Source organism: Sarcophilus harrisii, chromosome 4 (genome assembly GCF_902635505.1).
Source record: "Sarcophilus harrisii chromosome 4, mSarHar1.11, whole genome shotgun sequence".
In the NCBI taxonomy this organism is placed as follows: Eukaryota; Metazoa; Chordata; class Mammalia; order Dasyuromorphia; family Dasyuridae; genus Sarcophilus; species Sarcophilus harrisii.
This window is the reverse complement of record NC_045429.1, coordinates 59,500,024-59,572,112: the sequence shown is the minus strand read 5'-3', so window position 1 is coordinate 59,572,112 and position 72,089 is coordinate 59,500,024. Positions and strand designations below refer to the sequence as shown.

The following is a 72,089-nucleotide window of genomic DNA, read 5'->3' as shown; positions in this document are numbered from 1 at the left end:
ATCACAGTCCTTCCAGTCTTCCTCATTTACAAACTCCTTTTTAACCCTTGACTCCTCATGCAACAGAAGCATCTCTCTTCATTGTTACTAAGGAGCTCTTAATTGTCAAATAGGATGGACTATTTTCTCCACAAGGGACTATTGACCTCTGTGCAGCTTTTGGAATTAGGGACCACCATCTCCTCCTGAAAACTTGACGCTCTCCTCTCTGGGTTACTGAAAACAATGTCAGTGTGTCACCTATAAAAATTCAGATCTGGAACACTTTTGAAGCTTGCTAACAGAATTTCTTAACCTGTTTAAAATCTTCCAGATTGAGTTTCTATGGTTTTTGAATCCATTTGTTAAAAATATGAAAATGCAACACCTTCTGATTAGTTAGTAAGAACAATTGATTGGCATCAAGGAGAGTGGAAATTCACTAGCAAAATTTCAATTAAAAAACCCTTTGTATAATCGTGGATGGGAATAAAAATGAATATTATAGGATTTTTTTCTGTTTGGTTTTTTTTAGAAGCAATTGGTATTGAGTGGCTTGCTCAGGATCTCACAGCTAGTACATCTGAGGTTTAAATGTCTGAGGTTGGAGTTGTCCTCCTGACTCCAGGGCTGGTGCTATATCCACTGGCCCCCATGAATAATATGTTTTAGTTGGTAATGTCAATGATGCAATTTTCAGTTTGAACCTGGATATCTTTATGATATCATCTTTTTCAATTAGGACAACCATGACAATAAAATATTGGAATACACTGAACTTAAAACCAGATCTTTAAATCACTATGTCACAATGTTAAAGATTTTTTAAAATAATAAAGCATATTTCATGATATCATTTCCACTAACAATATCATTAATATTATGGTGAGATCCAAAAGATTTTTGCATATTGATAAATAAAATATCATTTCAAAATATTGTTTTACTTTTATCTCAAATGTTTTTAATTTCTACTTTTGTATAAGTTTTGTGATGTTCATAATTACTGAAATGGTACTATATTTACTATTTAACATAAATAATACTATTACATTATTTAACAATAAATCATATACATATACCTAAGGATGCATGCTCTAAACCTCACAGTTTCTAAACCTGCTTTTCTGTCTTATTTTCTGCGCATAGTTCAGCAGCTAATAATCTTGAGAAATGAATGTTTCTAGTTTTGGGGGTTAATTCATAGGAAATCCTGAATATGAGTCCCTGAGTTCCTGATTTATCTACCCACAGGAAGATCTCCTAAACAATGTACTTCTCCAAGGAAGATTAGACTATTGACAAAGTCATTATATAGTTGGAGAATCAAAGTTATGCAGTGACCAAATAGGAGATCTGGATCTTGTCAGTCTTCCATGATGTGGCTGTGAGTTTCTCAAACATGGCAGAACAAAATGAATATGTGATATCAGATCAAGAACCCATCTTCTAAGAAGAGTATAATGAATATAACAGTCAACTGATGTTTTTATTTTTGTGGGGTTTATGTTTCTGAATTCTTTCATGTGAATTTGTGAGTCCTTGGTGTTTTGTGCATTTTCCATGGTGGAATATGCAAAAAGCTGTCTCATGTCTAAATTTTTCAATGAGTATTTTTATGGGAGGGTCATGCTCTCAGGATCAAATGTAGATGTGTATAAACCTAGAATTCTCTTGTAGAGCCCCTTTGTACTCTGCTCCCTCGTAGAGTCTTTAAGGTATAGATATAGGACCCTAATGAGACTGTACAAAGCAAGTGAAACTAATCCACTTTGTATCCTATAAAAACTTGCATTTAAACCCCATAACTATAGATGAAAGACACCATATTGTGGATGGTCAGCAACATAGATTTCTAAGAGAACCATGTTGGAGTATCTCTGAGCCTAAGCAATGAGGAATTTATTGATTATTAGCAAGTATCTTGTTTCTACTCCAATTAAGTATAGGCTGTAGACCTTCACAAAACAACAGTGAGAATCAAAAACATATATTTAATAATTCAGGGAACCCAACATCATAGCCTTATACTAAATCACTTAACCTCATTAAGGCTTCAGTTTTCTCATATTTAAAATAAGGAGGGTGGACTAAATTGCTTCTTAGGTCATTTCCAACTCCTTATCTATAAACCCATGATACTAGGACTTGGTGAACTTATTTTCCAGTCTAGACTATGTGAAAAGAAAGGGTCAATGGACTACAGGATTTCACAAATTCATTCCAGAGGAGAGTAGGTAAGACTTATGAAGCCGTTTACTCACCAATATACCCTGACATCTTCATTTAGGAAGGTATTGTATTTACCATCTATATTACCATTTACAACCCATTTACAAAGGGTAGAATAAGAGTATAGTGGATGCCAGCAGAATACAAAGTTGCAGCTATCTGGCTCCCTCCTGCAACATAGTCTTCTTGGCCACCCCTTGGTTATCCTTTTACTCTTTCCCATCCTCTCAATCTATTCACAGGTGAAGGGGGAGGAGTTGGAATATTCCAACTTTTAGGACTGTACCTGACACTTTCAGGCTGTACCTTTCCCAACATCGTTCAGGAACTTTTTCTCCTTTGAGGTTAATTTTATCTATATTTCCCCCAATCAAATTCCTGGTAGTTGTTATTTCTTTTCTCAGTAAGTTCAGTGCCTGGATCACAGTCTTTCTTTTCTTCCCAACTCCTATCCTCATAATATGATACTTCAACATACATGGTACTAATCCCTCCAATACCCTAATCTTCCAGTTCTTCAGCTTACTCCTTTCATATCCTACTCCTTCACCCCACTTCAGCAACACATAGAGAAGATTGTACTTTTGATCTCATTGTCCCTACAAGTGTAACCACTTCAATGCTCATGTCCAAAATTCTCATCTGATTACAATCTGTTGTCATTATATCTTTCCTTCTGCTTTGCACCTCCTAACCCTGTTCTTCATACTCACTAGGACCTTCAATCCTTTTTTCACTCAGTTCTTTTCTGAGCCATCATCAGTACAATGGTTATACTCTTCTCTCTTCCCATCTTTACCCCATGGTGAACCAGTTCAATGCCATACTCTCCTCTTTTCTTTAGTTCTTTAGCTTCATTATCCTATTGTCTATTCTATTGCCTTGCCAAACCCCAGCTTTAAATTTCTCCCAATATTGTCTGCCTCACCTTTACATGCGCACTGCTGAGCAAAGCTAGACTAAATCACAAAACTGTGAGAACAATGTCTGTGATGACCACGTATTTTAAAATCAGCTGGAGTCAGGAATTCAGGTTAAGGGAAAATCTTCAGTCTTTATTCTCAGTAGAAGTGAAGAAGGATAGGAGATGAAGGGGGATCGGAGGTGAAGGGGGATTAGCAATGTGAGCAGCTGCGTCAAGAAGCCAGCCAAACCAGAGGCCAGCCAGCCTTCTCTCCCAGCCTCTCTTCCTACCCCTCTGCCTCCACCCATCAAAATCACCATTTCCTATACAACACATCAGGACTTGCACAAAGAGTAGGCGGGGCCATTCTTTCTCTAAGCATATATATTAATAGAGTATGGTCCAATTACTATTTAGCCTGACGTGCTTGGGACCTCAGTGCATCAACTCAAGTTTCAGCCCATTACATCTCCCGCTTTCTTTTGTTTTAGAACACAGAGGTCATGCCATCCCTGACTCCTCAGGGAGGTCAGAGCCCCCAAGGGGAGGTGATCATAAATGTCCATTAGAAGTTTATGTTAAATAATCTCAACTGTCCTCACACCAAGACAAAGCAAATCTTTTTCACCTTCCCAATTGAGTCACTATTCCAATCACCACAGGACCTTTTCCAAAACTTTTCATCCCTCCTCAAAACTACCACAGTTCCCTCTACCCCAGCCCTCTCAGCTGAGAACTTTTGTCTTCATTAGGACAAAAAGTTCTGTCTTCTTCACTCATGATCTCACATTACCTAGATGCTTGTTAAAATTATTCCCTTCACCTGTGTCTCATATGACCCTCTATCATCCTCACTCTCTTATTTAGCTTCAAATTCCCTGTTTACTAGATGCTTCCTTTGCTGCCTACTAGCTTGCTTGTCTCCCATGTCTTCAAAAGCCCCTCACTTGATCTATCTCCTTATGTCGGTTATTGTCCCATAGCTATTGTCTCCTCCCATTTGTGATTAAACTCCTTGAGAATATTATCTATAATGGATACCTCTACTTCCTCTCATTTTATTCTCTTAATACTCTTCAGATGAGCTTTTAATTTCATCATTTACTGAAAATTCCTTTCTCCAGAATTATCAACAATCCCTTAATTATCAAATCAAATGACCTTTTCTTAATAGTCATTCTTCTTGATCTCTCTGTAGCCTTTAACACTGTTGCTCATTCTCTTTTCCTTTACATTCTCTCCTCTCTAAGGTTTTGCTTTTTTCCAAATCAAGAGGCAAAGATTTATTATTACACCATTAACCGGTGGGCTTAAATTCCCCAAAACGGTTTTAGTGATTAACTAGAGGAAAGATGCAAGCTAAGTTCCCTAGAAGAATGTAGAATTTCCCAAGGCAGACACCATAACAAGAGGGGAGAAGCTGTTAAGCATGTTAAGTTCTTCTTAAAGAATTTGCTAAAATAACGTTTTGGTCAGGTATACTTATTGTGTATCTAATTTATATTTTAATATATTTAACATCTACTGGTCATCCTGCCATCTAGGGGGGGGGGGGGGGGGGTAAGAGGTGAAAAATTGGAACAAGAGGTTTGGCAATTGTTAATGCTGTAAAGTTACCCATGTATATATCCTGTAAATAAAAGGCTATTAAATAAAAAAAAATTAAAAAAAAAAAAAAAGAATTTGCTGGCTCAGTGTTACTACTAGGCTTATATCCCAAAGAGATCTTAACGAAGGAAAAGAGGCTCAGATGTGCAAAAATATTTGTGGCAGCCCTGTTTGTAGTAGGTAGAAACTAGAAACTGAGTGGATGCTCATCAATTGGAGAATGGTTGGGTAAATTGTGGTATATGAATGTTATGGAATATTATTGTTCTGTAAGAAATGACCAGCAGGATGATTTCAGAAAGGCCTGGAGAGATTTACATGAACTGATGCTGAGTGAAATGAGCAGGACCAGAAGATCATTATATACTTCAACAACAATACTATGATGATCAGTTCTGATGGACGTGGCCCTCTTCAACAATGAGATGAACCAAATCAGCTCCATTTGTTTAATAATGAAGAGAACCAGCTACACCTAGTGAAAAAACTCTGGGAAATGAGTGTGAACCATTACATAGAATTTCCAATCCCTCTATTTTTGTCTGCCTGCATTTTTTATTTCCTTTGCAGGTTAATTTTACCTTATTTCTAAGTCTGATTTTTCTTGTGCAGCAAAATAACTGTATAGACATGTATACATATATTTTATTTAACATGTATTTTAACATATTTAACATGTATTGGTCTACCTGCCATCTGAGGGAGGGGGTGGGAGAAAGGAGGGGGAAAATTGGAACAGAAAGTTTTGCAATTGTCAATGCTGAAAATTTACCCATGCATATATCTTGTAAATAAAAAGCTGTAATTAAAAAAAAAGAACTTTATGGCTAGTATAGTTCACTTCCTAATGAACTTGTGACACCAAAAGATAGGCTAAATTCCTAAAGAAGCTGGCCTTCTTTAGGATTTTGTGACATCTCTCTTTTCTGGTTTTCCTCCTTCCTATCTGACTGCTCTTTCTCTGTCTTCTTTGTTAGATCTACACAGTCACACTTGAGTGGGAATACTAAGTATTCCCAAGTAGTTTTTTTCTGAATCCTGTTCTTTTTTCTCTATATTATATTTCACTTAATGATTTAATCAGTTCCTATGGATTTAATAATCATCTCTATGCTGATTATTCTCAAATCTACTCATTCAGGTTATAACCTTGTTACTAACCACCACTTCCCACATCTCCAAGTAGCTATTGGACATCTCAAACTTGAGATCCTTTAGACATCATAAACTCAAATTGTCCAAAACTGAACTAAATACCTTTCCCTTTGAGCCTTTCCCTTAAACTGTTCTATCTCTGTTTGTGGTACCAATATTCACTTAGTAAGGTAAACTCACTCCTTGCTGTCATCCTCAATCCCTCACTCTCTCATCTCCCATATCTATTTTGTGGACAAGAACTGTTGTGTAATATCCCTCAGATATGCCCTTTTCTCTCCTCTGATATTGCTATTACCCTGGTGCAAAACTTCATCATTTTATAAGTGGACTATGGAAATGTCTACCAGTTGCAAAAATCCCTATCTCAAGCCTCTCTCCCCACTCTACTGCACCCTCTACTCAGTTGTCAAATAGATCTTAAAAGTCACATCCTAACATTACTTCATCATGTGATAGTGGGTCACCTATCGCCCCTAGGATCAAATATAATTCTCTAATGTTCAATAACCTGAACCTCTCCTACCTTTCCACTTATACTTACTCACCCCTTTACACTTTACTTTCATTTTACTTACCTCCAGGTACTTTGCTCTTCAATGGCACTAACTATTATTGTTCTATTAAAAATGATCAGCAGGATGATTTCAGAAAGGCCTGCAGAGACTTACATAAACTGAAGCTAAATGATGTGAGCAGAAGTAAGAAAACATTGTACACAGCAACAAGATTATCCAATGATCTATATTGGACTGCTTGCCATCTAGGGGAGGGCATGGGGGAAGGAAAGGAAAATTGGAACACAAGGTTTTACAAGGGCAAAATGCATATGTTTTGAAAAATAAAAAGCTTTAATTTAAAAAAATAAATTTAAAAAAGACTATAAAATGATCAATTTTGATGGACATGACTCTTTTCAACAGCAAGGTGATTCAGGCCAATTCCAATAGACTTGTGATGGAGAGAACCATCTGCATCCAGAAAGAGGATTATGGGGACTGAATATGGAGCACAACATAGTGTCTTCACCTTTTTGCTGTCATTTTTTACTTACTTATTTTTTTCTTTCTCATTTTTTCCCTTTTTTCATCTGATTTTTCTTGTGCAGTATGATAAATGTGGAAATATGTTTAAAAGAATTGCACATATTTAGATTATATTGAATTACTGTCTAGAGGAATGGAAAGAGGGGAGGGAGAGAGAAAAATTCGGAACACAAGGGTTTGCAAGGTTGAATGCTGAAAATTATCTTTGCATGTATTCTGAAAAATAAAAAGCTATTATTATTTTTAAAAAGTAAAGGTCTTATGAATAAAGGTTCACACTCCCTAGTTTTTATCTCTTTGTCACCCTCAGACTTATTCATCATTGTCAAATCTTGTTTCTGCTTCCATGACATTTGTCACATATATTTCTCTCAACTACCTGAGTCACCACCTTCATTCAAGCTCTCATTACCACCAGACTTAGGTATTGCAATAGGTTTCTGATTTATCTCCTTGACTTACATCTCTCCCCATTCAAATCTATTCTCCTCATTCTGCCAAAGCAATTTTGAGCAGGTCTCTCCATGTCTTACATCTATTCAATAAATTCTAGCATTACATCTAAGATCAAATACAAACTCATTTATTTGGTATTCAAACTCTTTGAACCTGTTGCCAATTTGTTTCCAGCTTTATTATATATTACCCTCTTTTAGGTACTCAAGAGCCCAGCCAAACAAACCTTCTTACTATACAAATGCTCCACCTTTCTGTCCATATCTTTTCATTGGTTGTCTCCTGTACCTGGAATTGTATTTTCTTCTTATTTTTACTTCATGGGATCCCTTTTTATTGTTATTTAGTAGTATCTGACTTTGCATTTTCTTGGCAAAGATACTGAAGTGGTTTGCCATTCCCTTCCCCTATGGATTAAGAGAAAAAAGAGATTACGTGATTTACCTTAGATCACGCAACTGGTAAGTATCTGAGGCAAAATCTGAACTCAGATCTTCTGGACTCAGAACTAGCTGCCTCATAAAATCCCTAGTTTCCTTCAAATCTCAATTCACTTTCTACCTTCTACATAAAGTCTTTCTTGATTTTTCTCCAGCTTCTGGTGCCTTCCTTTTCCTGTGCCATAAAATCACCTCTATATTTATCTCACATCCATTTCTTATATATCTCTAGATTTTCATGTTGACTAGAGAAGGATATGGCAAAGCATTCTGGTATCTTTGCCAAGAAAACTCCAAATGGAGTCACAAGAGTTGGACACAATTAAAAAAACAGTATACATTTTATCCTGTGATAAAATATAAGTTCCTTGAAGGCAAGACTGCTTCACTTTTGGATTTTTATCCTAATACCTAGCAAAATACCTGGCACACAGTAAGCATTTAATAAATGTATAGTGGTTGGTTAACTGCTTGATCCTCTGTCTACCCAAGGTCCAGACATACAAGATTTAGTATGAGAAGGGACTTTAGACATCCCTTTATTTTAAAGATAAGGACACTAACATTAAGAAAAATGAAGTTACATAATCCACTCCTCAGTTTCCTGGCTCTCCCAGTTCTCCCACTGTCACTCTGCATCTTGGATGTTCCTCCTTGTTTCATTTCTACCCAACTGAAATCTTCGTATCTATTCCAGTCTATTCTCTCTGCTATAGTATCTTAACTTCCTCCATGTTATTGGATTCCCCAGTTGCTAAAGAAACGTGTACTGACCTTGACTTGCCCTGATCCCATCCTTAGTGGAGGCAGTGACTGGCCATTGACCTAACTTTGAATTGTAAAGGGACTTGATAGCTAACAAAGGGAAACCAGTCATTTGACTCCCTTCCTATTAGCTCTTTTTCCAAAGAGAAAATACGTATTGGATGGGGGTTTGGAGCAGTAAAAGGGAACTATCTGAGATATTCTCTGAGTCCTGGTGAAAACCTAGAAAACCCTGCTCTGCTGTTCCCAGAACCTCACCTCCAGGTTCATAGGACTCTGCAAACTAAGGAAATTCCCATGAACTTTAATAGTGTACTAAGAAAAGCACTGACTTCCCCACCAGAGGCTACTACTCACCCCTTATGTGACACTAGGCAAGTCACTTCTCTCAAGACTTAACCCAGGTATAGTCTCATATTTGAACTCTCCAAAGTTTTTCTTAGTTCTCTCAGTTGTTAATTCTTTCTCTTTCCTCCAAACAAATCATTTATCCTTGCATATACTTTATTTCCCAAATAAATTGTACTTCTCTTGGGATGAGGGTCTATTTTGCCTTTTTAAAAATCCCTGGAAAAAATACCTAATAATACTTTCCTTCCTTCCTTCCTTCTCTATTTCTTTCCTTCTGTCCTTCCTTCCTTCCTTCCTTCCTGCCTGCCTTCCTTACTCCATTATTTCTTTTCTTTCTTCCTTTTTTCCTTCCTTCCTTCCTTTTTTCCTTACTTTTTTTCCCTAATGTTTGGCTATACTCGGTCTGTATCCCAAAGAGATCATAAGAAAGGAAAAAGGACCCACATGTGCAAAAATATTTGTAGCAGATCTTTTAGAAGTGGCAAGGAATTGTAAACTAAATGGATGCCCATCAGTTGGACAATGGCTGGATAAGTTATGGTATATGAATGTTATGGAATATTATTGTTCTATAAAAAATGATCAGCAGCTTTCATCAATGAAGGGAATCCCCAGTGTGGAAACTCTCTACCAGCTGCATGGAGTAACTCTTTTATAATTTTTGGGATCAAAGAGAGTTGTCTGGACCATTAAGAGGTTAAGTGACTCATTTATGTTCACACAGTAGATATCTTCCTGATTCTATAACTGGCCCTCTATCCACTATAATATCATATTTCTGTTTGTCACCTAATAGAGATTTAATACATGTGTTGAATCAGATTGAATTCACCTCTGTGGGATAATTTCCTCTCTATAAATTTAAGCTGAACTAGCTGCTCTATATGGTCACTTTCAACACTAGATCTCATGATCTGTGATTTAAGATCATTAAGAGGAGTCTCTACAGAGAACAGGCCAGTCATCAAACCAAAGGAAGGTCAGGGAAGGGAACAAACATTCTCTGTGTCCATGGCTCCCTCTGAGATGCTGTCACACTCTCTCTTCTCCCTAGCAGAGGAATAGAAGGTACACTCTGTGCTTCTCCCTAGATTTTAGCCTGCTCTGATAGCTCTCAATGTCTTCAGACTTATCCTTAATCCCCCAGTCTCTTGGCTTGGTTACAGGGCACTGTTCTCCAAACTATGCCTTGTGGGCCCAGTGCCAGAACTATGTATTTTGTATTCATGGCTTTCAGAATAGAATCATTTTATAGCTATTCATGGGGGGGGGATGTATATAATGCCATATTATCTACTTATGAACTTCAGTGGGCATTTCCAGCATACCTGATTTTGTTCATAGTATTCATTGTGAACTTACTATGTGTCTACAACTACACTACACTCTGTAGCTATCTGGAAAAGATTTTGGGTGATCTTCAACATCTCCATTCATTTCATTGAACCTATTTCTCTAACTTGTTACTTGCTTTTCTGGGATACATGTCAATAATAATAGTAGGTGAGAGAAAAGTTACTAAGAGAAAAATCAAAACGAAACCATCATCAGAGTAAAAAGCATCATTTTATCATGTGAAATTTGAATGATAGAATTTTAGATCTAAAGTTCATTAGAGTAGTGACAAGAACCCAGAACTTAGAATGAGATGGACCTAGATTCAAGTCTTGGATTTAACTTTTATTAAATATAATAAATATTTAATATAATAAATAAAAATAAAATTATTTTATTAATAATAAATAACATTTATTATTAGTTGAGAGATTCTCATCAAGTCATTTAATGTCTTTGCACCTCAGTTTCCCTTATCTCTAAAATAAGGATGATTTCATGACTTATCTCACAGTGCTATATGGAAGAGAAGAAACATGTATTACTATTACATATTCATTTTACATATGCCTCTTATCCCAAAGATTTCTGATTTTTCTCTTTTCAGTAACATTTCTTTTACCTATTATTATTGACACTAATCACACAAACTGAGACTTAGAAAGATAAGCTTACTTGTCCAACATCTTGCATCTTATTAAATAATGCGATAAGACTAGTATAAGAAACATAATCAGGTCTCCTAACTTCCAATTCAGCACTTTTTTTTTTTACCACATCATTGTTTCCTGAGATTATATAACCCATCACATTACATAAACAATTTGCAAAGTCTCCATGAGGAATTCCTTTTTCATATGTAACTGAAATTGAACAGAGATTCTCCTCCTCAACAATTTCCCACAAATAAAACGACTGACAGGACTCCAAGACATGGGGGGCTCCAAAAAAAAGTTGGGTTGAAAATTGGGGGTGACAAGATAACTATATAAATATGTATACACATATTGGATCTAACATGTATTTCAACATATTTAACATGTATTGGATTACCTGTCAGGGGAGGGGGTGTGGAGAAGAATGGGAAAAATTGCAACAAAAGGTTATGCAAGGTCAATGTTGGAAAAATTACCCATTCATATGCTTTGTAAATAAAAAGTTTAATAAAGAAAAAAAAGAAAATTAGGGTTGATTGAAAATTGTTGTTCATCCTTTCATTTCAAAGAGGAGCAATGACATCAGAGTGACATCTTGACTTGCAAGTGAATTGGATTTAAATGAGACAGAGTTACACAAAGTTGTCATTTCTCTCTTCCAGAGTCATCAAAGCCCAGTGGCAAAACAAAATTCAGGATCCCCTGGCAATGATGCAGGAGATTAAGGATGGCTTGTTGTCTTCAATGTCTGATCAAGCTCTAAGAGCTCAGTAGGGCCTGTTTCAGTGGCCTTCATGTCTGTTGGAACAAATTGTTCTCCTTTGGCCATTCTGCCAGGGGAAATTTTCACATGCTTGGATCAGACACCCCTCCCTAACTCACCAACATATAGGGTATTCAGGGAGGAAAATTTCTTTGGTATGAGGTCTTGCCAAGCCCCTTTCAGTGATTCTTATCCACCTTTGGAGTCTATCTGTTACTTAATTTTCACCTGTACTTTCAAGAAGTTGTATCATGTACATTGGCAATATCCTCATGAGAATCATCTTGGCAGACAGACTAAATCAGGTTGAAGGTAACTTACAGGCTTCAAACCCATCAGTGAGACAGGGGAATGTCTACCTCAAGCTCGCTATATCCCTTGATAAGCTCCAAAATGTAATCTATGATTCAAAAAATCAAAAATGCTAGAGAGTTCCAATCCTGGACTAATCTGGGATTCTGACTTTACTTGGAATACTCCAAGAAACTTTCTAAATTTGCCTGTGGTATAAATCATGTCTGGGTTTCCCCAAATGTGTTTAACAAGATAGATAAATCCCACACAACCAGTCAAGGTACAATATAGATGTCAGGTATGAGAAATTTTAAGTCATTCCCACAGAAAATGCAAAGGACTCACAGATACTCATGAAGAGCTAGAGAAATGTGCAAAGCCCTCAGATGGCTCATTAGAGTCCCCCACAGGAAAACAAACCTTGGTGAGAGATGAAGGGAAGACTTCTGGAATTCCCTTTCTTTGGACATGCACTATCTAAGTTACGATAATAACAAAGTTCACATCTGCCATCCCACTCCCATGAAAGGGGTTTAGTTCTTTAACTATAAGGCAATTCTTTCACAGGAATGCTAGTCCTAAAAAAAAAAAAAAAAAAAAAAAAAAAAAAAAAGCCCTTTCTAAGGAGACCAGTACCCAAATATTCAAATAAAGACATTCTCAAACTTGGGATTACTCACGAGGCAAAATCTCCCTTCTCCAGCTAAAAGTCTTGATCCTGAGATTATCTTACACAAAATGTTATGTTTCAGGAAAAAAGTATTCTTGAATTCTTCAGCAACTCAGACATATATAAATACATGCCTATCCCTGACGTGTTTCCGTGACAAATTGTCATCACCTGTTCATAAAAATAGGGGAAGTAATCTCTTCCCCAGTGAAGGACAGCCTCCACCTTAAAGAAATAGGGAAGAGAAAAAATAAAAGTATGACCAGCTCAATTGTATAAACCACCAGAGAAGGGCACTAGAATCTGTGCCCTCAGATTCTCAGTCACTAATTATCTTAAATTCCACCCCAGTTACTGAAAACTGGTGTTTTTTCAGCAGGTGAGTCTTCATGCGAATGAGGTATCCTTGTAAACAAAGGACCTACAACCAAATTGGTCAGTGGCTTCCATGACCAACCCTGTGACTTAGACATACATCTGGAGAGATTTCTAGTGAAGTGCTGCTTTAATGCTTTCATGCTTCAGAGACTCGTGATCTCATCAATGTGGCTATTCTACCAACAGAACAAAGGGCACAAACCCCTTCACATCTTCTCATCCTGAGTTACTCCTGTCAGTGATCTCCTTATTTATATACCAGGGCCCTTCCAACATCTCTTGACATTCCATAAACACCAACAGATAAGCTTTTCCCTAAATTTAGACAGGTGATGAAAACACTTATACTCCCTTACCAATTCACAAACAACAAAGCTTAAGATCTAGTTATCAATAATTCATTAAAATTAGAACCTGCCAGATTGTATAGTTTTCCCTACTCAACTATAGTGATTTTTCCTGGGGCATCCTTATAGTGTCTTAGGGCCTTTTCCTAGGCCTCTCCCCTGCTGTCAATTGGATTTGTCTTAAAACAATTCACACGTCAACACTTTTCTGTCTACAGATCTGGGTTATGCTTTGTGGAAGTTGCCCCAGGCACCTAAAATGATAGTTATAGTTCTGAACAACAGAGTACACAGCCTGTCCATCAGGTGTTGCTCACTCTTACTAAAGCCCAGTGTCCTAATAACTGACTTCTGTCATATTTGAAGGCATTTTTCAAAGTACTTTATCAATGTTATCTCATTATAATTACAATATCTCAACTTTCCCCATCAGGGTTTTGATATATCATTTACATATCACATGTTGACATAAGAAATTAAATGGGAATTTTGGGGGACTTTTTGGAAGCGGAAGATGCCATGTGAAGGTCAGCAAATGACACAGAAAAAAAAAGTTTAGAAACTCAGAAATGCATGAAATATATGGAGAGTATTGTATAATATTAACATAGTTTATCTTTTAATACCATAATAATTCAAATTTCTTCTTTAGTATATAGGAACAAACATTTTTATAGAGATTTTTCCAGATCAACCCCCACATTGAGATATTTAAGATATAGAAGTAAAATAGATAGTGCTAGATTTGCTGTAGGGAAGTGCTGAATTTTTATCCTTACTCAGACACTTGCTAGCATTATTATTCTGGTCAAGTTTCTTAGCCTTTGTCGCCTCAGTTTCCTCTTCTGTAAAATGGAAATAATAATAGCAACTACTACCCAGGGTGATTGTTAGGATCAGATGAGATAATATATGTAAAATGCTTTACAAGTCTTTAGCACTATAAAAATGCTAAATAAATTTATTTTATCATTATTATTAGGCATCACAATTGTGTGAGGTAGGTAATATAAGTATTATAAATCCCATATTTCAGAAGAGAAAATTGAAGCTTGGAGAAGTTACCTGACTTGCCTATGGTCACATCGCTAGCAAATGCAAGAGGTAGCGATTGAATCCAGCTCTGACTCCAAGTCTAACCCTCTATCTGCTATGTTCTACTTTTTTATTGTGTTTTGTTTCAATACTTTCTTGTATGCACCTTGATTCTATTGTCCTTTCTGATGATGCTTATTTCTGATCCCAAACCTTCAAACTCAAGTTTCTGATTCTGTCCCATGTTTACCCCTTGGGCCTTTTGTCCTGGGACATTTTTATGCCATTTAAACCTGAAATATTGCTCCATATGGCCACCCCCTTTTGCCATTGGTGGTCTAGGAGTCTCCATTTTGTAAAGGGATCCAAGCCAAGTTTCGTTTCCCCCTTAGCCCTATTCCTGATTGCTAGACTTAAAAACCATGATTCTTCCTCTTTGCTCCTTTCCACCTCTCCCTTCAATTTTCAGCTCACTTTAGTGTATCATCCTTAGAATATAAGGTCCTTGAGAGCAAAAATTATCCCTTTTTTATACCCTTAATGTCTGACACATAATAATTATTTAATAAACACATTTCCTTTTTTCCTTCTGAATAGATTTTGTTTTCAAGAGTACTCTCCTGTATGTAAATTGATTCCATTAGGTGATTTTTATTTTCCATGTCTACCATATTGCCTTTTTTTGGAGGATTCATGATATTGAAACTCAAATATTCGACATTCAACAACATAGCATTTACCTAATAATCTTAAAACTTATCTACTCTAGGAGGGCCTTCTGGATTAATTTAACCCATTTTCAACCATTCCTTTGCTCTTTTTGTTGTTAGTTATTTTTCAATTGTGTCCTATTCTTTGTGACTTCCTTTGTGGTTTTCTTGGCAAAGATACTATAGTGATTTGCCATTTTCTTCTCCAGCTCATTTTACAGAAGAAGAAGTGAGACAAATAAGCTTAAGTGACTTGTCCAGGTTGGATTTGAACTTAGAGAGAGGAGTCTCTGACGCCAGCCCAGTACTATCCTCACCTATCCATTCTGTCTTTGCTCTACCTCAACACTTAAATAATCAATATGGAATGTATCCCTGGAGTTCTTCCAGACATTTGTTTTTGTTTGCAGATTATATTATACTGACAGTAACAAAGCCCCAAAACATTACTGGACCTATTCACTGAAATTCATGATTATTTAAAAGAAATTGATCTAACAATCTATACAGGAAAAAGCAACGGGATGAAAAGATGCCTTTTTTCCATATGTTAACATGCATTTAGATGTCAGTATTTGGGACAAATGAGGTAGGATCAAGATTGAATAAATCAAATTTGACCTTTGGCTCAAAAGCAATATCATTAAGAAAATGTATGATCAGAAAAGGAGGCAGGCTGGCCATAGTATGAGTGAGGAGAAAAACTAAGGCCCTTAAAAGATACAGAGAGAATGTTGAATCAGAAGGAATATATCCCCACTAACAATGAATAAGCTACTACATTGGAGTCATAATAGGACCATGAAGATGAAATATATTAGATTGCTACCATGGATCCAATGGTTCATGGGCTGTGAATGCCCATGGTGGAAAGTATTTTCTAAAATGGGATAGGAAGTCCAAGAAGCCCATTAAAAGCAAATCTAATAATGTTATTTTATAATCATCATTATTAAAAGTTCTTTAGTGACTTGACATGTGAGCACTTTTAAATATGGATAATCGGATTGTCCACATGAAATGTTTCCAAGTTTTCTGGTTAGGAACTCAAGTTGACAGAAATGAGACAAATCCTATAGAAGAAAGGAAAGCTGGATCTTTTATAATATGGCTGTCTCTGACACATGATTTACTCACACATAAATTAACTGAAACACAGAAATTATTAAGAGACTTCTTAAGGTCCTATTAATAGTATAGTTTGGAGTAAGACCCAAGTCTTCCAAATTCTAGATCTGAGTTTGGGGTTTCAAATCCAAATTTTGATTGACTCAAGAGACTTTTTATGAAACTCAAATTTTCCTTTCTACCACAAGCTAGCATTTCCCAGAAGCTACTCTGTTCCCCAAATCTTAATCCCACTGAACCCTGCTCTTTTGGGAACCTTTCACTGCAACTAACTGCAGCTTTTGTTGTCAACAAGTCTGCCTAGTTGATTTTAGCTGCCTAGAGCATCAATGGGAGAGGGGCAGTGACTCATCCAAAGAGCTCCAGTCTCTTGATCTCCTGCGATGCAAATGTACTTTGTTTTCAGCAGGACCCTAAGCAGAAGAAACTCATGATGCACCTGACATAACTTCTGGAGGATAAAAGAATTAAATTAAACTAAAATTACTCCCCTTGTTCCTCCATCTGTCCTCCCCCACCCTCTCTGTACGCCACCCCCACCCCTTTGAAAATTCATTGCTTGAATCAGTGAATTGGATGATTATAGATGAAGGCTGCTTTTCTGAGATAACCAGGAAGGCGGCCCCAGCCAACAATGCACTTTGGTTTAATCATGATGGCGTGTTTTATTTCCACAGTGCCAAGGCCCTGGCTTTTCTTGTTCTGTACCTTTGGCTCTAGCAGGAGACTCATATTGGGAGGCAGGGTGCCCACATCCGACTGGCTGCAAATCAAATCACTCTCTCTTCAACCTCACTCCCAGCTGAGACATCCTCAGATGCTTTTGTAAAAATAACACCTGTACCATTAGAGGAACCTGGCAAATGGGTTTTAAAAATCATTAGACTCTCAAAAAAATTTTCCATTTGGTTCTTAATGTTTTTGAGAGCTTTTTCCTCTCTTACCAACATTTCTTCTCATGTTCCCCACCCCTGCCCAAAATCCATTCTTGTTCCCTAGAATTAGGCTAAGAGCAACGTCCTGTACTTGGAAAACAGGACATATTCACGGGACATGAAAATATAAGTGAAATTACTGTGGCAGAGAGTGAAAAATTGGGGCCTGGAGATCCCTAAATGGGGTAACATCATATGCAGTGTGCTTATGGAGCTTAGCTAAGTGTGTTCACTTGATACAAACCACTTTAGAGAGCTTTTCTGCACTAGATATAGCTTTCCTAAGACAAGCTAGATGTGGAGTGGGTAGAGCACTAGGGCTGGAGTCAGGAAGACTCATCTTTCTGAGCTCAAAACTGGCCTCAGACAATAGCTGTGTGACTGAGCAAGTCACTTAACTGTGTTCACCTCAGTTTCTTTATCTGTAAAAATGAGCTGGAAAAGGAATATCCAATATCTTTGCCAAGAAAACCCTAAAAGAGGCTACAAAGAGTTGTAAACATCTGTTATTATTTGTCCTTCGTTCTTGAAGAGGACCATGACATCAGGGAGGGGATGCCATGATATGCAAGTGAATTGCATTTCAGGGAGGGAGGGCTGGGCAAGGTCCCCTTCCTCACTTTCCTTCCAGAGCCATCTGGGTCTAGTGGCCAGATATAGATCAGGATGACTGGGAATGGCCCTGGATGAAAACAAATGAGCAAGAGATAACTTCTATAAAAACTAAAATGGTTTAGGAAACAGTAGCAAAGTGTCTTCAACTACTTACTACTACTTTCAACTATTTGGTCTAGGAGACATTAACAAAGTGTTTTCTACTACTTAACTGCTACCTTCAACTATTTGGTTTAGGGGATAGTAGCAAAGTGTTTTCTAGGGGACAGTAGCAAAGTATTTTCTACTACTTACTACTACTTTCAACTATTTGCCTCCAGGGAAAGAGGCAATAAGTGGCATGAGGAATATTCAATAGCTCTTCAAGGATTGGGTTTGAATTTTGTGTCTTCAGTGAATCTCTTCCCCTGGACTAATTTCTTAACCCCTCTGGGTCCTTATGGGTGAAGAAAGATGGCAAATTACTCAGCCATGGTCACCCAATTAGCAAGTGTGCAAGGCAGGATGCAAACTCAGCCCCTTTGTGATATCAAGATTCATCCTCCTTCTGCTCTACCACCATTGCCCTTGTAAGAGAGCTTACCAAGTCTAAATTTTCTGCCAAGTCTAAGTTCTTTTATACCCTGTGAATGGAGAACACTGCTTATTTGGCCTGACACTGAGTAAAATCCAAAGCCCACAGATCTATTTCTATTCAGGCTGGATGGGGAGGGTGAGGAAGGACTAAATTGCTCAGTGTAGGTGGCTACCTAGGAAGTGTGATTTAAAATGCATTTAGGGCCTTCCTGGCGAAAACCATCTCTTCAATCAGTCACAGACAGTAAAATTGCCAACATTAGCATTATTGACAAAAGGGCTTTCTGGAAAATTTTATTTTTAACTAGATTAATCTGACATATGTTTCTTTATTTTTCTATATATCTACATATGTGCATTGTGTGTCCTACACACAGGAATGTATTTATATTTCATGCATATATGTGCATATTCACTTCCCTTCTCCCTTCCCAAATGTGTGTTTGCACACATACTTATGTTCATATCTATATGTTTATAGATGCATGTACACATAGACACTTAGGGAGGAGAAGGAAAGAGAAAGATCGAGTTGAAATAGCATACCCAGTCCCAGTGGAAAGCTTAAACATGAAGAGGGACAAGAGAGGAGGAAAGAATAAACCTGTATATCTGTGGGGTAGCAAAAGGTACTGAGCGTCATGGAAATGAAGGGATTGGTGAGAAGTTCAGGGACGGGCATCAAAGACCAAATTCTCCCATAGAAGCATATCTCAGAGATATTCTGAATTTGGTTCCAAATCATTGCAATAAAGCTAATTTCACAAGAGAGTTACATTTTTTTTTTTTTGGTTTCTCAGTGAATATAAAAGTTATGTTTATACTATACTATAATCTATTAAGTACATAATAGCAACAAATCTAAAAAATGTATATATCTTAATTTTAAAATACTCTATTGCTAAAGAAAATTTTAACCATCATCTGAGCCTTCAGTGAGTCAAAATCTTTTGTTGGTGGAGGGTGTTGCCTTGATGTTGATAGCTGCTGACAGATCAGAATGGTGGTTGTTAAAGGTTGGGGTGTCTGTGCCAATTTCTTAAAATAAGACAATGAAATCTGCCCCATTGATTGACTCTTCTTTCTACTTGAACACATAGAGGCCATTTTGAAATTATTAATTGACCTAATTTCAACATTGCTGTGTTTCAGGGAATAGGAAGACCTAAGGAGAGGGGAAAGGAGAGGGAACAGCTATTGGTAGAGCAATTAGAACACACATGTCTATCAGTAAGTTCTCCATTTTCTATATGTATGGTTCAGGACACCCCAAAATAATTGCAATAGTAACATCAAAGATCACTGATCACAGATCCCCATAACATATAAGAATAATGGAAAAGTTTGAAATATTATGAGAATTACCAGATGTGACATAGAGACACAATGTGAGCGCATGTTCAAATAAAGGCACCAATAAATTTGTTCAAACCTTCAATTTGTAAAAAACAAAATATCTTCAAAGCTCTATAAGGTGAATCGCAATGAAATTAGTTATGTTATACTGTAGTCTATCTTGAGCTAACACTGCTTCTGTTATTTTTGCAAAATTAATACACTTTCCTGATATTCTTGAGAAGACTATTCTTCCTGCACTAGAGTAACTGTTCTGGAACTGGGATCCTCAGTAATAACAACATTTCATAATACAGCATAATCTGATATATATAAATATCAGGCTTTATGACCCAGAAGCACCTGTCTTCTGAAATTTGAGAGAAAGGAGAAGGTGAATTTAATGAAGACCAATGGTCCTTTTTACATAATCTCAGATCTCTTCTTGTAGATACAGAGCTCCCTTTCATCACATTTCACCAAACCTTCTTTTCTACTTCAGCCTTATCCTATTCCTCCAAAGTGTCCCAATGAGTTAATAATCAGCCATGAAGGCAGAAATATCAAAGTCATATTCCAGAAGACTTTGGGGATCTAAGGGAAATTTTGTTTATATTCTTCCACCACATTTTAATCCAGGAAGAGGCAACTATACTTAAAATAAAATATTCAGTACCAATATCTTTGAAGAAACAAGGGCATCCTTAAAAGAGGCACCAAACCAAAGACTCCAGCTGAGTTGTAAAATCTTAGAACTCAAAGCTGGAAAGAATCTTAAAGATCATCAGATACTGAGTTGAGAATGACCTTCAATCAGTTCATGTAACAGATGAACAAAGTGAGTTCTAATGGAGAAACTTGCAGCTTGGAAGGTCAGATAGAATAATCTGAGTAACAAGGACAGGACTAGGATTCAAATCTCCTGATTCTTAATCCAGAACTTTATTGTTCCATGCTGGAATCTGTTATTCTAAGAAATCTGATAGCATCAAACATTTGTGTGGTGTCCCAAAAATTTCAATGTAGTTTTTAACTAAAAATAGCTTAAAGTTTGCAAAGTGCTTTTCATACCTATCTCATTTGAGCCTTCCTACATCAATTCCATGGATATTAGACCCATATTATAGATAAGGAGATTGAGGCTCACTCAGCTAGTAAGGATCAGAGGTAGAAGCTCCCTGTTTTCAAGGCCAGAATTTGTTCCACTATATCCCATTGCCCTCTGTGTAGAGAGAGCATATACAGAAAAAGTTATGAACGCACCCAGCAAAATAGAGCACCAGTCCCCTTTATGTAACTAATCCCTAAAGCTTGGGGAATTTCACATTCCATTTGCCCGTCTTGTACTTTAATTGCTCTGGGTGTGTTAGTCTCCTCTCAACTAACTAGATCATGAACCTTTTGAAGGGAGGGGCAACGAGGGACTAAAGGTATCTGCAGGATAGGTCCCCACAGTGCTGAGCTCAATAAATACTTGATTAATTGAGACAACTCAGCTTCTTCTGAGAATGATTTATTGAAGGGGTAATAGAAAACACAAGCTGGGCCAGGGCACTGAACTACTACTGGGAGTAGCTCCTTTTCTGGGAGCTATAGAAATACAGAGAAGTGGTTCTAACTCCTCTCTTAAACTGAAGAGTTCTCAGTTATTAATTACCTCAGGGTAATCAAAGATGGAAGTTTTCCTTCAAAGGTCTTATATATTTATTATTGTTATTATTATTTTGTTATTATATCATGTCATATTATATTCTGTTGTATCATATTATATATCATGTAATATATTGTGCTATGTTATATAATATCATTATGTTATATTACATTATATTATATTACACTCTATTATTGTTGTGACATCTTATCATCCTTGGAATAATATTTCTTACTAAATTTCTCTTTTGTAGCAGTACCTCTTTATACTCCTGTTCCCTGAATAGTCACAAAGTCTGTTCAACTAAACAAAAGACAGTAACAACAATGATATTTTTATTCAACTTCAAAAGGCATTTATTTTATCCACCTCTGAAAATAGTGTTAGAACATTAAATATTAGAAAGAAAAAAAAAAGATTAGCAAGGTAGTAACTTATTCCAGAGCTCTTTCTGAATCCCATCCAAAAAAAGATTTTTTTTTTATACTCCTGTTCCCCAAATAGTCACAAAGTCTGTTCAACTAAACAAAAGACAGTGACAACAACAATAATACTTTTATTCAACTTCAAAAGGCATTTATTTTATCCACCTCTGGAAATAGTCTATAGAACATAAAATATTAAAATAAAAAAAAAAGGATTAGCAAGGTAGTAATTTATTCCAGGACTCTTTCTGAATCCCATCCAAAAGAAGAGAGAGATGAGTATAATATAATAACAGTAACAACAGGAATTGGCATTTGGTGGTGCTTTAAGATTTACAAAGCTCCTCCATTATCTCATTTAACTCTCACAACCACCTTGTGAAATAAGCATTATTGTCCCTATTTTACAAAGGGGGAAAGTGAGAGAAAGTTTTTGCAATTTGCCTAGGGGTATGGGAGGGATGACTCAAATGAATGGTCTTTCTCTGGGTCCACTTGTTCCAAGGCAGTTTTAGAAGTGACCAGATGGGGAATAACCTTGCTAAGTGTCTGTTCTCTGACTACTAAGCTTCCTATTTAACAAATCGGCCAGCTGAATTCCATTAACTCTTTTTTTTTTAATTATTTATTATTTCATAGCCTTTTATTTACAGGTTATATGTATGGGTAACTTTATAGCATTGACAATTGCCAAACCTCTTATTCCAATTTTTCCCCTCCTTACCCTCACCCCCTCCCCCAGATGGCAGGACGACCAGTAAGTGTTAAATATATTAAAATATAAATTAGATACACAATAAATATATATGACCAAACCGTTATTTTACTGTACAAAAAGAATCGGACTCTGAAATATTGTACAATTATCCTGTGAAGGAAATCAAAAATGCAGGTGGGAAAAAATGTAGGGATTGGGAATTCAATGTATCCATTAACTCTTATTCACAAACTTTTATTGAACAGAATGCCAAAGCAAGAAGAACACAACCTTCCTAAACTGTCAATCAAATCCTTCTGATGTACACAGTGTCCAGGGGGGAGAGTAGCCACCAACTTACAGAACCATAGCAGGATGGCACATGCCGAGGGCACACATGGGCTCCATGATAACTCACAAGTCTGCACTTCAGGCTCTATGTCTGCTTTTCCACAGGAACAGGTTGCACAGGTCACCGCTTGACCGAATTGTTTCTCCAGGACTGCTGGTCTTAGATTTCTTCTCTTCTATGTTGTCAAGGTAGTGTCTGCCTATCTGCCTGCCTCCCTTCTCTCCTTCCTTTCTTTGCTTTTTTCTTTCTCTTTCTCCCTTTCTTTCCCTTCCTTCCTTCCTTTCTCCCTTCCTCCTTCTCTCTCTCCCTGCCTCCTTTTCTTCCTTTCTCTTCTCCTTCCTTTTTCCCTCCTTCCTTTTCTCCTTCCTTCTTTTTCCTCCCTTTCTTCCTGCCTTCCTTCTTCCCTTTTTTCCTTCCCTCCTTCCTTCCTTCTTTCTTTCCTGCTTTCCTTCCTCATCTTTGCTAGCTAACCTATCACTAGGCAATATACATTTGAACCACAGTTGCCAGTTTTAGAGATCAGAGTTTTTCAGAAGTTAACTTCAAGTTAACCACATGCAAATTAGATGGTTGGAAATCAAACTCTTTGGTCATTTTTTCCTCTGAATAAGTACCTTTTCTCGCTGCTTTCTCAGGATTTCTCTTATAACTGTCTTTGTTTTTATTCCTTTTAGTTAGAAAAACTATCCACACTTGAAAGGGATACACCACACCACACCACACCACACCACACCCTCACTTTACAAAAGTATACAATATAATAATTTAATTTGAAAGATTTTATTGAGTCTTTCATAGAACTACTTGTCTCTTCATGCTCTAAAAAAAATGATGGTATATAACTTGAAATTATTTTCATCGGGGTATTTTTGTGAATATTTGTCTTGAGAACCACAATAAGATAACTAAATGTCCCATGAAATGATATTTCTTGTTGCCTTTGTATGAGTGATAAAGGAGGCAAGAAAAAAATGAAAGTTACATGATAACTTTATTATAAATTTAAAAGGAATATCAAGTTGTACATAATAGATATGCACTTTCATGTACAATCATCTTTTATTCTAGTCTACTATTTTATGGAAATGTATGTTTTATTTCTTAAGTCCAGAGGAAAATAAATTTTTAAACAACTTTATATCCTTATTTGATTTATCCATCTGCCATAGCTCCTGTGCCATATATCTCCTCTCTCTTTTGTGGCTTAACTCTTCTCTTCTTAACTCCTTTAGTCTGTCTTCCATGCTCATCATTTAGCTGAAACTGCTCTCTCCAAAATTAGCAATCACCTCTTAATTGCTACATATGATGACCTTTTCTCAATATTTTTCTTGTTTGCAGTCTCTAGTAATACCAACCATGTTTTTGTTTTCTCTCATATTCTCTTCTCTTTAGATTTCCAAGATACTAATCTCTCCTGCTTCTTTTCTTCCCTATCTGACCATTCTTTCTTTGTTTTCTTTACTGGATCTCAGTCATAGTGGATGTCTCCCAGGGGTCTTGTCTAGGTCCTATTTCACTTGGTGAGCTCCTCAGTTCCCATGGATTCAATTATCATCTTCTTGCTAATGATTCTCAAGATTACTTATCCAGCCTTAACCTCTCCGATGACCTCCAACTGACAGACAGCATGAATTGTACATCCTTAGACATTTTGAATCCAATATGTCTAAAACTAAACTAATTATTTTTTCTCTTCTGAACTTCCTTCTTACTGATGAGGCGGTATCCTCTCATTAATACAGGCTCACAATGCATACTATTCTCAGTTCCTCATTCTCATCCACCATATCCAATTTGTTCCCAAGTCCTGTCAATTTTACCTCCTTGCCATTTCTTATCTATACCCCCTTCTCACCTAAGAAATTGCTTAAACCTTGATTAAGACATTCATCACCTCAGGCCTGGACTATTGCAATAATCTGATGGTTGGTCCCCTTACAGCAAACTTTTTCCCCCACTCCACTCCATCCTCTCATCAGCTGTCAAATTGATCTTCTTAAGGTACAGGTCTGGCCATGTTATTCCCCATTCAATAAACTCCAGTGCCTTTCTATTGCCTCCAGCATTAAATATAAAATCTCTTTGGCGGTAAAGGTCTTTTATATTCTGTTCTTCCTTCTACCTTTTCAACTTCTTATATTTTACTTATCCCTAAGTGCTCTGTTAACCAATGACACTGACTTCCTTGCTGTTACTCACAAAATGCACCCCATGAATGTCAAAAATTATCCATGTATATATTTTGAAAATAAAAAGATATAATAAAAAATTACAGCTTAGACATAAAAAGGCACCCCAACTCACAAATCTCCATCTTTGTTGGCTGTCCCCAATGCCTGGAATTCTTTCCTTCCTTATCTCTGCCTTCCTTCAAGTCTGAGCTAAAATCTTACCTTCTTTTTTTTAAAGCCTTCTTTCTGGATATATTTTATTTATATATAGTTGTTTATATATTGTCTTCTCCCATTAGAGTATGAGTTCCTTAAGACTAGAGGACTGGCTTTTGCCTTTCTTTGTATCCTCAGTACTTAACATAGTGACTGGAATATAGTTGATACTTAATAAATGTTTAGTGCCTAACTTACTTTCTCAGTCCATATGTACATTAACAGGTTGAGTCCCTAAAACACGGCTGGTTATACTTTCCTCCATATTCTAATGGTACTCCTGAAGACTTGACAGAATCTTTCCATAGCTTTCAGTTCAAGATCCCCTTCTGATTTATTTATTTTAGTTTCCTTATCCTCAATATCAATTGCCAGTAATTACTGCCTCAATATCATTTGACAATCAATACAAGTTAGAATATGAGTTCCCCACGTGTGGGATTACCTGCCATCTAGGGGAGGGGGTGGAGGGAAGGTGGGGAAAAGTTGAAACAGAAGTTTTTGCAAGGGTCAATGCTGAAAAATTATTCACGCATATGTTTTGTATATAAAAAGAGAAAAAAAGAATATGAATTCCCCAGTATCATTTAATCACTTGATATCTCTTTGTTATCATCAATATGTAATTGATATCAAATAGTTTTTATAGAGGAATATTTAGCTATAGTAAGAACCAAAATACAACAATGCCCCATCCTGGACTAAGTCCTACTCTCCCTTCCACCAACTCCATCAAAGGGAGAATAGATTCAAATTTAAAATGGTTGCTACTAAACCTCTGTCCCTCCAAGTTCCCTTGCAGGCGTAGCATAGCCAATGGACTTTTCCTGCCCCAGTGTTCCAGCTGCCAAATTATCTACTGCTGAATTGACTTGTACAGGTTGCTCCTCAGGGATGATCTAGATCCTCATTCAGCTGAGTTCTGGTGACAAGCCCTATCAGAGAATTCCATCATTTCAAAGCTCACAAGGTCAAACCAAATCCTATACTCCTTAACAGAAACAAAGAAGAGATTGGTCCAAAGTCTCTCTCCCCATTGGAAGATGTATGCCATTTCTTCCTCAGACTTCACGAAGTAAAAGAGTGCTATTTGACTTGTCCATGCCATAGATAGACAGACAGATAGATAGATAGATAGATACTTAATTCTGGCTCAGCAACCAGTTAAAAGCCTTCCTATTTTCCAGTAGTAAACCATAGGAAAGAATTATAGAATATTTATGCATGCTTTGAAGAGGAAAGCAGGACCCCCTCCTCTATTATGTATCGCCAAAACTAGGCTCATTAAGTCTCCATAAAGGCAGCGCATAATGGGTTCACTTGAATGACTGAGCTCCCATTTTCAGCACCCTATTACACAAAAATTTTAAGTTAGATATTTCTCTACCATCCCCTCCATAATTATATCTACCCTCCCTACAATCTAGTACCAGCATTTGGGAGTCTAGTTCAGATAAACCATTTTTCTTGGATTGACATGGACAAAAATATCAGTGTCTAGATGTGGCCCCAAATCATTGCCAGTCCCCAGAATACCTAGAAGCTTAATTTGGTTTAGCCAATTGCAAGATTAAGAGTCTCTTCAAAATCATAGTTAACAGTCCAAAAGGAGGGAGGACTTCAGAGAATGATACACAGTATTTAGTCAGCTAAATAAAGTTGAGAAGAACTGTAAGAATTACACAGTCTCAGAGTTGCAAGGGACTTCAAATGTGATGTAATCAACTTGTACACTTTAAGAATTTGCTTTAATCTTAAAGGAGGGAAAGGGACCCACATGTGCAAAAATGTTTGTGGCCCTTTTTGTAGTGGCCAGAAACTGGAAACTGAGGGGATGCCCATCAATTGGAGAATGGCTGAATAAGTTATGGTACATGAATGTTAAGGAATATTATTGTTCTATAAGAAATGATCATCAGGATGATTTCAGAGAAACCTGGAGAGACTTACAGGAACTGATGCTAAGTGAAATGAGCAGAATCAGGAGATCATTGTACATAGCAGCAACAAGACTATATGATGATCAATTCTGATGGACGTGACTCTCTTCAACAATGAAATGATTCAAACCAGTTTCAACTGGTCAGTGATGAAGAGAGCCATCTACACCCAGAGAGAGGTCTGTAGGAACTGGGTGTGGACCATAACATAGCATTCTCACTCTTTCTCTTGTTGTTTGCTTGCATTTTGTTTTCTTTCCCAGTTTTTTGTTTTTCCTTCTTAATCCAATTTTTCTTGTGCAGCAAGATAACTGTATAACTATGTATACATAAATTGGATTTAATATATATTTTAATATATTTAACATGTAATGGACTGCCTGCCCTCTAAGGAGAGAGTGGGGGAAAGGAGGGGATAATTTGGAACAGAAGGCTTTGCAAGGGGCAATGTTGAAAATTTTCCCATGAATATGTTTTGTAAATAAAAATCTTTAATAAAAAAAAACCCTCCTTTTAGAGAGAGAGAGTTTGGAATTTTGAAGAAATGAATATTGAAGGCTCTCTTCACATATATTCAGAGAAATAAAATACTATTAAAAATAAATAAATAATATCCTGTGTAATATCTCCAGTAAGGATCATCCATCTATCACTTTAAGACCCCCATTGAGGTAGTAGGGAGGAGGTGAGGGAAAGTACCCAATATTTCTCAAGGTAACTCATTAAAATTTTGGATAGTTGATTTCTTTGAAAAATTTTCTTTACATTGACCCTAAATGCATCTCAATGTGACCCTCAAAGGGTATAAAAAGATCCCTTTCTACAAGATAGCTCTTCAAGTCCTTGATTTAGGAAAAATATATTAGGTTCTCCTTCACATTAGACAGCTTTCTTTTCTTTAACTGATCCTTCCAGGGATGATCTCAAGGGATCAGTTCCCAGGGAAATGAATAATCCACCCATACCTAGGACTCCACCAAAAGAGAAGGATCTTCTAATAAAGTACCTCCTACTATGACAAAACACGTGTCCTCGGCTACAGGCCAACCACTCAGCCTAATTGTCTCTCCTGGGCTGGCTTTCCAAAATGCCCATTATCCATTAGGGTAACCCTGAGGAGTAACTGTATATCCTATTAATGGTTTTGAAAAATCTAATGAAAATGCATACTAACAGTATAAGAATCTTCCTTTGGTAACTTCAGTTTGGTTTTTAAAATGTCACATATGATTTCAAATGGGAGAAATCTGAGGTACAGAGAGATTATGGGATTTTCTCGAGGCCATAAAGCCAGATTAGGAATAAAGGCTCTGATCTAGAACCTCAAGTATCCTGACTTCTAGTACAGACAATTTTCCAGCAGACCTATGAATCAAATGTTTTGATTATAAGAAGTGGTGTGACTTACCAAAAAAGGCTGTTGATTGGGAGCCAAAAGACTTGCACCATTTTAATAGCTTATTTAATAGTTTATGAGCAAGTTGTTTTAGGGAGCTTCATTTCCACATCTGTAAAGTGGGTATAATAATACTTTTATTACTTGTCTTACAGAGTTATTGGCAGGATAATACACAACAAATATTTTGACAAACTAAATCCTATAGAAACACAAACTTTTTTATATTAATATATTCATGGAATAGTAGAGTTATAGGGGATTTCAGTGGTCTCCTACTCAAATCCATACTCAAAAAAGAATTCTCACTGCAACATAATAAATGGTCATCCAGTCTTTCTTTGATGATGTCCAATGTGGAAGAGCTCATGATCTCCCAAAGGCCATCTAGTCTACTTTGGCTAGCTCTAAGAGAGGACACAAGCTAGTATTCTCTTTTTTCCCACCTTTATAACCTGTATTCCCTGAGAACCATAGGAATCAATCTCTGAGTCTGAACTGCGGAGTCATCCTTTTTCTTCTTCCAAATTGCTAGAGATTGGCAGCTCTGCAACTGCAGTGTCTGAGAGAGCCAGGCAGAGGGAGGGAAGCCAACCTTAGGCCCTTCAAGGCTAAGGATTGACCTTCATCCCTTGCGGCAGCTCAGCTTGTTAATGGGTTCCTACTTATCCCCATCAAATTCAATAAGGTAGGTGTGTAAAATGCTTTGCTGTTTTTTTGTTGTTTGTCTTTTATTTTTGAAGAGGACCATGACATCAGGGAGGAGATGCTTACAGATTTTAAAATACTATAAATGTGAGTTGTTATTATTAGTAATAGTAACATCTCTGTAAGGATTTGGCCTCCTATTTTTCCATTTAAAAAAAGGCAAAAGCATGAATTAGAATCCTTTAAAAATTTTATTTTATTCTTAATTTATGAAATAAAACAAGCATTTCCATAACATAATTAATAAATTACAATAAAAAGATGATTGCCCATAAATCTACAAATCTATTATGTACAACTTGCTATTCTTTTTAAATATATAATAAAATTATCATGAAAATTTCTTTTTTCTCCTCTTAATTATTAAAGAAAATTGTTCTGAATCATTTTAAATTTAAATTCCAATTTAGGATCTAGAATTATTTAGAATCATTTTCTAAGATCAGAACTCAGGGATCATAGAGCATGCAGAAGATATGGGTGATGCTATAACCTAGCATAAAACCTGGCATATTATAGGTCTTTAATAAATGTGTGTTGATTGATTGATTGATTGACATTTATTGCCCCATTTCCTCAGAATCCTGGCTTTCCAGGGCTCTCCATTCCCCAGGCATCTCTGCTAGACAATCTGGGGCAGTGATAAAAAATGTTTCTTTTGCTGTCCTCAATAGTTAACTTGAAATTACTTCAAAATTGACTATGCAGCCTCTACAAGCAAAACCAATATGCTCAGCAGTGACCCTTCTGATCATTTCATATATCCGTTTGTGTCCCTTGGAAAAATCCTAGTGGATAAAGTCCTGACTTAAGAGCTTTGAGTGGGGAAAATGAAAAGCTCTCAAATACCACAATCTTACCAGCTAATAGCACATTCACTTTATCCAGACTTAAGCACCAGCCAGACTCATCCACCTGACTGGCAGATCACTTCAGCCTTTCTTAAGAAACCTATTATTGCTATTCCATGGCACATTCTTCCATCAACTTTCTGAAGCTTTGTGGAAGCCTGCTGGGGCTTTCTTACAGCCCTGCAGGAAGAACAAAGTCCTTGTGTGGGCTTGACCTCAAGTGACATCATATTTTTTAAAGATCCTCAAGGAGCTAGTTTTTCTGCACCATCTTTCCATCCACAAAGAGAAGGTACAGTACAGTATACTAGGAAGAACTAGAAAACTTGGGTTCTGACTCCAGAATTTTCAGTCACCAGCTGTGTGATTGGGCAAGTCAATTTCCCTTTTCTGTATGGTGTTAGATTGGAAGGTCCTCACCATCTCTAAAAATCAGTGATTCTAAAGACACATCAGTCACCATTTCTGGGAACACCTGACCTTTCATATTTCTCATGGTGATATATTGGAAAGAATGCTGGCTTATTATCAGATGACCTGGATTTGAATCCTGCCTCTGATACTTACAAATCACAATCTCTTTCATTATTTTTATCTCTAAAATGGGGAAATTAGACATGATGACCCCTAACGTCCTTTCTAATTCTTACCCCATGTTCCTATGATCACGAAGCTTCCATAGGAAATTTTCCTAGAGCTAGACTGGTCTGATTGTGTCACTTTCCTATTCAGTAAATTCCAGCCGCTTCCTGGAAATTTCAGTATTCTCTGTTTGGCATTTAAATCCTTCAACAACTGCCTCCAAACCACCCTTACAGTCTTATTTACAGTACTCCCAAGAGAGTACTCTACTACTATCCAGTCAAACTGCTCTTCTTGCTGCTCTCATATCTCAGTCCCTATTCCGGGAATGCACTCCTCTCACCTTTTACAATCCTTAACTTCTATTCCTTAAGTACCACCTTCTAGGTGAAGCTTTTCCTGATTCCCTCAGCTGCTGGTGCGTTTCTTTTTCTTCTTTTGCATATACTTACTTAAGTAAATATTATTTCTCTCATTTTTTTTTTGTTTTGTTTTGTTTTGCGGAGGTAGTTGAGGTAAGATGTCTTGTCCACCGTAAGTGGCTGAGACTGGATTTGAACTCAGGTCCTCCTGACTTCAGGGCTGATGGTCTATCCACTGTGCCATTTGACTCCCCCCCCCCCCAAATATTATTTCTCTCCATAAAATATAGGCTTTTATGAGGACAGGGATGATTTCATTTATGTCTTCTTATCATAAATACTTAACATAGTTAGCAACTAAAAAATAGAAAAAATACATGCTTGCTGATTTATTGATTCTTCCAAACTAAGACATTTTCCATTTCTTCTCCCATCATATTCCTCTTCAAATAAGTACAAGATAAGAGATTTTCTACTGTGTATGTGTCAATGGACTGACCAAGCTAAGAAAGGAAATTTTTTCCTGATTGGCCATCTACATTATAGACAGACAAAGAGATTCTCACTCGGTTGCCCTAGCTACTGAGTAGATGACCCAGACCCAAGCCATTCTCAACCAGTGAGTCACTCACAGCTCAATTTTCTGTTCTAAGGCTCCATTGTGCCAGAAGAGTAGGCCCTTAGCATAAAGACATCATCAGTCTTTTAGGGGCCCAGCCTCAGAATAGCCAGATTTAACTAGGCAACGTCAGGATAAGATGTACCACCCATCTCTCCTATTACCTTACTAGTGTGGCTAATTGTCACATGGGAGACTCAGGTCCTTAGGCAATCCAAAATATTCATCCCTCATTCAAAGACTACCAGTCAAAGTAAGTGACAATCTCAGAAAAATTTAAATGGCACAATCCACAGAATGTAAATGGATAATTTTGTCTCTATTGGTATCTTAAGCCATAAGAAAGTTCCTTGAAAGGTCATAAAGCAAATGGCAGAAATCCTAGCCTTAGACCTTTGGTACAAATAACATAAGAGCAGCTAGGGATGCAGTTGATAGAATATTAGAACTGGAGTCAGGAAGATTCATCTTTATTGAATTCAAATCCAGACTCAGACACTTACTGAGCAAGTCATTTAATTCTGTTTACCTAAGTTTCCTTTTCTTGAGCTGGAGAATGAGCTGGAGAAAGAAATGGCAAAGTACTACAGTATCTTTGCCAAGAAAACCCCCCAAAAGTAGACACAAAGAGTTGGATATAACTGGAAATGACTACACAACAAATAACTTAAATAAGGCAATATTGGGTATACTAATAGAGCATACTTATATCCATCGATTCATCAAGTATTCAACAAGTGCCTCCTATAAAGTTCCTTACCAACTGCCATACATGTAGGGTAAGCAAGCCAACCTGGCTGACCCAGCAAGGCATCCCAAGGGAGAGAGAAAAAGCAGTATATACCATGCAAGTCAAATCATCACCCCTCTTTGACCATCATTTTCCTTCTGACCCTGATGGGGATAGCCTGGGACTCTGAACCCAAGAGCCTTGGGAAAAGCAACACTCCTATCCAAATGCCCTCAGAAAGCATCCTGGGAAGCAGTCCCTGTGGAGATGTACTCTACAAATGATTCCTGCAGTGGCTACAGTCACAGCTAACCCAGGAGAATTTATTGTCACTGAAGTCCTTCTCATCATCAAATAGTTCAGCATCAGAAACTGACATGATTTTATCAGTGGATATGACATTAAAAAAAAAAAAAAGCATTACTATGCGCTTTGCCATAACAACCTAGAGATCATATAACTTTTCCTCCTTGTTTGTAGCTGAAACCTCCTTTATCTATTGTCTCCTCTATTTAAACTGTGGAGTCCTTGAGCAAGGACGGTCTTACTTTGCTCTTTGTATTCCCAACACTTAGTATGGTGTTTTATGCATAGTAAACACTTAATAATTTTTTTAAAATTATTCATCCATATATAACCACTGGGAAAAGGACAAATACAAATGAAATTAATTCCCTGACCTCAAGGAGCTCACATCATAATAAAAGTAGAAAAAGATAGTAATATTTTTAAAAGTACTCTTAAACTAAGAGCAGACAGATAATGATAGTTATATAAAGCAATTGCTGAAAAGATAGCATGGTGCAGTGTTTGGGATTCGGGAGACACAGGTTTTAGCCCTGGCTTTGACACTTCTTAGCTGTGGGATCAGAAGCAAGTCTCTGATGTTCAGTTTCACCCTTTGTATAATGGGCTAATGATATAAAACCAATTCCAGGGTTATTGTAAGGAAAACATTTTGTAAACTTATACTATTATGAAAATGTGGCACTTCTGCAATATTCCCTATCTTCTGTTCACAGATTTGCAAGTTGCATTCCCAGGGGGACAACTATCTCAGGTTATAGGATATCTCGTGGGTAATACTTATGTACTTTTTTAGTTCATGAGTTCCCATCAGTAGGTTTCCTATTTATTATCATCCAGTAGATATAACATGCTCTTATGAGAAATATTTAAATGAACATAATAATGAATAGTAAGCTCCAAAGAAATAAAGGCATCATCTTTACAATTAATTTAATACCTAGTTAATAACTTATGATTACATTTTGGACTTTCTAAGATGGGAGAGTTGTCAAAGTTCAACTCCCCCTATAACTTTTAGTCCCCCACTATTATACCATTATCTTAAGGTGAACAAGTCCTCATTTTTATGACCTTGGTCAAATCATTTAACCTCTTTGAATCTCAAATTCCATATTAGTAAAAAATTTTTTTAAAAATTAGTAAAATTGGGCTAAAATCATATTATCATAAAATTTAGAAATGGAAGATACCTTCAATAGTCTAATCCCTTCACTGTACAGAATAAGAAGTTAGATGATCTCTCAGGTGCCCTTCAGCCTGTAATTCTTCTATATTTCAAGATGGTGCAGGTGAGTCTGGTTTCATAGTAGTCATAATACTAAAAAAAAAATTTCTTCTAATTCTGGTCCTTTTGGGGGCAAGGAAAAAAACAGAGCTCTGGATTGATTGGGATTTGATAGGTAACATTGGCTAGACATGTTATACATTTTCTTTAAGCAATGATTTCAGGAAAAACTTTCCCCATGTCCCATAAAATGGCCAAGCTAGATTGTACCAGAGTATACATTCCAGACCCTATTTCGGTTCACAACTGAACCAAAGTAGCTTCTGAAGTAGACTACTAAGTTTAGTGAGCCCACTTGCTCCTTCTGCTCTGTCACTTTCCTTCTCAAGAAGAAACTTCAGCACCCATTCTGCCCCAAGCCCATGCCGCCATTGCTCAAAGGATAAGAAGTAGCATGATGCAGTGACTTTGCTTCCAGTTCTGACTCTGACATAGCAACCATGAGCAAGTTGCCATCCTCTTTAGACCACAGTTACTAATATGTAAAATGGGGTGGGATAAAGGGTGGGTAAGAAACTGTCAACTGGACTATAGTTGACTGCTAAGACTTCCAGCTCTGAATCAATATATTCCATATTTGCTCTGGGAAGTCGTTATCCCAAATCCAAATAGCACTGACAGATTAGGTCTCAAGTTCAGCTATTTTTTCCTAAGAGAGCCAGGTAGAATTCTTCTAGTGATATTGCAACTGTATTCTTTCACTAGCAATCAATCGATATCTTTATGTCATCTAACTAGCGCTAAGTATCTCAATATCATTTTGATCAGTTATTATCTCCCCAATACCACTAATAACCAAATAATACCAATTATTTTTATAAAGGGTATATGAATAACAAGAGATAACAAAACCCAAAGTATGAAAACATTCCCCCAAAGCAGCACACACTCTCCCCTTTGTACTTTGGTCCTCAGACTAGAGTAAGCTCAAACTTCAAGTGGTTGCCACAGACATTTCTCACACCAAATTCAAAGCTGATAGATAAGTTTCCCTCTTGCTTGTAAGATATGGTCTTTTGGCATTCAGGTGAGTTCATTGCTGGACTTGCTTGTCAAGTAGCTCACTCCTCAAGAGCTGGACCATTACCAGATTTGGCAGAAAGCAGATTTTGCTATGGATTCCAGGTTCTAAACCCCTAGTGACCTCTTTTTTACCATTTTGAAGCAAAGAGGAGTGACTTCATGTCATCTCCAATACTCACTCATCTGGGATTAGGAAGAATAATGGAACAGGAGGAGCAAAACAGGAGTACCACAAGTTCAGGGACCCACCCTGGGGTCCACAGCACTTTTTTTCTTCCTTCTTCCTGAAAGGACAACAGGGAGAAAAGTCAAAGTTCCTCTGTTGAAGTCTCTTATAAGCACACTCCTCAGTTCCTGCATAGCAGCCAATAAGAGACTTTTTTAGTTATCACATAATACACCAATAGGACACAGTCACTAAATACCAGGGCATGTTCTGAAATGGAGGGAAGGTTTTCTATTATGCGCATCCAGAAGCAGGATCATCCACCTTTCTTTCCAGTGAGTTGGCAGTCAGCAGAGTGAGAACGAAGGACTGGGCTCCTGTTGGCTAGTCCTATTTTATCTAGTCCTATGAGCACCTTTGGTTGATATTTAAAACCCTTTACAATCTAGCTGCAGACTATTCATTGAGGCTGACCACTCATTGTTCCATCTTAGCCTATATTACAGTCAAACAGGTCTCCTTGCTATCTGCCATACCCAACATTCTGTCTCTCATCTTGGTGTTTTTGCAGAGTCTATATTTATCCTATGCCTACAGTGCTTTCCTTCCTCACTTTTACTTCTCAGAATTCTTAGCTTCCTTAAAGGGGCATTTATTAATTCCCCAATTTAATGCCCTGCTTTAAAAAATCATCATGCATTTATTGTGAATGTGTGTAAGCATATTCTGTATTTGTAGATCTGTGATGATATAGTATCCCCTTAGAATAGCAAAAGGCTTCCACTGTCCCATGTTTGCATTTGGATCCTTTGTGCCTGACAAAATACGTGATATAAAACATGCACTTAATAAATCCTCATTGAATGATTAATTTGTCCAACTGGATATAACTGCTGCTCATTTCTGGATGCATGTAGGTACAAGGAATCGAAAATCATTTATCATACTTATGGAATCTTGGAAAAGAAATTGAGGATTACAAGTGTAGAGTGGTGTTTTCATCATGACTGCCCATCAAAAGCAATGAAAGTCAAAGAGAAAGGGTAACTGATTAATTGCCGAGGATGTACAAACTGATTAATAAGATAGCATCTAGGATTGATTTTGGGATTTCTGGATCACAGTTTAAAATAGAGAAATCTCAGGGCACTACTCAGTGGGTAGAGAAACAAAATCCTTATGATAAAATTAAAAACCTATTTTCAAGCTCTCTTGGTTAATATGACAGATCTCAGTCTCAAAATAGACCTTCTGATTTTTTGCAATATCCCAGACTTTGGTCCCAGCCTCTTTCCTTCCCAGTCATCATCATAGTGACCATTGGATCACAGATTCTGAGCTGAAAGAGACTTTTGAGACCAGCAAGTCTAACCTCATTCTACAAATTCTGGGGAAGTAGATCATTCAGCTAGTGTCAGATTTTGAAAAGGCAAAGTAACATGCATTTATTAAGCAGTATGTGGTAGGCCCTGTGCTAAGTACCAAGGATATAAACACAAAACAAAAAGAAAAATGGCACCTGTCCTCAAGGACCTTTTGTTCTACCAGAGGAAGACAGCATACAAAAAGGATCTGAAAAGGGGGACTGATTCCACCAAGTCCTGTTCATTACAACATGCTACCTCTGTGGGGTTGGCAGTGAAATACTGAGTTTTACCTCTTGGCAAGAACTGTATCTCTCTCTCCAAAGGAGAGTTGTTCCAACCCAATCCCAGGCATCTGGGACTGTAGCATTCATTATTAAAATTCCTACTTCCAGCTTGATTTTTTTTTCTCCCTGAATGTCTTAATTTCTTCCAGGCCCTAGTCCTGGACTAATTTATATAATTTTTCTAAGTTACATATTTTTTATTTAGAAGAGACAGTGATAAGCCAAAGTGGTTTAGTTTAATGGTAGTTGCTGTTATTGTATAGTCACATCCAACTCTTCATGACCCTACTTGGGATTTTCTTGGCAGAGACATTTGTCATTTCTTTCTCCAGCTCATATTTCAGATGAGGAAACTGAGGCAAACAGGATAAAGTGACTTGCCTAGGGTCTCATTGCTAGTAAATGTCTGAAGCTGGACTTGAACTCTTGAAGATGAGTCTTCCTGACTTCAGACCTGGAACTGTATCCCCTATGTTTAGCAGCAACTGGGCTCAAAACCGTTGTATATATATGACTATTGGTCAAAGACACTGGGAGTATTTGACATAGAGAAGGGGAAGATGTGTTAGGGTACAAGAGCTAGCTTTAAGCATTTAAAGGGTTGTCTCTCAGATAGAACTGTTCTGCTTAGGCCCCCAACAGACAGATTCAGGAACAATGGGTGAACATTAAAGGGAGCAGACTTTGTTGCAAAGAAAAAAAGTCTTAATTAGAATTATTCAAAAGTAGGAGACTGCCAAAGGGCTATCAAACTGTGTATACCCTTTGATCCAGCAGTGTTTCTCACCGGGCTTACTGGGTTTCCAAAGAGATCTTAAAGGAGGGAAAGGGACCCATATGTGCAAAAATGTTTGTGGCAGCCTTTTTTGTAGTGGCCAGAAACTGAAAACTGAGTGGATGCCCATCAATTGGAGAATAACTGACAGGGAGTAAAAAGGGAAGACCCTAAGAGCCCTTGCTTCTGAAAAATCTGACAGCACTACATAAATCTGATATATAATGTGGGGAGAAGCAGATTTGAAGATAGAGAACTGGGGGTTCAAAATTTGGCCGTTTCTTTTTACAAGCTATATGACTTTGGTGAATCTCATTAAATTCTCTGGCCTTCATTTTCCCCAATAAATGGGACAGTTAAACTAGATAATTTCTTTTCCATCTCCAAATCTTTGGATATATGTGGATTATGATGGAGCTCTATTGAAGCCTCAATGGATAGTATGTGATTTCCAGCACCCCCTTGTGGAAATTCATAAACTATTATGGTACCAAACTGGAGATGGAGATAACAAATATGGCTTATACAAAGTCGATTGTAATCTCCCTTTCCCTACCCACCACGACCAACCACACACACACACACACACACAGAGAGACAGACAGACAGAGAGATAGAGAGACAGAGGGAGAGAGACAGAAATCGAGAGAAGGGAAGGAGGGAGGGTGTGAGAGACAAAGACAGAGAAAGAGAGAGAGATAAAGCAAAAGAGAGAGACAGATAGACACACAGACAGGAAGAGTGAGTCTGAAGTTTAAGTAGGATCATAAAATCATTGCTGCATTTGGTAGGATTCACCCTACTGGAATTCAGTTTCTCTATCTGTAAATGGGTATTGGGCTATCTGGCCACTGAGATCTCTTCTAGCTGTGCAGTTGGCAGAGATGAGTCCGTTTGCCTTCCACTGAGAGTTTCTGAGAGGGTAATAATGGGAAATAAGTCTGGAAAGGGAAGCTGAAGCCAACTGTGAAAGATCTTAAATAACAACTCGTGTTCATTTCCAGTAGTGATCATACCTGATCCCGCTGCCCCCTCCAGAAAGGTTCCCATTTTCTGGATTCCAGCAGTAGGTTGCTGAAGATTTCGGCAGAGATGACAAACATGATCAGCTGCTTGGACTAAAAGGTGCTCCTGCATACTTCTTCCCCTCCCAACTTTTTTTCATGGGATTTGATGGCTGTGTAGGGAAGGAGACTTTCTTATCTACAATGCAGCTCTGTGACATGCAGCCTGAACAATTCTCTATATATCAAAGCTCCTGCGTAGATGCATCATATACAAGCCAGCTGTTGAGATATGGCTCACATATCATTTGAATCCCAAAATCTTGCCAGCAGGTGACAATTATCAAAACATGGGAGAATTGCTAGCCATGTTTAAATGAAGGTAACAAAGGTATCATTTCATACCTGGCAAGATATATCTTGCTTCCTTTAAGTTGCAATTCAAATCCTATCTTTTTATAAGTAACCTTTCCCCCCCTCTTTTATTTTTAGTACCTTCCTGCTGTTCATTATTTCCTATTTATCTGTTTATAACTTTGCACAGTCTGTCCCCTATTCCTGAAATAGACTCTCCCTTAATCCCATATCTTTACCATCCTTAGCTTTATTGAAAGTATAGCTCAACCTCTTGGTTATCAGTGCTCCCCCCTTGCCAAAATTACTGAGAAAAGTCTTCTTTGTTTACAAGTAAAAGTCTTCCTCTCATCAGCGCCAGTAAAATGCATTATTTTATTTTGAAAACAGGGATTTTTTTCTCTCCATCTTCTTGTCTTCAGATTAAGCAGGGTACCTAGTACATGATGATGTTAAGGATTATCCATCCCCCACAATCCTGCTCAAGATTTAGGTGCCTTTATCTATCAGGTCAGATCTCCAACAAGCATGAAGACAAGATGGTGGAGCGAAGTGTGCTGGCTTGCATTGCATTCATACTCTGCCTCAAATATGTACTAGGCAAGTGATATTTGGCAAATTCCTGGATAGTTCTTTCTGTGCTTCAGTTTCCTCATTTGTAAAATGGGAAAGTTGGACTTGCCGGATTTCAAGGTCCCTGGACTCAAATCCCAATTTATGCCTACTTCAAAAATGTCACCCTCATGATGTCAAAGGAAGGTGGAACAGCAACAACAACAAAACATCAATGAGCTAATAATAAGGGACATGGAAGGCCCATTGCATCTCATAAATCTCTTACAAAAGCTTAAAAATTGATTCTGAGTTTGATGGGGGATTTTTTAGATCATAGTTGCCTTGGACAACCCTCTAAGACAACATATAAAATATAAGAGCTGATTCCATTGGTTGTATGGAGTTTTCTCACCAGGAATTTCCAATAGTAATGGAATCACCAGTTCAGGTTGGGATGGGGAGGAAGGAGGCAGGCTAAGGAGCTACATCCTTCCCCATACTGCACTAGACACAAAATGTGCTGTGATGGGGAACTATCCTAGCTGCTGGTCAGTCTCTTGAAGCTTAGCAGTCCTTTGACTTCTTGGCTCAAAACTGAAGCCATTACAGCCTCATTAATCCTAAATTCTAGGTGGAACTTTTCCCCCAGTCCTATTTTACAAATGGAATGATGCCATGATTTGTTGAAGGTAATAAGAATGTGTAGTCTATAGGAGAAACAACTTAAAGGGAAGGAGCTAGCATTTGAAGAGCTGCCTTAATTTGAAGTGATCTCATAGCCTTGTTGGCCTAGAGGCCAAAATCAGGACAGGGAGAAGTTGCAGAGAGATGGATTTAAGCTTAATATGAGATGAAACTTCCCTATGATTCAAGCTATCCAAAAGTGGAATGAGCTTACCTCAATAAATAGTGAGTTCCACATCATTGGAAGAATTCAAGTGAAGACTGAGGAGTCTTTTGGTAGAATTTGGTAGAATTCTGTAGTCATTTGGTAGAAATGTTGTGATTCTAGAAATCACAAGTACAACTAATACAGATAAATTTATATCAACATAGTAAATGAGATACTATACTCTTAAAGATCACCTGGTGCAGGCCTGTCTTCATGATACATGATTACATAATACTATAAGGTATATATATAGTTGTTGTGCAATCATATCCAACTCCTCATGTCCACATTTGGAATTATCTTAGCAAAAATACCAGAAGGGATTGCCATTTCCTTCTCACCTCATTTTACTAATGAGGTGACTTGTCCAGAATCACACAGCTAATGTGGGGGACCAGATCTGAATTTAAAAAATGAGTCTTCCTGACTCTAGGACTAGTATTCTTATCTATTTTGCCACTAGCTTCCCTGATGTGTGTGTGTGCACAAATATAGACAGAGATAGATAGTAGACAGATTAAACAGACAGATGGAAAGATATAGAGGTAGAGGGCCAGAACTCTGAAGTATACTTGAAACTAGGATACTTACAACAAAGTATACACTCAGTGGAATTGATGAGATAATGGTTCTCTGACTCACATATATATTCAGTATGGTGATGTAATGATTCTCTAGTTCACATACTGTGTGCTGTAATGATGTAATTGTACTAAGGTATACAAGGGCTGAGAGAAGTGGAAATGAGACATCCCATCTTTAACCATCCTCCTGGTGGCTCTCCTGCCTCCTGCACTAAAATCAGGACTGGGTCAGACTATGACAGACACAGACTGTGAAGGAGACAATAAAGACTTTAGACTCTATTCCTGATTATCCTTGTGGTGTCTATCCTGCTGAGACCAAGGCCTGTTCGGAAGACTTCCAGAAAGCTAGCCCAGACATTACATATAGATGGATGGAGAGATAGACAGATAAACAGATGGATGGTTGGACAAATATAAATGAAAGAGGAGAGATGGATGTACAGCCATAAAAATGCAAGGATAGAGACAGGGCGATAGATTGGGAGATAAACTGAGAGATGAATGGATAATCGGACAGAGTAGATATAGATAAACGGATGGATGGACAGATAAATATAGGTGGATGGAGAAATTGATAGATAATATATGGTAGAAATGATAGATCGACAGAACATGTATATACATAAATGCAATTATGTATTGCATATATATGTATATATATATACACACACACACACACACATATAAAGTATATATGCATATACACATATACTTTTACCCTAAAACAATGTTCTTTTCCAGGATTCCTTCTTTAATGGACTGTTTAGGAGACATCATCGTCACTAACATGCATCTAGAAACAGCTAAATACCAGGTCATAGATATATAAGTCCTGTGCTGCACCTCTGATTATTGCCCACTTGGAGGATCCCAAGACCCTCTCTAGGGTCTCTAGGAATCTCTAGATTCCTAGGATCTGGATACAAATCCCTTCTATATATTTTGCAAATATGTGACCCCAGGAAAGTTAGCTCCCCCAATGTCAGCCCTCAGTTTTCATATCTGTAAAATGAAGCACATGAATCAGCTGCAAAATGACATCCCTTCCTGACCAGGATGTGAGCATATGGTATGACATGCTAGCTTCTACTGCCTCCCTTAGTCCCAACATCAATGCCCATCAGCACCAGTAGAGGGCAGACAAGACTCTGGTTTCCTCCAAAAAGTTTTGATGGCATAAATTGAAACCAGTAACTGATGCTGATCAATAACAATGATCCACAATTCCAAGACTCGATATGAAAAATGCTCACTACCTCAAAAGAGAGAATTGATGATCTGTGTGCAGAATTCACTCTTTTTTGCAATATGAATATGAAAATGTTTTCCATGATTTTACATGCATAATTGCTATCAGACTGCTTGCCTTTCTAATGGGTGAGAGGGATTTAGAGGAAGAGAAAGCAGAACTCAAAAATTCTTTTAAATGGAATGATAAAAATAATAATCTAAAAGAAGAAACCACAAGCTAACATATTGATTATCTGTATGGTCCCTATTGCTTCCCTTGTGAGGGGACAGATATAGTGTGAAGAAAACAAGGGGATGCCCTTAGTTAACAGCCTACAAATACATAGACTATCTTTATGACCAGATAGCCTAGAACAGGAAGGAAAAAAACAAGCAGGTATTAAATGCCTATTATGTACCGGGAACTGATATTTTGCAAACAGTATCTCATTTGATCCTCACAACTCTAAAAGGTAGGTGCTATTATCTCCATTTTACAAATGGGGAAATTGAGGCAGATAAAAGTGACTTGTCCAAGGTCATAAAACTAGTAAGTAGAATTTAAACTCAGGTATTCATAACGTCCATGCCCAGCGGTCACCTAGCTTAGATGACTAGTTAGGTTACCTGGTTGCCAATATTGTGCAACGATCTGGATTCAGAACCCAAGTTCTGAATTGTTTTTTCTTTGCCATTTAACAAAAGTGGTTTATCTCTAGGCAACTTACTTCACCCCTGGTAGTCTTATTTTATCCTTTGTAAAACTATATTACTTTGCTAACTAATGTGGCATAAGATAAAGTATGAAAGATGCATGCAAAGGGGTTTGAAAAATGAAAAGACTTCACAGACAATTGAGTTATTATTTCTACTGAACACATGCCCAGGAATGGCCTTAAACCACTAAAGAGGATATTTAGGCCAGAACATGAAAATTAAAAATGTATAAGTTTCTAAGTGTGGAATAAATAAACTTTATTTCCTGGCTGTCTTCCTGGCCAGGTAATAAGTACACAGAAACTTTTTGGGTCTTGTTTGTAAAAGAAAGTCTATGGCCTGGGTATCATAGTTCAAAGGGGTGATCATAATAGATTTAGGAGAGATCTAGCCCAATGCACTCCTTTCACAAAGGTCTAACCCAATGCACTCTTTCACAAAAATCTAGCCCAATGCACTCATTTCACAAAGGTCATTCATGAAGTTCTGTCTATGGACTATTTCAGACAGGCCCAGGGCACTGACAGTCACAAACCTCCTACTATAACTAGAAGTAGGATTCGATCCCAGCTCTTTGAGTTCCAACATTGACATGGTATTAAAAAAAAAAAAAAAAAAAAAAAAGAATTGGATTTAGAATCAAAGGACATTGGATTCCAATTCCACCCTGCCATTTCCTACTTAGGTGAATTTCAGGCAAGTAATTTAACCTCTTGTCTACACAATAAGGTTGGACTAGACTGATCTTGAAGGTTCTAATCCAAATGGAATCTAAGAACTATACTGACTCTGATCTCTAAAAAAACCAGTTTGGTGCCAGACCACAGATAGTCAAATCATCAAAAAGTTGTTTATTAAAGACCTACTATGTGCTAAGCAAGAGAAATAGCCCAAATTATCATGTATGATCTTCCAGAAATGTAGATGTCCCACTAAAATAGTTATATTTAAAGTCCCAGTCTGAGCTATGTCACTTTCTATTCCACTATCAACTTCTTTGCTCTCATTTTTATTTTCCTAATCCACCATGTTTATAATCTTGTGTTCTTTGCCAAACTAGTCATCCTTACCCACAGACCTCATTATCACTCTTCTGTTCAAAAAATTCTAATCGTCTTCCATTGCCTTCCATTAGTAAGCATTTATTAAGCATCCACTGTATACTAGAAATACATAGAAAGGCAAAAAACATGGCCCCAGCCCTCAAGATCACATTCTAATGGAGACAACATTCAAATAACAAGGTATATAGAAGATATAGAAAATAATAATGGAAGATAGTCTCAGAGAGAAAGGACTAGCAGCAAGGGTAACTGGGAAAAGGCCTCTGGTCAATGGTGACATTTGAATTGTCTCTCAAGGGAATTCTAGAAAAGCTCAAAGTTAGAAGTGAGGAAGAAGAGTATGGCAGTGAAAATGGCAGGGAGAAAGTTGATGGGGAGTAATGTATGGAGAAGAGCAAACAGGACAGTTGGGCGAGATTGCAGAGTACATGGATGAGCATCGAGTGGAAGTACATTGGCAAAACAGGAAGGGGCCAAGTTGTAAAGGGTTCAAAATGTCAAAGGATTTTGTGTTTCATATTAGAGGTAAGAATGAGTCTCTAGTATTAAGCAGGATGGAACATGATCAAACCTGTGCAGGAAGGTCACTGCGGCAACTGAATAGAAGATGGATTGGAAGAGGAAGAAATGAAGCCAAGAATCCAATTAGGAGGTGGTTGCCATAGTATGGGAAAGAGGTGATAAGGGCCTGTTCTGGGCAGTGACCATAGCACTAGAGAAAAGGGATGTGCACAACAGACAGTAAGAAAGTAAATAAGATTTGACAACATATTGGGTATCTAAGGGAGTACAAGTGAGAAGCTGAAGATAATTCCATTGCATTCAGGCCCTTCACAAACTGGCACCATTCCTACTTCATTTCTTCATACAATTTACAATCCAGCCAAATGCAACCAATCTAAGCAGGCCTTGTACTCTGCCCTCTCTCCGCCCTTGCTTGGGTTGCACTGGGTGCCCTTCCCTTTCTTTCTGTGCCCACTGAATTCCTATATACTCCTTAAGACCCAATTCAAATGCATGAAGCTCTCACCAAAATTGCCCCTCAGACTGTACGAGTTTTAAAGAGGTGCATGTAAGGGAGAGCATGCGCTACAGTTCTCTGGGCCCAACTAGACCATAAATTCCATGAACAAGGGATAAAGACAAAGTCTTATCAAAATTTTCTATCTTCATCACTGCCTAGTTCACTGTACACAAACACAAAGTAAGGTGCATTTTCCTAAAGATGTACTAGACAGAACCTAAAATCTATTAAGTATATCTGATTCCTCATGGTCCTAAGGCACTTAGTAAATGCTGGTCTTGGAGTTCTGCTTCCCTAATACCCAGGGTTTATAGCCTCTGTTACGAGTTAACTAGAACCAGGGAGGAAAGAAAGCTCAATGTGAAATTCAGAGAGGCAGGATCCCAAACAGCAAGTGATACTGAAAGCAGAGGCCCTCTTTTGGTTTTCCCAGACCCAGGTCAAGCCAAAGTCCCAATTGAGAGAGTAAATCTATTAAGACAAGCGAGAAACAAGAGGCTTTCAAATTATTTTGTTATTTTTCTCTTTGTTTCTGTCCCCGAAGACGTACTATGTTGCTCGTCACACAATCTTCACGGTCTTGAGCATGTCCGCCAGGATGTATGTGCTATCAAAGCCCTTCCCTGGTCTCCTAAGTGTCCTTTCCAGGGCCTGAGCCATCTCCAGGAGCTCAGGGGTGGCCACCCTATGCTCGGGCTGCAGCTGGCAGAAGAGGATCTCGTTAACTTCGCCCTCGATCTGGCGCACGTAGAGCAGGGGGAAGACCTTCTTGAGTCCCGCCAGCACTGAGTCCTTGAGCCCTGAATCTCGACACACCAAGTTCAGAATGAAGACACCTTCAGGGAAGAGAAGAGAGAAAGTGGGCAGAGGGGTCTCAACCCAGGGAGAAAGTGCATCTCATTTGATCTTAGCAACAACCCTGGGAGGTAGTGCCAATATTATTATCCCCATTTTACAGACGAGGGAACCGGCAGCAGTGAAGCAACTGCCAGACTCACACAGCTAGTAAAGTGTCCCAAGACTGGGTCTGAAGTCGGCTCTTCCTGAGTCCAGGTCTAGTTGTGTCTCTAGTGAACTAACTGGGATGGAACATTAGCAAGAGGCAAAAGAATGGCCCCTCCACAGGCTGCGAAAAGGCCCCTGTCTGTGGCCCCCACCCCCGCTCTGCTGCCCATACCTTCTGGAGTCAGGATCCTTTTGACATTCTGCAGAAAAGCATGGTCCACAAAGGCAGGGGGCGGACAGCTCATTCCTACTGTAGGGTCCTTGCTGTCTACATCAAACATGATGACATCATAGCGAGACTGTGCTGGGAAGAGAAGATCAGCCCACAGTTAATGGAAACTCTCATCCGGCTACTGGAAGACGCCTTGAATCCCTATAACAAATACTCTTTGTATCTGGCCTGGGGAAAGGGTGAAGGATGAGGAGGTGAAAAGGGAAAGGCCACATGGGGAAGGAGATGGTGTTACAGATACCTGCCACGGACAGACTATGTGAATGCATTCTAAACAAAGTCTAGGATAGAAAATAAACTGATATACATTGTCGGCATTTCTATATGTTATCAACAAAGCCCAGAAGTGAGAGAAAGAAAGAGAAATCGCCTTTAAAATAACTGTCAACAATATAAAATATGTGGGAGTCTATCTGTCAAGACAAACACGGAATTATATGAATATAATTATAAAACACTTTTCATATAAATAAAGTAAGATCTAAACAATTAGAAGAATACCAAGGACTCATGGGTAGACCAAGCTAACATAATAAAAATGACAATTCTACCTAAATTAGTTTACTTATTCAGTATCATGCCAATCAAAATGCCAAGAAATTACTTTTTAGAGCTAGAAAAAATAACAAATAAAAAAATAATAATAAAATTCATATGGAAGAACAAAAGGTCAAGAATTTCAAGGGAATAAATGGGAAAAAATGCAAAGGAAGGTGGCCTAGCTATATCAAACCTAAATCTATACAAGTAGCAGTCATCAAAACTATTTGGTACTGGCTAAGAAATAGAGTAATGGATCAGTGGAACAGATTAGGTTCACAAGATAAAATAATCAAAGTCTACAGTAACATAGTGTTTCATAAACCCAAAGACTCCTGTTTCTGGAATAAGAATTCACTATTTAACAAAAATTGCTGGGAAAACCAGAAAATAGTATAGCAGAAACTAGGCACTAATCAAAAACGGGTTTATGATTTAAACATAAAGGGTGACACTATAAGCAAATTAGGAGAACAAGGAATAGTCTACTTCTGAGATTTGTGGAGAAGAAAGGAATTTATAGTCAAAGAAGAACTAGAGAACATTATGAAATGCAAAATGAATAATTTTAATTAAATTTTTAAAATGTTGCACAAACAAAATCAATCCAACCAACATAAGAAGGGAAGCAGAAAGCTGGGGAAAAAACTTTTACAGGCAGAGTGTTTTTGATAAAGGCCTCATTTCTAAAATATGCAAAATATGTCAAATTGAATACAAGCTATTTCCCAATTGATAAATGGTCAAAGGATATGAACATTTCAGATGAATAAATTAAAGCCATTTCTAGTCATATGAAAAAAAGGCTCTAAATCACTATTGTTTAGAGAAATGTAAATTAAGATAACTGAGGTAACACTTCACATCTTTCAGACTAGCTAAGATGACAGGAAAAGATAATGATGAATGTTGGAGGGAATACAGGAAAAATGCATTGTTGGTGGAGTTGTGAAATGATCCAACCATTCCAAAGAACAATTTGGAACTATGCCCAAAGATATATAAAACCGTGCATACACTTTGATCCAGTATTGTCACTAGTGGGTTCAAATCCCAAAAATATCATAAAAGAGGGAAAAGGACCCACATGTGCAAAAATGTTTGTAGAAATCTTTTTTGGAATGGCAAAAAACTAAACTCGATGGATGCCCATAAATTGAGGAATGGCTACATAAGGTATATGAAAGTAATAGAATATTATTATTCAATAAGAAATGATGAGCAAGCTGATTTTAGAAAATCATGGAAAGACTTACATGAACTGAGTGAAGTGAGCAAAACTAAGAGAACATTGTACAATGTAACAAGATTATGTGATGATAAACTTTGATGGGACTAGGCTCTTTTCAACAATGAGATGACTCAAGGTAATTCCAATTGACATGATACAAAGTGCCATCCACATCCAGAGATAAAACTGTGGAGACTGAATGTGGATCAAAGTACAATATTTTCATCTTTTTTTGTTATTGTTGTTTGTTTACTTGGTTTTTTCCCTTTTGATTTTTTTTTTTTTTGTACAGCATGACAGACATGGAAATATGTCTAGAACAATTACACATGTCTAACATATATCAAGTTGCTTAATGTCTTGAGGAGGAAGGAGGAGAGAGAAGGAAAAAAAATGGAATACAAGATTCTGCAAAAGTGAATGTTGAAAACTATCTTTAGCAAAAAAAAAAAAAGAAAAGAAAAAGAAAATTAAATTAAAAAAAAAACCTCTCTTTGCATGTATTTGGAAAAATAAAATACTATTAAAATTTTTAAAAAAGAAAAAATGGTAGCAAAAAATTGAAATAAGCCCATGATTTTAGAGGCAACTAGGTGATGTAGTTGATAAAGCACTCAGGAGGTAGAAAGATCTGAATTCAAACCCAGCCATAGTCACTTATAAATTGTGTGACTCTAAATGCTTAAGTTACTTAACTTCTCTTTGCCTCAGTTTCCTCATCTGGAAAATAGTAATAACATCTATTTTCACAGGTAAGGGTTGTGGTCAGGTAAAAGAAGAAAATGTCTTAAGAACCACAAAGCACTGTATGTTATAATATTAGCTATCAGAAATCAATCATTATTTCACTAGTAAAGGAAAAGGTAAGGAGTTCATTCACTCAACTAATGTAGATCAATATCTAATTTTAACATATAGGTGACTTATCTGAGGGTGGGAGTGGGAAGGCCATTAAGAAATTATACAACCAGCTTAAGGTGTAACAGACTTGAACCTACATCATCCTAACTCCAAATCCATCTCTTATCCACTAATTTATGTTTCACCTCATAGAAATATATGTAGAACATGATTTAACCACAATACAACTGAAACTGTTGGGTAAAGGTACTCAGCAAGAGACTATAATGGATAAATGAACAGCTATCTATACTTAAAGATGCTCAACTAGCTTAGGGATATAGTATCTTTACATAGAAAATGTTTTGAAATGCAAGTCAATCCATCCTACTTGGTTACTTGAACAACTGTAATCAAGCAAGAAACCTTCATTATGTGCCCACTATGTATTGGGCTCCATGCCAAACCCTGGAGACAAAAAGGGGCAAAAATCAGTTCCTGCCCTGCCAAGGAGCTTACAGTCTAATGGGGAAAGACAATAAGCAAATTATATATCTCAGTCAACACTCAACTTTTACCAGATTATCATTCCTAGAAAACAGTCAAAAGATTGATATTCTCAGTTCTTTATAACAAAACATGAATTGTGTTATGTCCTTGTCTTAACGCAGTAACCATGGAATAACCCTGGATTACAGAGGCAACACTGAATGAAATGGGGAGGAACTGGAGAGGCAACACTGAATGAAATGGGGAGGAACTGGAGAGGCAATGTCAGAAAAAACCCCAAGGTAAAAAAGAGCAAAAGGGGAACCTGTCATGTCTCGCCCTCCCTTTTCCATTGCCTCCAAACTGGCAGGAAGGTCAGAAGCCCAGTAGCATTGACAGGGGGACCAGGATACTCATTTGGCAACACTAGCACAGAAACTTGGCACTAGCACAGTTGCCAACATAAAAGTGAAAAACTAATAAAATTACATAAATGCTTGATGTCATGAAAGTTAAATATACAAATGTTGAGAACTGACTGTCTATACAGGATAATAATTGTTCATAATTAATAGAGGGAAGGCAATGAAATTTAGAGGGGCTGGAGAAAGCTTCCTGTAGGCTGGATTTTAATTGGGATTTGAAGCCAGGGAAGTCATTAGATGAGCAGAGGAGGGCTTGAGAAGTTAATGGAAAAGGAAAGGAATGAATGACTCCAACTCTATGAGAAGATGCTGACCTCCACTGGTAGAGGGAGCATCCTTACTAGAAAAAGTCACTAAACCAAAGAAATCATGGATTCAGTCCCTATGTACCCTTGCTTATACCCTTGCTTACTGAGTTTGTGACCAAAGGGGAGATAATTTCCAATTACCCCAGTACCAAACAAATCCCTCCAACCCAGTCCTTCTACTTGCCCCACTCATGAGAAGCTAAGGGTGATGTCAAGTAGCAGTGGCTGCACCTTCAGGGATGTCTGAGCATAAGAGCTCTGCAGTAAAGAAATGGCATGTACCAGAGCACTCCCACCCAAAGAATGAGGGTACATTTCATCCCTCGGAGATCTAATCCTGCTCCCCAGCAGAAGGACTCATGACCCAGACAAATACTCTTTGCTTTGTTTAGAGCTCTAAGACTCCTGGGAGTCAACCAACAATGCCAGTAGCACCAGGGAATGAGAGGATAGAAATGCCACATGTGTATATTTTTATCACAGCAATGAAGATTTTTTTTTTTTCATTGCTAGCACAAAGGTGAACCTGAGCCCTGCCTCTCTGGGAATTACCAAATTCCACTTCACAGCAGTCCAACTTAATGGTTTTGCTTTATCTCTGGCCTATTTCTTTGTCATTTTCCCAAGAAACATCCCACCCATCTGACCAACAATTCACCTCACTATACAGATTTTAGGGGGCTGGGGTTGGTGGGCTCATCCCTGGCTCAAAATAGAAACCCACAAGCATGGGATGAATGATATGACACTTTTCCTAGCAGGTTAACACGTGAGATCTCCCAGTACCCCCGCTCCAAGTTTTCCTGTGCCATTACCTTCTCTGGCCAAGCTGGTGACATAGTCCAGGCCATCGGCAATGTGAACTTTCATGCGGTCACTCTGGGTGAAGCCAAACCAGCGGGTGGCCACCTCCAGCATCGAGGGGTCAATCTCCACAGCATCGATGTGAGACTCCAAGAAGTGATCATGGATGAAGAGGGGCAGACTGCCGCCACCCAAACCAACCACCAGGAGGGACAGCGCAGCCTCTGAGGTGAGACAAAGAAAGATCACTACAATCCCCACACAGGAAGTCTCAGGGTGACAGAATCACTTAAAAGACTTTATGTAAACTTATTTATTTTGCTTAAAAGAGCAATTGGTAAACAAAAACCATCAGGACCTTAATATTTTGATGGCTTTGTGATCTCCTCAGTATGTGGGGACCCTCTCTATGGTGCAGATGGAAACCCACCCTCACCCTCTCATCCTGGGTAAACCTGTTCCTAGTCTCCCAAGAAGTCCTCCCCAGGAGGTATCCTCAATGTCCCTGGGAAGCCTAACTCCAGGCCTCCTCCTGTGGATCCCAACGCATCATCCTTATTCTGGCCAGTGCTAGCCTATCTCTTCCAGGCATCCATCATTATGGTCAGGCTCTTTAATCCATCTGTCCCAGGTAACCAACAGAAGAACCAACACCTGGTATTGGCCCGAGTTCCCTCCCAAAGGGAGAAGCAGGACTGGGTGATCACAGAGGGCACACAGCCCCTGCCCCCCCAAACAGAACCATCTTGGGCCCTCCCATCACCAGTGGCGCCAATGTTTCCTGGGCTACTTGAACCAGTCAGACTCTGAGGATCAGCGCAGCTCCTTGTACTTGTGGAAGACAGTTTGAACTCCAGTGACTGTGGCCTTGTGTGGCCAGTGTGCTGTAGGACAGGCCTCTGCTTCATGGAGAAGCTTGGTCCCACAAAGCACTGCAGAATTTCCTAAAGACAATCCCAGTTGTTTCCTTCCTCCTGCTCCAATCTAGCCTAGCTCACTATCCACGCACCATGTCTACCCGGGTCTAGAAGAACTGATGGACCAGCTCTGTGGGATGGCCATTCACTGCCTATCACAGTCCGACAAAAGGCATTCTCCATCCATTCAGGTTTTCCTATGTAGATAGCTAAGCTGAACTCTTGAATAATTATCGATCTCATTTTAGGAAATGCTGCCATGCAATTGTTAATGCTGTAAAGTTACCCATGCATATATCCTGTAAATAAAAGGCTATTAAATTAAAAAAAAGAAATTTCAGTCCTAACAATATTATCATGTAAAACTGAGGGCTCTGATTTACAAGAAAAATAACCATTAAAAAAAAAAAAAAAAAAAAAAAAGGAAATGCTGCCATGTTCAAGGGCTCAAATTGTAAGCTAAAGAGATAGGAATTCAAAAACAAATGACTAATATATTTAAACATTTTGGGGTAACATAAATTTGAGTTAAAATTATCTAAACACTTATTATAGCAGCTTATGTATTTTTGTTTAGTCATTTTTTTAGTCTCCTCATGAGCCCATTTGGGGTTTTCTTAGAAATTTTCTTCTGCAGCTCAGTTTTATGTATGAGGAACCTGAGGCAAACAGGGTTAAGTGACATGCCCAGGATCACTCAGCTAGAAAGTTGTAAGGAATTCTAGTGAATAAGGAATCTTTAATAAGTCTCGGCCATGTCTTTTGTATAACTTTTTTTGCTGAGAATATGAATATACACTTGTAGTTTTCTGATGGAATGCCAGGGAAGCACACAAGAAGAGTCAGTCATCCTTCGGTGGTGCCTTAATTAATGAGTATCCTTTATTTCAATGTTGTGTTTACCCCAGAAACCTGGCCAGTTCCTGGAATAAACATAATCATCCAAATATTCTCTTTGGTGGGCCTCGTCATTGATGACACATCCTATAGTTGGAGGTTGCTCTGTCTTAAAATAGGAGGTTGCTCTGTCTTAAGAGTCATGAACCAAGTAAGAATATTCAGCATAGTGCCTTCTTTATTCTCAGCCTATAAAAACCCCTTAATAAAAAGGGACTTGAAGGATTCAGACTAGGAAGTACTGTACAGCTTGCTTAGCAATGGTTCCCATGTGAGATTGAATAGCTGTGACCATGGATTCTCCGAGCCAAGGAATTCAGATGTTGATGCTTCTGTAGTGGTAGTGATATATTTTGTATGTTGTTTGCCTGTTTGTTATAGTGTCTTTATGGTGGCCACTATATTTGTTAGCTGTGTATTCCTTTGGTGCTATGAGTTTCCTCTTCTCTTATGTCTTATTTAAATCAAAGTTCTGAGCAGTAATAAGCTTGTGCCCACCCCCTTTAAGACTATGCCTGTTGAAATGTGAATTTTGAATTTAGATTAATCCCTCAGAAGTGTCTAAGGCCAGATTTGACCTCAGGAAAAGGAAACTTCCTAACTCTAAGTCCAATGTGCTCTTCTATCCACTGACCTGTGGGCTGTCCACCAGTTTATGTACATCCTTCTCAGAAAGGCACACAGAAGACTCTGAACATGTGTTCCTTAAGCTAGATGACATAATGTTTTAAAATCACAATCTTCTTTATAAAAAAAGAAACGAAAAAGTATTTACTCATTATATGCTAAAACTGCCCAGATAGCAACATACTGGTTAACAAAATGTGCGAATATTTATGGGGACAAAGGATCTGAAACTGGCATGGATAAACTTTAGTAGGGAAAAACTCCCTCCATTGATAAGAATCAACAACTACTCTCTAACTTTTGTTCTTGGAGAGCTCTCTGGGCTCCTCCGTATTAAGGGACTTGCCTATGATCACAAGACAGTATGTGTTAAAAGCAATTCTTGAATCTAAGGCTTCTAGACTGGAAAGCCTGCTCCTCTCCCTAGAAGGAGTTTCACTTGGCTACTCCCTCTACAAATAAACGTTTTTCGTGGGTCTCTGCTTCTCACCTGGGAGCATCTCTGGGTTTTTTAGCAAGGCAAGCCCAGCAATCATAGCCTTGTGGTGTTCACAGCACAGAAAGCCCTTGTCAATGGGCTGACTCACAGGCCCAGGAGGGTTCTCTGGAGCATCCACTGGCCGGAGTTTCTTCTTATCCTTTTTCCTCTTCTTTTGGGCTAAGACATAAGAGTGACAGTCAGTCAACAAACTTTTACCAAGTACTCACTACCTGCCAGGCAAGTGGAGAGGCTGCAAAGAAAGGCAAAAACCAGCCTTCTAATGGGAAACAACATATGAAAGACACATACAGAGTACAGAAAGATCATCTGAAAAGGAAAAGCATTAGCAGCTGGAGGTTGGGAAAGGCCTCCTGCAGAAGGTGGGATCTGAACTGTACCTTGAATGAAACTAGGGAAATGAAGAGCTAAACATTAGGGCAGAACAGCACAGGGGCCAACACAGCAGGATCAGACGAGGCAGGAAGGTGCTTTAAATGACAGAGTTTATATTTGATCTTAGTAATAACTAAGAGGGAGCCCCTAGAGCAGGTGGGAACATGACTGGCCCTACACAAGCAGCCAAGGGAGGGGAGACCTGAAGCCTAAGACCAAGGAGGAGGCTCCTCAAGCAGTCCCCTGGGAGGTGAGTCCAATGCAAGAAATGCAGCCAAGGAAGAAATGATGATTCTGGGCCAAGGAACAGACACATGGGTGAGTGAGAGGGGAGAATCAAGGATAACACGGATTGTGGACCTTGGCAATCCAGAATATGTGGGCCCTTGACTGTAATAGAGAGGTCAGGAAGGGCAGGGATGGGAGGAAGAGGTGTTCTGTTTCAAAGACGTCGAGTTTTTGATGCCTATGGGAAATCCAGCTTGAGAGAACCAAAAAAAAGATGGCTGCAGCTCAGCAAAGAGATGGGACCAGACAGGTAGCTGAAGGTCTGCTTTGGGAAACTTCTCTTGGAAAAGGGAAACCCAGCAACTCATGAGCTATTCTCAGGAAAACCAGTTGGGGAGTTCCTCCACTAAAGTCAAAGTCTGGCTTGGGACAATTGAGGTGCCCTGGCAAATAGTGACTGCTGGGGTCTACAAAATATCAGTTTGTCCCCCTCCTTGTTCAACCATTTCAATCGTGAACAACTCTTCATGACCAACTGGGGGTTCCCTCATCAGAAGCACTGGAATGGGTTGCCGTTTCCTTCACCAGCTCATTTCATACACAAGGAAACTGAGGCAGACAGGCAGCTAGGAAGTATCCAAGGACAAATTTGAACCCATGAAAAGGAGTCTTGCCAATGCCAGGCCCAGACTCCATCCACTGTGCAGCCTCACTGCCCCCAACGCAAAAGGATCTCTGCGCCATTACACAAGGACTCTGCCTGCTGGCTACAGCACCGGTGGGTACAGGGGATTACAGGGTCAGAAACCAGACGACACAATTGCTGGTCTATGTACTACCCTTCTCAGGCTGGGATCACATTCCTGTGGGGTTCCCATGTCCTCAACAAGGTCTCTGTGATTCAGGAAGGAGCAGCCTCCTTTACCTCATTTTAGAAGTGATGAAATGGGAATAATTCAGAGTCCAGTGACTTGGCTGAAGAGAAAAAGCTGAACAGCTCTAAAAGGAAAGAGGTTCTTTTTGTGGTTTTGTTTTTCAACTAAGATTTTTTAAAAACAATTGTCTCCTAAGACCTGAAACTGAACCATAAGGAAAATATTTCAACTACACTAAAAAGGAGGGATGGCTTCTGGGGAAGCTACCAAATGGCCAACAGGAGATGTGAAAACTATATTTGAGAGTGGACTGGGTGAAAGCCCAAGACTTGTCACAAGCATCCTTACATCGAACAACAGCAAATACATGACTATGAAGAATTCTTAGATTCTCCCCCCCTCCCCCAAAGTCCCCTTGAATGACCCAGATATAAGTCTGTATGATATGGCAAAAAGAATTTTTGATTAGGAAATCAAGTCACTAAATTCCATTTCTGGAATTACTACAAAACAACTGACTCTGAAAGAGTAAGCTGCCTATTATATGAAGTATTCAAGCAGAGGAGGTAGGTGTTATAAAATAATATCCTGATTAGAGCAACAGAATAGGTGACCTCAATCATCTCTTCCAAATCTACAATTCAGCAAATTGGAGGTTAATAAAATGTAGATGGAGGGGAGAAATAAAAAAGGGAAATAAGTCACAAGAGATCAGTGAGATGATATGTTACCTGGAGGAGAAGCAGTATAACATTAATTTCCTCTCAATACTTGTTAACCAATCAGAATTGACTGCCACTCTCTGGAACACCCACTTTTCCATGGGCCCATGAGTCTACTGCTATGCTAGTATTATTAATAAAATGACGAATTATCCAGAAAAAAAGTGAAGCAATTTTCTTTCTTTTTTTGTGAACTAATAGCCCTGCTTTTCATTATGACTAAGAAGTCCTTTGCTAAAGGTCAAAGCAAACAGGACCATCCTGATCTTTTATCACCTGGATTCAGGACAAGGAAAAAATCTTGAAATCTTCAGTCCCTACCTTGAAATGTTACTTTTTATTCTATCCCACAGATTCACTCCTAACCCCCTCCAATTCATCCCAAGCCCACAGGTATGCTGGGCCCACCCTCATCCCACCAAGCTGGCCATGGGACTCCTACCTCTATTAGGTGTATCAGTCAGCAGCCTGGCTTCTGACTGCACCACATTCCTGTTGCTGAGAAAGATCAGACGTCGGAAGTAGCGCTTGTCATTCCCCTGCACGTCCTCAATGACATAGTCACCACTCAAGGAGCTACAGTCTCGGTGCTGAATGGTCCGGACCCCAATGTCCCCACCAACAGACAAGAAAGGCACCTGAAGATAAAACAGGTAAAAAAAATTAATGCAGTTCACAAGACCAAGTTACCCCCAAAAAGTCAGAGAGACAGTATACACTTTGTGTGTGTGTGTGTATGTATATATATATATATATATATATATATATATATATATATATATGAAAATGGTGAAAGGGGAGAGAAAGTAGAGGGAAATATGGTAAAAGATTATTAATTTGCCTGAGAGAGTTTAATGGTTAGATTCAATGTTAGCAGGATTATGGAGAAATATAATTATTTTTGGAGATATTATTATCATTGAGAAATAGCATTATAATTAACACATTATTACAATGATGGTAGAGTTGAGAATTGGTGTAATATTCTCTCTACTCACATAACCAACAGTGCCAGCTTCAGGGACCATCACCTCTCACCTATACTACCATGAAAAGTTTCTAATTGGATTCCTCAATTCCAATTTCTCTTGCCAAAATAATTTTCCTAAAGTACAACTTTTGGGGTTTTTTTCCTCCATAATCAAGGGACTGCTTCTTGACTTTAGAAGAAAATACAAACCCATCTTGGCATTAAAAGCCTTTCCCAATCTGACTGGTCCAGCTGATTGTTTTCAGGCTTTTAATATATATTACCCTCCTTCAGTTACTCATCTATTTTGTTATTCCCTGAATTCCTCATTCTATCTTGGCCACTACACCTGGAATATATGCACTTCCACTTCACATCATGGTCTTAGAATCTACTGCTTCCTTTAAGGTTCCTCATATGTGCCCCCTTTAAGAAACTTCTGCTACCTCTCTCAGTGATTAGCTCTTGTTTCCTCATCAATTGATGATGTATACAGTTACCTGACAGGATGGTTCCATACTAGGAATAAAGGATGACAGGAAGAAGGATAGACTACTCCACTGGTTCCCTTAAGATATCAGGAGAAAGCCAGGGAGACCTCCAGAGAAAGAGTAACAGCTGCAGAAAAAATGTCATGAAAGAGGAATGATAGGAGCTGAGCTTTAGACGAGCTTGTGGTTGTTCAGTCTCTGTGTTGGCAAAGATACTGCAATGGTTTGCCATATTTTTCTCTTAAACAAGTTATTACAACTGTAACAGAATATTATTCCACAATTTATCATATATACATATATGTATTTGTATGTACATATATTTACATGTATATACAGACACATGAGCCTATCGATACATATCTATATATTACATGTATAGATATTCCACATATTATATGTGTTTATAAATACGTATATACGTATATATACATTCAGATATAGATATACACATATAAATGTAAATTATCTGTCTTGCCACTTGACAAACTAAAGAAAATACAGAGTTATTATATTTAAGTGCCAGAGTAAAAAAAAATTATTTTGTAAATAAAAAGAATGCAAAAACACCCCCAGTCTCCATGACTCAAACTCCAAGATTCTTCAGGGCAAGTCTCTAAGTTTCTGTGGATAAAACATCCAGCGTCTAACATCCTCATTTTTTCACTTCTCTTCAACCTCTCCCAATCTAGCAGGAGCTCTCTGGTTACCCACAAATTCACCCCATGTCTCCCCTCTTCCTTTAATTCCTCCATCCCCCATTAGCTAGTGCTCACTGTCTCCCCTCCCTATGCTGGTCCTGTATCCTTTTCTCTTCTCCCACTATTCCATTTCATGTGTTCATCTCATCAGCTTCCATGGAATCAACTCATCTCTATGCAAATAATCTGAAAAGCGCTCCATCCAGTCCTGACCTCTCTCCTGAACTGCGGTTTCCCATTGCCAGGTGCTCACTGTATATCTACAAATGGATGTCCCACAGACATAGGTCAAAACAGAATTCTCCATCTCTGCCCTAACCCCCAAAACAGGTTCCCAAGCCAGGGAGTTCATGCCACATAGCCAATCTCCCATCTTTCCTCCTGACCCTGCTGCCAATGTGGGGTGGGCGTCTTGACTCACCATGACAGCCGTCACACAGCCCGCCTCCCTGCTCCCCTAATCCTCCTCTCAGTCGACCCAGCCCTCTAACAGCCCAGTGTGGCGACTCTTTTCACTAAACCTGAGTGTTCGATCACCTCCAAATCCTCTCATTCCCATCCCCTCCCCCAACCACCAGGACCTTGGGGACAATCACCTTTGGGTGTTCCTTTAATGCTCTCAATCGCTCTCTCCTCCACAAGACCCTCTTCTCTCTGGGTACCAGCATCCCCACTCTCCCTCTCTGACCCCTCTTTCTCTATCTCCTTTGTTGGATCTTCCTCCAGGCTGTGCCAGCTATCGGTGGGTACCCCAGAGGGCTCTGCCGAGACACCTTTTCTCCTCTCCCTCTACCCCACTTCACTTGGCAATCACATCAGCTCCCATTGATTTAGTTATCATCGGCAGGCTGGCGATTTTCGAACCTACTTATCCAGCCCCCAAACTTCCATCTCGTTATCTCCAGGTGTCTGTAAGGCACCTCTAACTGTAGGTCATGCTTCAACTCAACATTCCAAAATCTCACTCAGCGTCATTCTCCCCAAACCCTATCCTTCCACACTCTTTCTATTTCTGGGTCCAGGTATTAATAGGGTCCAGGTATTCTTATTATTATGCAACCTAGCTACCAACCTAGGTTTTAGGCCTAAAACCCAAAGAAATCAAAGAATGAAGAAAAGGTCCCACATATACAAAAATATTTACAGCACTTCTTTTTTCAGTGACAAAAATCACAAACTAAGAGGATGCCTATCAATTGAGAAACAGCAAAACCACTCATAATATATGAATAGAATGAAATACTATTATGCCATAAGAAGTAACTAAGAGACAGTTTCAGGGAAATCTGAAGTGATGCATAGTATAGTGATTGGAATTAGAGACCAATGTATATAATATCAACATTGTAAATCGAACAGTTTTGAAAGACAGCCATCTGATCAACACCATGGCCAAAGCACATTTCCCATCTCCTGACAAGAGGGATGACAGACACAAGATAGAGAATGAGACACACATTTTTGACTATAGCCAAAGCAAAGACCCGTTTTATTTAACTATTGCTTATTCGTTACAAAGCTTTGTTATGTTTTTTAACTGAGTTTCAGAGGATTTGGAACAGCAAAGGATATAAAAATGGCAGGGAGAGGGAGGAAAGGGGAAAGAAGAAAAGAGGTTTATTTTAGCTATTAAAAAACTGAACAGAAGAGATCAGACACAGGATTAGGAAGATAAGGACAAGCAGGACAGCTTTGAAACTAATGTCTGCAATCAATTATCTAATTCTGAAAAGAAATGCAAGTTGTATAATGGAGATGCAGGACTTCATTCACAAGTTTCTTTTTCTCCTTTTCACATATATATATAAAATGTTCTTCTTTAGCAACTTAAAAAAATAACCCACCAAATGACCCTTTGATTTTCTGTTCCATCCAATAAGAAAAAGCCATGCTCTAACCACAACATCCGGAACTTCCCAGGAAGAATTCCTAACTGGCAACTAAAAGACCTTAATCCCAAGGTCTGGGCAAGAAAGACAAATGAGCTGTTTTTTGAAACAAGACAGTCTACAAAGCAAAGTAACAGACCAGATGTCTGGATACCTGGATTCTACTTCTTGATTTTGCCATTTACTGCACCCCAGCTTTTCCCAACTGGTGATGTAGAGACACAAATCCTTGCCTCTACATTCATCCATTACTCATAGTGAAGATGGGCCAGGATGGCACAAAAATGCTCAAACCCCAATTATGACCAATAGTCAAGCTTTCCTCAACAAGTTCAGAAATGCTAACCTGAAGTATATATGCTTGAGCTGAATTTTGGGTAAATCCCTTCCCACCCTTGGATGGAAGTGCCCAAAAATGTCAGAAAAACAATAAAAAATAAAAAATAGAATGGGCTGACAATGAACAAATTGGACCATGGGATGTTATATGGATGTAAAACTAGAAAGAGCCTCAAGGATTACCTAATCCAATCTAATCCAATCCTCTCAACTGAAAAATACAGAAAGTGGAGGTCAAAGTAACTTAAGCCTCAATGACTTGCCCAAGGTTACACAGGAAGTAAGTGGCAAAGGCTGGGCTTGGACCCACATGCCCTGATGACATGCTCACCCTCCTGTCAGGCTGCCAGAGCATCACCTCTGAGAAGACAGGGGGAGGCGCTGTGTGAACCTCACTGAGGCAGCATGGTCTCCCAGGGGAAGGGCAGGGCCCCTCTCTGGGCCTCTGGGCCGTGGCAGCAACATTACCTGCTGCTGGGCTGGCAGCCCTGGCGGTGCCAGCTCCATGACTTTCCCTGACAGCTCGGCCTGGATGCTGTCCATGCCTTGGTACTGCTGGTCCCTGTGCAGGGCCACTGTGATCAGTCGCCTGAAGCCCGCACTGGCTGCCAGCTGCTTCCGACCTTCCTCCATGCCAAACAGCCACTCTGTCTCTCGGCCCTGGGGAACTGTAAGAAAAGGCTCCGTGTTAGGGGTACCAGGGACAACATTTACACCTGGGGCCAAAGCGTACCTCCAAAGACATGGCCCAAAATGGAACTTGCCTTGGGAAGCAATGAGGCCTAAGAAACTCTGCTGCTGTCCCCCACTTCTGAACCAGGCCAAAATTCTAAACTACACCGAAAGAGGGGGGCAGGGATTGGGGCAGAGGGGTGGCAGCTATTGCTCTGGTATACAGGGCCTCAAACTAGTCTAAGGATTGGTGGCTCTGGTGCCTCGACCACTCATGCACCTGGCTCACACATAATCTCACACTAGTAACTAAACCCAATTAAGTCTTATGTTTTCATACATCCACACATTCACTCACTATTCTTTCTATGTTAGGAATACCATCCCTCCCTTTGCTTGCTTACTGAAGGCTGACCTAAGTGTTTAAAACCCAACTGAGAAAAGAACCCCCTTTTCAACAAGAATTTTTTGGATAATAAAAAAGCAATCTTGTCACAAATTAGCATTATGCCAATATTTTGACCTGGAAATTAAACATCATAAAGATCATATAAAATAACTGGGAGAGAACAAGATCAGGGAATTTTTATAGCCATGTCTAAGAAGTAAAGCATAAAGCAAATAAGGAATAGAGATGGTTAGAAAAGATAAAACAAATCATTTCAATTATATAAATCAAAGTGTTTTTGTACACATAAAAATAATGCTAATAGGAAAAGGAAGAACTGGTCAACTAGAAAAAAAAAATCTCTGCATAAAATATGACATCCAAAGTATATAAGCAAATAATAAAAATACATAAGACACAAAGCCATTTCCCAAAAAAAAAAGTCAAGGGATAGAAATGGTATTCAAAAGAAGAAATGAAGGCTATTAGCAATCAGTTGATCATTAGTATTTATTAAGCATGTGTTATGTTCCTGATAAAAGGCTAAGTGGTGGGGATACAAAGTTGAAATTGAAAGTCTGTCCTTAAGGAACATACATCCTAATGAGAGAGACAACTTATAATTAACAGGGATATATACCAAATACATAATGGATAGATGTAAGAGATGAAAGATCAATTATGGGGGAAGACATTAATAGCTGAGAATACATAAGAAGGTCTCCTTGCCAAAAGCAGAATTTGAATCAAGTTTTGAAGGAAGCCAGAAATTCTAAGGGGCAGAGATGAGGAGGGACAGTCACCACAAAGGTGTGAAGAAAAGGATAGAGCATCCTGTGAGAAACAACAAGTAAGCCAGTGGGACTGGACCATGGAGTTTATGGAGGATACTAATGGATAGTAGTATGAACAAAGTATAGGAAGATATTAGATTGTAGTTTTAATCAATTCATTCATATTGGATCCTTGTGGTGAGAGCCACTAGAGTTTATTAAATAGAGAGTTGGTATAGTCAGAACTTGAGCCTTAGGAAAATCACTTAGGTTGCTGTGTGGAAGATGGATTGTTGTAGGGAGAGAAGAGGCACAGACTCTAAAATAAAGAGGTTCCTACAATATTCTGGAGAAAGTGATGCTAAATAATGCAAGAGGAGAAGAGGGAACAGTAATTGTAGAAAAAGAAACTTGATTTTGTAACTGATTGTATATTGGATAAAAGGGAGTAAGAAGTCAAAGCTGTGAAACTTAGTTTGAGATCCTGAGGCAAAATGGTAATGCCTCCAAGGATAATAAGGAAATTTGGAAAAAGAATCACTTTAAGGGATAAGATGAGTTCTATTTGGGAATATATTGAGCTTGAGATCCCTATAGGATATTCAAGAGGGAGGCCCAAACTGGCTCTACAGATTTGGAAACCTTCTACATAACGATAATAGAACCCAAGGCAACTAATCAGATACTATCAGAAATCAAAAGTGAGATACCATAGAAAAGTAAGAAAACTCAGAACAGAATTTGGGGATGCAACCACAATCAAAAGAAAGTGACCTAGATGAAGATCCAGCAAAGCAGAATGAGAAGTAGCAGCCAACAGTGAGGAAAAAAACCAAAAGAACAAAGTCATACAAACAATTTCAAAGAATGATTCAAATTACTACTAATAAAAATCTTAGGTTCTACTTCACACCCAGAAAACTGGCAAAAATATCAAGGGAATGAATAATCAATGTTGAAGGGACCTCGCTGATATCGCTATATATGTTGATACAACCACTTTGTTATTATAAAAACAAAGTGACCAAAACGCCCACACCACTGACCTCAAAGATTCCACTATATATGGCACCGCAAAAAGAAAGCCTCCATATACACCAACATAAAGGGCATTCCCAAAGTCTCAGAGCAGTTTTAAAACATTACAGCTTTTAAATTACTTAAGTTAAGGCTTTGGGGTACACACTACATGTACATATGATAGAACTTTCTGTGATGGCAAAGAACTGGAAACAAAGTAGATGCCCATTGATAGGGGAAAAGCTAAACAAACTTTGATACATGAAATTAATAGAATACTAACTAGCATGCTGTGAGAAACAACAAATATGAATACAGAGAAACAAGAACCTATACAAAAGGAAATAAAAAGCCTGGAAAATAACACATAATAACTACAAGCAATGTAAATGAAAAGAACCACAAAATAATCAAAACTAACATTATCAAAGCTCAACATGGCCCACTGGTAGAACGCTGCTTAGAATTTTTTTTTTTTGATTAATTGGTTTTACTTTTTATTTAAAAGTAAAACTATTTTTAAAATCCTGTTACAAGAACCCTATTTACCCCTAGATTTCCCACAACAATTTGCTTTCTAACTTGCACTTAGTTCTAATGTAACATTGTACATCTAAACTGATTGTTACGGTTTTTTTATTCTCCTAACTAACCCTCATATGGGCAGGGCCTTTGGCTTATCCCAACTCTGCATTCCCACCAGTTTTATACCTAGTAGAATGTTGTGTACACAGTAAGCACCTGATAAATGTCTGTTGCTGTTATCTTTCTATACATACCTCATGTTTAGGTTAAACTCAAACTCAATTACTCATCATGAGCAAAAGCCCACAGGTCCTCACTAGAATTTTCCTTCCTCCACCCCTTCATCAAAATCCTATTTATTTGTCAAATTCTACTTCCAGGTCCATTCCCATTCATCCCTAGATGGGAACAATCTCTTCTCTTGACCCTGGTTTGAATCTCTCTGTTGGCAAGATTGTACAATGATGGAAAGAGGATCCTTCACAGAATGAAGAGGTAGGAAAACTGGGTTCGAATCCCAACTCTGATAAGGCTTTGCTACTTACCTCACAGGGCTAATGTGAAGAAAACACTCTGCAAACCTTAATAGGCATTATGTAAATGTGAATTATTATTATTCTACTGCAGGAAACACTGGTCTGTTCCTCCTTCAGAAGAGAAGTTTCCTGAAGAGAGAGACACTGCCTCTACCCAGAGCATCTTAGCATGGTGCATGAGAGCTCTGTCTGGATGGAGGGGGCCTCAGAAGTTCTGTCCAATGTCTTCAACTCATAGATGAGGAAGTGAAGCCCAGAGATTCAGTGACCTTGCTGAAGGTCACTTGAGGGCAAATGGCACAAGAAGAATTTGAATCCAGGTCCTCTTGCTTCAAGTCCAGCACTCTTTCCTTTGTAGTAAATTGTAGCCATTTATTGTGCTTCATTAAGTGTTCAACAATTATTTGTCATAACAACAAAATGAATGAATGAATGAAAGTCAGGAGATACAACAAATGGAACACTGGGCCTGGAATCAGGAACACCCAATTACAAATATAGCTTCAGGTACTTTTTAACAGGGTGAGCCTGGCAGTGACTTAGCTTCCTGTCCCTCTTCTTTAAAATAGGGATAACTTCTTGGTGTTCTTGTAAAGATAAAATGAGATGTTTGCTACGTGCCCTGCAAACCTTAAAGTGCTACAGAAATGAGAGCTATTATTATTATTTACTCAGCTTCATTAAATACTTTATAAACACCTAATAAAACAATGAATGAATGCAGGGCTACTGTTTTCAAATAAAGAAAGAAAATGTAAGGGACTGGAGCTTTCCATCTTTACAATGCCTTTCCTTCCGATGCTTACTTCGGTGTGACCTAGAGCAAGCCACTCAATATTTGCAGGCTTCAGTTAAGGAAGATGGCCTACATGGCATCATAAGATCTTTTGATCCAAAGAGACCAAGCCACACTTCCACCTCTGACTAAAGGACCTAGAGCACCTCATGATCTGGCCTGAGTCTATGCTGAACTGGCTCCTTTGACCCTACTTTATTGTAAAAGAGCACAAGTAATCAATTCATACATGTCCCTAACAACCCAAGCCCCACTTTCTTGAAAACCAACCCAATTAGGAACAATAGGAAAGAATCTCAACTCACTGATGAAAATGGCAAAATGATTGTCTCTGGACAGCTTCACAGTGGGGGTGTCTACAACATGCAGGGTGTAGCGTGGCTGCCCGCTGCTCCCATCACATAAATCCAGGGACACACTCCCAGGCCCAGTCTTTCGGTTCAGCTGGCTCCTCAACCAGGCATACCGCTGCCGCTCTCGCACGGCTTCTGCCAGCCGCTCAGTGTTCTCTAGCCGTACAGGCTTGCCTTGTTCCTGAGCACACAGCTCAAGGATCTGAAGGGCAGAGCCAGAAACTGGCCTGAATTTGGTCATGATGAAAGCAAAAACAGGCAGGGAAAACTGTGGCTCTGTTTCTGATGTCTGGTTCTGGCTGCTGGTCACTTGGTGCACCCTTACCATCCACCCTTCTCTGGAGAAATAGCCCACAATTTTCTTCAAGATGTGAGTTTGGGCCAGGGAGATGCATAGATATCGGCCTCCCACCTGCAGCACCCGGGCCACCTCTGCCAGCATTCTATCCACCTTTTCTAGTGTTTTCTCTTCCTCATCTGTCAGGACCGCATCCAGGGTGCCCTTGTCCAACACCACTTGAAAAGAGGAATCCGGGAACTCCATCTTCGTCATGTCCATCTGCAGGAAACTCATCTGGGGTCGCTTGCTAGCATTTCGTTCTTTTATCTGCTTGATGACCACCTCACTGATGTCAATGTTCACAATATCTGGGTATCCCACATCATAAAGCTGTTCGCTCAACTCTGAGTTACCACATCCAACCACCAGCACCTAGAAAAGGCAAAAAACAGGGCTCTTCTGAGAAAACACCTACCAAGGGGAAAATCTTTTCAAGTGAGAAGTGAACAATGGTTAGCAAGGAGCAGGACAAACTGCTCTGGCATCATGGAGAAGAAAATGTGTAAGGGTTCTTAAGTTAACAAGGCTTACTCTTCTCTGTACTGTTAAAAACTAGGGCTTACTTCAAGGGAACAGAAACATAATTATATTATGTCATTTGATCCTTCCAATAACCCAGGGAGGTAGATGTTATTGTTATTCCAGTTTTACAGATAAGGAAACTGAGGCAAGCAGGAGTTAGGTGGCTGGCCACGGAACACACAGCTATTGAATCTGTCTTCCCGACTCCAAACCCTTATCTGGTGACTCCAACTATCTACTTCCAGGTTCATTCCCATTCATCCCTAATTGGGGACAGTTTCTCCTGTTGCCCTTAGGATCTTGATTTGAACCTATCACACTGTTGAGGAGCAACATGAAGGGGCTGGAGCAAGTTGATCAATAAGCATGAATTAAGCACCTACTTTGTGCCAATACATACAAAGAATGAAAGAAAGGGAGAATATTATTCAGCACCTATTAGGTGCCAGATTCTGTGCTAAGAGAAGGAAGGCAAAAGACTGCCCAATGCCTGCCCTCAAGAAGCTCAAGATCTAACGGAAGGAGACAATCAACTCGTTCAAGTAAGTGGTTATAATTACTCAGTGCTAACGAGGTACCGGGCTCTGTGGCAAACACTGAGGGGAAGGGGAACAAGCATTTATTCAGCCCCCGCAAGGTTGTATTAAGCGCCCAGAACACAAGGGCGATGTCTCCTAGGGGGCCCCTCAGTCTCCTTCCCAAGCCCTAGGCACTAAAGCGGAAGAGCGGCGGGATCCCCCCCCTTTCTCCGCCCTCCCCCCATAACTCCCCAGCAAGCAGCAGACACCAGGCCTAAGGCGCCGGGGAAGAGAACACGCAGAGGCGATGGGAGCGAGCAGGCGGCGCGCGCCCTCGGGCTGGGTCCGGGCCCTGGCGGGGAGGACGGCGCGCGCGACGGGGGAGGGGAAGGGAGGGGAGGGGAAGGGAGGGAGGGGAAGGGAGGGGAGGGCGCGGCCCTCCCTACCTTGTCCTTGGCCTTGATGTACTTGTGCAGCACCCCGCACAGGTCCAGGTAGCTCCCGTACCACTCGAAGGTCTTCTTCCCCCGCTGCTGGAAGAACTTCTCCCAGTAATCCACAGACCCGAACTCCCGGGAGCTCTTGGGCAGCAGATTCATGTTCCCGGACCTGGCCCCTGCGAGGCTGAGAGGGATCCGCGGGTCTCCGACGGCGCCTCAGTCAGGGCCGTGCAGGCAAGTCGGGGGGACTGTCTTCTCCCAGAGAGACCCTTCTCCTCCGGGTTCTCCCCTCCCGCGGAGGGCGACTGCGCACCGGAGACTACGCTCGGGTCACTGACCGCCCGGCACCCACATGCTCCGAGTCTCCCTCCCGATCCCGGCCGCACTCTCTCAGAACTCGATTTTAGAACCTGGCAACTCCTTCCGGGTTCGCCGCGTCGCGATTGGTCGGGTAGCCGGACCAACGTGGATTCTCATTGGCTAGAGGTGTTCCTTTTCCGGCATCTCATTGGCTCCGCCGCCTTTCCTCTCCTTCGGCAGTTTAGGGAGGGCCGGTTAAGTAAATGATTGACAGCCGCTGGGCTGAGGGCGGAGCTTGTACTGTCAATTCCAATGCACTCCTTTTTTTTGAGTTTATATCCAAAGAAATCGGCTTCCGGAAGCCTTGAACCTCCATGGATGGGGAGCCAGGGCTGAAAAATAATGACCACAGACTGTAGGGTTGCAGGACTGACCTCCTTTCAAATCCTAAATAAAATCCCATCTTTTGCACGCACATTTCCCCATAACTCCTCAAGTCCAGCGTCTTCCATCATTTAATTATCTCCTATCGGTCCCACGTATATCTTGCTTTATATTTGTTTTCTTGCCGTCTCCCCAATTAGATTTTAAACTCCTTGAGGGCTTTTGTCTCGTTTAATAGTTGTCGAATTGAAAAGGAATCATTGTAATAACTAACATTTGTAAAGTGCCGGGCACTTTACAGTCACTTGAACCTCCTGGGAATTAAATGCTGTTATGATCCCCATTTTACAGATGAAGAAACTGAGGTAGACAGAGGCTTGCCCCAGGCACATTGCTAAGAGTCTGAGGCAGAAGCTGAATTCAGATTTTCCTGATTTCAGATCCAGGGCTTTATCCACTGAACCACCTACCTGCCTTATGCAAGCACAGGAAAAACTTATTAGACTACCAAACTTAGTGTAATTTGTGGGTTTAAGGGAAGAGGAAGAGAAGTGGAGGCATAAAGCAAAGAAAAAATGAGTGACAAGGGAGAAGTCAGCAGAAGTTGGTAATTAAAACTGAACTAATTTATAATTTGCTAATGAGATCAATGTTCACAAGTGAAAAGAGTAGAATTTGTAGTTATAAGAACGCATAACCAGATAGAGGTTAGTTCTCCATTTTTAGTTAGATCTCTGAGTACAGGGTTTTATGCCGTACACATTTTCATTGCTTTCTTGCATTGTATTGTTAATTCTGAGCTTTTTAAGAATGTATATTACTCTAAGGAAAAGTGAAAAAGAGAGAGGAAAGAAAGAAGCAAGGAAGATGGCTATAATCAAAGTTAGACTTAGAAGAATGGACTTTTTAGGTAAATCAATTTCAGGCATATTTGGCAAATCTAGTGGTGAATTCATATTTTCAACCATTGGTATTGCTTGGGAAAGTGAGCTCTAAATATATATAGCAATTCTTATTAATCTTTAAATAGCTGCCTTCGGGTCATGGACCTTATTTTTATTAATATTATATAGGATACTTAACAAAGCTATTTCTATTTTGTTGTCCTAAAAGTATACATTTAGACTGATGTGGGTGATAATTGATTTAGATAAATGCTGTCCATTGAGATATGGTTTCAGGATAATAGTAAGTCTCTTGGTTCAAATGCCTAAAATACTTCTGGCAAGGCTGAACTGCTTTCTAGGAGACAGAAATTGTAAAAGCCCCTTGGAATCCTATTTCTTTCAGTTGAGTAACAAGTACTCTGATCTCAGGAACAGGGTTAGAGAAAAGAGGAGAGCAGAGGGAAGATGGGAGAGAAGGGAAGAAAGAGGGGAGATAATGGTAGCTTGTGAAGATGTGTGACTGCCTTAAAATCCTTAGCCTCTAGAAAACATTCTATCTTATCTCTGAGCTCTCCTTACAAATCTCTAGCAGAGTATAACTAAGTTCTAATTTCTCTGAGACACTATTGGAAGGATGATGTTTCTCTGTTTCTATGCTTCTATTATTACCCAAAGCAAAAGATAACCTTAATGTCTAAAGATTGCTTTGATCATTGAAATGTTTTGACTACTAATTTATTTTTTCCAACCAAGGTTCAATAAAGATAATTTTAGTGCAGTCCTTAGTTTGTGTTTTGCCAAAGTGTGAAAGGGGGAAGGAAAACTCTATGCTGAGTTCTACTGGCTGGGAAATCACTGTTTCTGAAAGGCAATGATAGGTTGCCTGGGGAGCTCAAAGAAGCATTTAAGAAATCCAGTTTGCATTTTGAAATTCTCTTGTTTTGTTTTGTTCAGAATTTGGACTAAAATGATCACAAACTAATCTCATTTTCTCCAAGAGGCTTGGCTCTTTGTGTGTGTACATCTCTGTGTGTTTTCCCTCTCCGTTTATTAGAGCCAGAGAGAAGACAGACTCAAGTGGCTCCTACCTGAGAGGAAGCTAGTAAAGTGCTTTACTGATGAATAATGGGCCACCTGAAGCATTTGAGTCAATATGGATATTTTCCAATCCTAGATGCTTTCCAATTTTGCAGAGACGGCAACTAACTAGCTTTTATTAAGCACCTACAATTTGCTGTGTTGGGGATATAATCACACACACACCCCAAAAATAAAACAAACAAACAAAAAAAAGAAATTAAAACAGTTTCTGTTCTCAAGAAACACACATTGTAAGGGAGGATTATATCAGAGACTTTTGGCAAATGTTTATATAAACTATCTTACTATGTCATCTTACAAAATACCCCTTTCTAAACACTAGTTAAATCTGGGTGATTAATGATATGTTAACTTATAATCATTGTGGGAAATACATTCTTGGGAACTCATGAATTTTCAGAAAAAACACTATCTCTTCTATAAATACTTAGGGGAGACATTGCCAGTCTTAATTTGGAGACCAGACTTGTCATTAAATGTGAGTGGGATGAGACCTGTCAAAATCTTTCTTCAAGTGCTATCAGTTCAATTCAACAAGCATTTATTATGCTAGACCCAGAAATATAGAGACAAAAATTAAAAGTTAAGGAGGAGAGGATAAAAATGTTCAGAGATAAGAAAATGCCACATAAATACAAAGTCAACACGTAGTTTATTTTGATTGGGGATAATAGGACTAATATCTGGGATGATCAGAAAGACTTTATCTTTGAAACCAAACCTTGATTGTGGCTTGGAATTCTAAAAGGCTGAAAACAGGGGAGAGGAAGAAGTGTTATACCGGAGAAACTGAGGCAAGATAGAGATTAGAGAGTTTTTAATATTTTATTTGGAGAGCTTAATTAATTGACTGGATTAGACTCTCATCTCAAAGTATCCAGAATATGAGACTCCAAGGATTTTTAATAGGACTTCAATGAGAAGAGAAACAAAGGCAAAAGTCAAAGAGCAGGAATTTTCAGGGACTGACAGATTGAGGGTGAGAACTGTAAATTCTTACTAATTGGGAGTTGAGGTGTTCAGCTAGAGTCAGGAAGTCTAGAGAAATAGAGGTGGAGGATGTCAATTAAGTATCTGAGATAGGACATCAAGAGTCTTATCTTTTGGAATGTCAAAGTGACCAGATCTGTATAGTCCTAATTATCTCAGCCCTAATGAACAGAAAAGGGCGGAATTGCATACTAACTCAGGGAAATTGAAATATTGTAATTCAGGGAAACTAATGCAGGGAAACTGAGGTAGAACAATTCAAGGAGACTATGGCAGAACAGAAGGAAGAAAGATTAATATTCCAAGCATATGGATAGGCTATGAAAAAGCCCAGAGGCAAGAAATAAAACACCCTATTAGGGAATGGAAAACAAGGCACCTTGGTTGGAATGGAAGACACAGAAGAGTGAAATATGAAATTGATTTAGAAAGGAAAAGTAGAGTAAGAGAGGAATTTGTACTTGATGCCCAAGAAAAAAGAATTTTTAAAGCTTTTAATGAGGAGAATGATGTGGTCACATCTGGGCTTTAGCAACTTCAGTTACATATGAGATATCAAGAAGACATTCCATTTGAAACATTGAGTTGTTGGTCAGACTAGTCACCTCTAAATCTATGATCATAAGGCCCATCTCAAATATTTTTTCATCCTCAAATCTTTTTGAGCACCCTAGATGTGAGCTGTCTCTCCATCTTCTAAACTATCATTTTTAATATCATTATAATCTAGCACCTTACAGTAAACCTCCCAATACCTTGTCAAACTTGATACCCACACCTTCTGGTTCATAGAGAGATGCCATTAGTGGAAAGAACTTCAAGACCATTACTGATGATTGTAATGTCCAAGGAATGAAACTGAAGATCTTAAGGATACATAAAATACACCAGTCAATAGGTGGATTGACTATAGGGGTTTCAGAAGAAGACAAATTTAAGAAGTCAACTGCTTACTAAGAAGATGGTGTTTTAGTTGAGATTTGATTTCTAGCTTAAAATATAGATGTAATTTGCTCTTAAGGGATGGAATGTACCTAACAAGGATCAGTAAATGGTAAGTATGGGAAGGAAGTTAATCTGTGATCAAT

The 72,089-nt window shown here is 38.8% G+C and overlaps 1 protein-coding gene across 1 annotated transcript; it reads right to left on the bottom strand.

Annotated features, from left to right (window-relative positions):
• Positions 1-43,794: 43,794 nt before the first annotated feature.
• Positions 43,795-67,745, bottom strand: EEF1AKNMT (eEF1A lysine and N-terminal methyltransferase). Its single transcript, XM_003767419.4, has 8 exons — positions 67,346-67,745; positions 65,472-66,231; positions 60,925-61,124; positions 56,509-56,704; positions 53,858-54,025; positions 50,938-51,150; positions 46,230-46,361; positions 43,795-45,888 (listed from the first exon to the last, which is right to left on the bottom strand). Exons 1-8 carry the CDS (start codon positions 67,496-67,498, stop codon positions 45,614-45,616), a joined length of 2,097 nt encoding a protein of 698 aa, XP_003767467.2. The 5' UTR covers positions 67,499-67,745; the 3' UTR covers positions 43,795-45,613.
• Positions 67,746-72,089: the final 4,344 nt, after the last annotated feature.

Bases quoted from the DNA above. Each gene is read 5' to 3' on its own strand.
- EEF1AKNMT (XM_003767419.4), bottom strand. From the start codon at position 67,498: ATGAATCTGCTGCCCAAGAGCTCCCGGGAGTTCGGGTCTGTGGATTAC. The intron at 54,026-56,508 runs GTAGGAGTCCCA...CTTATGTCTTAG, and splicing joins GACTGATACACCTAATAGAG to CCCAAAAGAAGAGGAAAAAG. The intron at 51,151-53,857 runs GTGAGAAGCAGA...GTCTCACCTCAG, and splicing joins AAACCCAGAGATGCTCCCAG to AGGCTGCGCTGTCCCTCCTG.